The sequence below is a fragment of the Mobula birostris genome, chromosome 5 (genome assembly GCF_030028105.1).
Source record: "Mobula birostris isolate sMobBir1 chromosome 5, sMobBir1.hap1, whole genome shotgun sequence".
In the NCBI taxonomy this organism is placed as follows: domain Eukaryota; kingdom Metazoa; phylum Chordata; class Chondrichthyes; order Myliobatiformes; family Myliobatidae; genus Mobula; species Mobula birostris.
Window position 1 is genome coordinate 100,762,020 of NC_092374.1, and position 72,089 is coordinate 100,834,108.

At 45.5% G+C, this 72,089-nt stretch overlaps 2 protein-coding genes across 2 annotated transcripts in view; both read right to left on the reverse strand.

Moving 5' to 3' along the window:
• Positions 1-17,947: 17,947 nt before the first annotated feature.
• LOC140197308 (uncharacterized) lies at positions 17,948-48,134 on the reverse strand. The gene is made up of 4 exons (XM_072257250.1): positions 48,047-48,134; positions 43,011-43,135; positions 34,684-34,828; positions 17,948-19,321 (listed from the first exon to the last, which is right to left on the reverse strand). The coding sequence occupies exons 2-4, from the start codon at positions 43,101-43,103 to the stop codon at positions 18,231-18,233; spliced, it is 1,329 nt and encodes a 442-aa protein (XP_072113351.1). The 5' UTR covers positions 43,104-43,135; positions 48,047-48,134; the 3' UTR covers positions 17,948-18,230.
• Positions 48,135-65,890: 17,756 nt separating this feature from the next.
• LOC140197309 (sodium/potassium-transporting ATPase subunit beta-2-like) overlaps positions 65,891-72,089 on the reverse strand; it is a 40,834-nt gene continuing 34,635 nt past the window's right edge. Inside the window, exon 7 of the mRNA XM_072257252.1 lies at positions 65,891-66,012. Within this exon, the coding sequence (XP_072113353.1) occupies positions 66,004-66,012 (9 nt within the window). The 3' untranslated portion in view covers positions 65,891-66,003. The remainder of the gene's footprint in view (positions 66,013-72,089) is intronic.

The window sequence follows — 72,089 nt, forward strand, 5'->3', positions numbered from 1 at the left end:
GGCCTATCAACTCCATGCCAACCAGCGAGCACTCTCGGATGGCGTCATGCCCCTTGGCCTATCAACTCCATGCCAACCAGTGAGCACGTGCAGATGGCATCGTGCCCCTTGGCCTATCAACTCCATGCCAACCAGCAAGCACTCACAGATGGCGTTGTGCCCCTTGGCCTATCAATTCCATGCCGACCTATCAAGCACTCGTGGATGCGGTTGAGCTGTGACTCTGTTGAGGTCATGGCTCAGACTTTTAGGTTTGAAAGAATGGTTTTGGGGACAGCCAGAGTAGTTAGGGGTCAGATTAGGGATTAGGGACTGGGATATGGGGAAATCAGAGGCCAGGCCAGAGTCTAGTCACCCACTCCACATTCAGAGGCCATTGATGCAGATGTGGACTAGTGAGGAAGAGGGCTGGAGGCCTCTACCCCCCAAGTCAGTGAGCTCTAGGATCGGAGTTTCCTGTGGGCAGGAGGCATGGTGGCTGCCAACATTCTAGGAGCACAACTCCACAAGACCGGAATTCAAGACCATGTGCTTGGGGTTCCATCATGCTAGTGCTGAGTATGAGGCTGTTATTACCACACCACACAATTAACTGATCTATCTTGCTCCCATAGGCCCCTTCCCACACTGCCCATCACACAGTGTAGCAAGCCCTCAGTACCACCCCTCCCAGAGTGTGGTGCCCCTTCACTGCCACCTCCCATAATGCAGTGCTCTCTGACTGTCTCTCCCATGATGCAGTGCTCTCCGACTGTCTCTCCCACAATGAAATGCTCTCTCACTTTCCTCCCCACAGTACAGTGCTCTCTCACTGTCTCCCACAGTACAGTGCTCTCTCACTGTCTCTCCACGATGCAGTGCTCTCTGTCTCTCCCATGATGCAGTGCTATCTGACTCTCTCTCCCACAGTGCAGTGCCCTCCCACTGCCTCTCACAATGCAGTGCTCTCACAGTCTCTCCCACGATGCGGTGCTCTCTCACTGTCTCTTACAATGCAGTGCTCTCTCACTGTCTCTCCCATAGCACAGTGCTCTCTCACTGTCTCTTCCATAGTACAGTGCTCTCTCTCTGTCTCTCCCACAGTGGAGGTCTCTGACTGCCTCTCCCACAGTGCAGTGCCCTCCCACTGCCTCTCACAATGCAGTGCTCTCACACTCTCCCACGATGCAGTGCTCTCTCACTGTCTCTCCCATAGCACAGCGCTCTCTCACTGTCTCTCCCATAGTACAATGCTCTCTCTCTGTCTCTCCCACAGTGGAGGTCTCTGACTGCCTCTCCCACAGTGGAGTGTCCTCTCACTGCCTCTCACAATGCAGTGCTCTCTCACTGTCTCTCCCATGCTGCAGTGCTCTCTCACCTCCAGATATCACCCTAGTGATTTGAAGTCTCGAAGGACTGGTTCAAGCAGCAGCTCAGAACTCAGAGATGACACTGCTGCCACTTGCTGTGACAAAGCCCCAGAAGAAAGTAAGACTGGATCACACAACCCCATTCATCCTGATAAACCTGGCACAGGAAATGACTGGGGAGTGTCTGTATAACACAGAGATTTCATTCCCTGTTGTTTTAGCCACTGAAATGTTAACACAGAAACTGTTAGTGTCACACTAAATGTTTAGAGCATAGAACACAGAACAGTACAGGCCTTCCGGCCTACAATATTGTGTCAGCCTTATAACCTACTCTAAGGTCAATCTAACCCTTTCCTCCCACATCGCCTCCATTTTTCTATCATCCACACGCCTATCTAAGCGTCTCTGAAATGTCCCTAATGCATCTGCCTCCACCATTGCCCCTGGCAGGGTGTTCCATGCACCCACTGCTCTCTGTAAAAAACATCTATCTCTGGCATCCCCACAGTGTTTTCCTCCGATCACCTTAAAATTATGGCCCCTGGTATTAGCCATTTCTGCCATGGGGGAAAGTCTCTGGCTGTCCACTTGGTCTTTGCCTCTGATCACTTTGTAGACCTTTATCAAGTCACCTCTCACTCTTCTTCACTCCAGAGGAAAAGCCCTCACTCACTCAACGTTCCTTCATAAGACAAGCTCTCCAATCCAGGCAACATCCTGCTAAATCTCCTCTGCACTCTCACGAAAGCTTCCATATCTTTCCTATAATGAGGCAACCTGAACTGAACACAATACCCAATCGAGTGAAGCTTGACTTCGTTTTGCCACCAGTTCTGAGCACTGGTAGAGTTTATTGTACAGTGTGGGGTGCACATCTCCCCTCACCAAGTGGTTCTGACATAGAACACTGAATTGTACAGCCCAGTCGTACTGTAGCTCACTGAGGGTCCCTGGTGGTAGACTCAGGCAGTGCAGCACCACACAGTGGAGATTAACATAAACTGATGGGAACTGGGGAGAACACAGCTGGACAACAGAGCAGTTTGTATGTGACTCTTGTCACTATGTGATCTTTTGTGATGATATAAAAATTGAGAAGAAATTGGACCAGGATAGAGCATGGAAATAGCTAATATGACAGGACATAACTTTGAGGTGACTGGATGAAAATTTAGGGTAATGTCATAAGACCATAAGACAATAAGATATAGGAGTAGAATTAGGCTACTTGCTCTGTTCTGCCGTTCTATTATTGCTGCTGGGCGAGACCATTTCAAATCACAGTTAATAAAAATGGAATTTTTCCATCTTGTCCAGGTAAATCTGGAAGCCTTTTTATAGTTTTCCATCTTTCTTTCACTCTCTGTCTATCCCTTGTCTTTCAGTCTCATCTGTCTCTCTCCACTCTCTCTTTCTCCATCTCCCTCTGTCCACTCTCCTCCATCTCTCTCTCCCACTCTCTCTTTCTTCTACCTCCCTCTCTCACTCCATAAGACCATAAAACATAGGAACAGAATTAGGCCATTCAGCCCATCGAGTCTGCTCTGCCATTCCATCATGGCTGATCCTGGATTCCATTCAACCCCATACACCTCCCTTTTCACCACATCCTTTGATACCCTGACCAATCAGGAAACAATCAACTTCTGCCTTAAGTATACCAACGGACTTGGCCTCCACCACAGTCTGTGGCAGAGCATTCCACTGATTCACTACTCTCTGGCTAAAAAAAAATCCCTCCTTACCTCTGTTCTCAAAGGTCACCCCTCAATTTTGAGGCTGTGCCCCCTAGTTCTGGATACCCCCACCAAAGAAAACATCCTCTCCTCATCCATCCTATCTAGTCCTTTCAACATTGGGTAGGTTTCAATGAGATTCTCCCCAGCATTCGTCTAAATTCCAGTGAGTACAGGCCCAAAGCTGCCAAACACTCCTCATATGTTGACCCCTTCATTCCCAGAGTCATCCTCATGAACCTTCTCTGGACTCTCTCCAATGATAGCATATCCTTTCTGAGATATGGGGCCCAAAACTGTTGACAATACTCCAGGTGCAGCCTGACCAGTGTCTTAGAGAGGTTCAGCATTATCTCCTTGAAATAAATGAAACATTGCATTTGCCTTCTTTACCACAGATTGAACCTGTAAATTAACCTTCCAGGAGTGTTGCATGAGGACTCCTAAGTCTCTTTGCACCTCTGATGTTTGAACCTTCTCATTTAGATAGTAGTCAGCATCATTTTCCATTGGTCCAATATCAACTCTCACCTCGTTTGTATTCTTTATATAACTGAAAAAACTGTTGGTATCTGCTTTATATTATTGGCTAGTCTGCCCTCATATTTCATCTTTTCCCTTCTTATAGCTTTTTAGTTGCCTTTTGTTGGATTTTAAAAGCTTCACAATCATTCAACTTCCCACTCACTTTTTCTACCTTATATGCCCTTTCCTTGGCTTTTATGCAGTCTTTAACTTCCTTTGACAGCCACGTTTGCCTACCCCTGCCATCTGAGAACTTCTTCCTCTGTGAAACATATCTATCCTGTGCCTTGTGAACTACTCCCAGAAACTTCAGCCACCTCTGCTCTGCCATCATCCCCACCAGTATCTACCTCCAATCCACCTGGATAAGTTTCTCTCTGATGCCTCTGTAATTCCCTTCATTCCATTTGCAGTACTAAATAGAACATAGAATAGCACAGCACAGCACAGCACAGCACAGCACAGCACAGCACAGCACAGCACAGTACAGCACAGCACAGCACAGCACAGCACAGCACAGCACAGCACAGCACAGCACAGCACAGCACAGCACAGCACAGCACAGCACAGTACAGCACAGCACAGCACAGCACAGCACAGCACAGTACAGCACAGCACAGCACAGCACAGCACAGCACAGCACAGCACAGCACAGCACAGCACAGCACAGCACAGCACAGCACAGCACAGTACAGCACAGCACAGTACAGCACAGTACAGCACAGCACAGCACAGTACAGCACAGTACAGCACAGCACAGCACAGTACAGCACAGCACAGTACAGCACAGCACAGCACAGCACAGCACAGCACAGTACAGCACAGCACAGTACAGCATAGCACAGCACAGCACAGCACAGCACAGCACAGCACAGCACAGCACAGCACAGCACAGCACAGCACAGCACAGCACAGTACAGCACAGCACAGCACAGCACAGCACAGCACAGCACAGCACAGCACAGCACAGCACAGCACAGTACAGCACAGTACAGCACAGCACAGCACAGTACAGCACAGTACAGCACAGCACAGCACAGTACAGCACAGCACAGTACAGCACAGCACAGCACAGCACAGCACAGTACAGTACAGCACAGCACAGTACAGCATAGCACAGTACAGCACAGCACAGCACAGTACAGTACAGCACAGCACAGTACAGTACAGCACAGCACAGCACAGCACAGCACAGCACAGCACAGCACAGCACAGCACAGCACAGCACAGCACAGCACAGTACAGCACAGCACAGCACAGCACAGTACAGCACAGCACAGCACAGCACAGCACAGCACAGCACAGCACAGCACAGTACAGCACAGCACAGTACAGCATAGCACAGTACAGCACAGCACAGCACAGCACAGCACAGCACAGCACAGCACAGCACAGCACAGCACAGCACAGCACAGCACAGCACAGCACAGCACAGCACAGCACAGCACAGCACAGCACAGCACAGCACAGCACAGCACAGCACAGCACAGCACAGTACAGCACAGCACAGCACAGCACAGCACAGCACAGCACAGCACAGCACAGCACAGCACAGCACAGCACAGTACAGCACAGTACAGCACAGCACAGCACAGTACAGCACAGCACAGTACAGCACAGCACAGCACAGCACAGCACAGTACAGTACAGCACAGCACAGTACAGCATAGCACAGTACAGCACAGCACAGCACAGTACAGTACAGCACAGCACAGTACAGTACAGCACAGCACAGCACAGCACAGCACAGCACAGCACAGCACAGCACAGCACAGCACAGCACAGCACAGCACAGCACAGCACAGCACAGCACAGCACAGCACAGTACAGCACAGCACAGCACAGTACAGCACAGCACAGCACAGCACAGCACAGCACAGTACAGTACAGCACAGCACAGTACAGCATAGCACAGTACAGCACAGCACAGCACAGCACAGTACAGCACAGCACAGCACAGTACAGCACAGCACAGCACAGCACAGCACAGCACAGCACAGCACAGCACAGCACAGCACAGCACAGCACAGCACAGCACAGCACAGCACAGCACAGCACAGCACAGCACAGTACAGCACAGCACAGCACAGCACAGCACAGCACAGCACAGCACAGCACAGCACAGCACAGCACAGCACAGCACAGCACAGCACAGTACAGCACAGCACAGCACAGCACAGCACAGTACAGCACAGCACAGCACAGCACAGCACAGCACAGCACAGCACAGTACAGTACAGCACAGCACAGTACAGCATAGCACAGTACAGCACAGCACAGCACAGCACAGCACAGCACAGCACAGCACAGCACAGCACAGCACAGCACAGCACAGCACAGCACAGCACAGCACAGCACAGCACAGCACAGCACAGCACAGCACAGCACAGCACAGCACAGCACAGCACAGCACAGCACAGCACAGCACAGTACAGCACAGCACAGTATTTGGCCCACAATGTTGTGCCCAAACAGCTAAAGAGCAAATCAAAACTGCCCTAACACTAATCCCTCCTACCTCCACAATGTCCATCTTCCTTACATCCATGTACCTAACCAAACATCTCTTAACAGCCTCTGAGGTATTTGCCTCTACCACCATACCAGGCAGCACATTCCAGGCATCCACCACTCTGAGTAAAAACCTTACCCCTCAGATCCACCTTGGACCTACCCCCTTTCACCTTCAATGCATGTTCCCTGGTATTAGAGATTTCAACCCTGGGACACAGACACTCTCTGTCTGCGCCTCTCATAATCTTGTAAACGTCAGCCTCCGGTGCTCGGGAAAAAACAACTCCAGTTTATCCATTTTCTCGTGGTAGTACATAGCCTCTCCACCAAGCAGCATCCTGATAAACCTCTTCTGCACCCTCTTCAAAGCCTTAACATCCTTCCTATGGTGGAGTGACCAGGACAGTATGCAATACTTCAGATGTGGCCTAAACAGAGTTTTATAAAGTTAAATATTAGTTTTTTTAAACTACTCATAGAACTGGGTAGAAATTTGAAAATTCAGATTTTTGTACAACGGTAGAAGGCCACTTGCCCCATCTAATCTATGTATTTGACCCATTTAGTCTATATTGTTTTTCACAGCAATCACATTAACCCACCAATTTCCGTACCTCTCTTCCCATTAACTACTCCTGATTCTCCTACCATCCACCTACACTAGAGGTGATTTACAGTTAACCAATTAACCAACTGTACGGGGTCTTTCTTTTGTTAGATTTAAAATGGCGACTTTGTTATGTTAATCTGGGGAATGCGGCTTTGTTGTGTTTTAACGCTGCAGAGAGTTTGCGCTAACAGTTTGTTCTACTTTAAAATGAGATAACAGGGTTCTATTAGCCAATGGGTGGTTACGTATCATTTTGTTTTCGGATACCATGCTGTATGATATAACTGTGGACTGAGTTTTGGCGGGGAGTCGGAGGAGAGACGAGGAAGACCGCGGACATGTGGGGAGGCTCCGGTCGATCACTCAGGGTGGTCCCGAGCCGTGAGTCGACGGAATTCGGGTGGTCGTCTGAAGTCGAATTGAGCTCCAACAAGTGCAAAGAACTTGGACTTTGATAAGTGTTGGCGCCTTTTTTTTCCATTACTTTCCTCTCTGTATCAAATGCATATTAATGTCATAGAATTAGTAATATCTATAAAGTGTATTTGTTAAAATGTACTGGGTGGGCTGGCTGATGATTGATGTTTGTGATTGATTCGGGCGGCGACTGACCCTGTGGGGAGTGTTGAGGCGGGTGCTGGGCGGGATTTCCCCTAGACATACACGAGCCAATATAACGGAACGTTACACAACCAAATAGAACATTTTGGGGTTTTGTGAGGAAACCAGTGCAACAGTTAGAACCCAGATGGTCACACAAAACACGTGTAAACGCTGTAGGCATCCGTGGCTGGAAATCAAACACGGGATCATGTTTATGCGGCTGCAGAACCCTGTGCAGTGAACACAAGCTAAACAATGAAATAATATTTCCACAAGTTAGACCAGGGCATAAGAGTAGGATTAATAGATGCAAAGGCCAGTTAGCAGGAAGCATTTTATTGTACTGATGCATCTGACTTATGCTTCTCCCTCTCAAATTGCAGTATGAATTCAATCATATTGTGATCACTGCCTCCTAAAGGTTCCTTTACGTTAAGCTCCCTAATAAGATCTGGGTTATTACACAACACCCGATCTAAGACAGCCTTTCCCTGAGTAGGCTCAAGCACAAGCTGCTCTAAAAAGCCATCTCGTAGGCATTCAACAAATTCCCTCTTCTGCAATCTGACACCAACCTGATTTTCCCAAACCCTTTGGATATTGAAGCCCCCCCCATTACAATCCTTTGATGCTAAGCTGCCAACTATGACCTTATTTCAGCCATGACTCAGTGATGCCATAACGTCATACTGACCGATCTCTAATTGTGCCATGAGTTTGTTCACCTTATTCTGAATGCTACACACATTTAAATACAGCACCTTCAGTCCTGCATCCTTTACCCTTTTCAATTTTGCCTCTGTAAGCGTTTTCACAGAGAGTGATGGGTGTGTGGAACACCCTGCCAGGTGTGGTGGTTGAGGCAAATACATTAAGGACATTTAAAACAATCTTAGATAGAATAGTATGAAAGAAAAATGGAGGGCTATGTGGGAAAAGCCAGACAGTGGGTAGTTGCTTCTCTGACTGGAGGCCTGTGACTAGTGGAGTGCTGAAGGGATTGGTGCTGGGTCTCTTGTTGCTTGTCATCTATCTCAATAATCTGGATCATAATGTGGTTAAGTGGATCAGCAAATTTGTGTATGACACCAAGATTGGGGGTGTAGTGGACAAGGGAAGCTATCAGAGCTTGCAGTGGAAGGTATTGCACTTTGATAGAACCAGCCAGGGTAGGCCTTACGCTGTGAGTGAGTGTGGTAGAACAGAGGGATCTGGGAATACAGGTCTGTAATTCATTGAGAGTGGTGGCACAGGTAGATAGAGTTGTAAGGAAAGTTTTTGGCACATTGGCCTTCGTAAATCAAAGTATTGAGAACAGGAGATGGGATGTTATGTTGAAGTTGTATAAGATATTGGTGAGGCCTAATTTGGAGTATTGAGTGCAGTTTTGGTCACCTACCTACAGGAAAGACGTAAATAAGGTTGAAAGAGTACAGAGAAAATTTACAAGGATGTTGCCAGTACAGGAGGATCGGACTTATAAAGAACAATTGAATAGGTTAGGACTTTATTCCTTGGAATGTAGAAGATTGAGAGGAGATTTGACAGAGGTATACAAAATTATGAGGGGTGTAGATAGGGTAAATGCAAGCTGGCTTTTTCCACTGAGACCACAGCTACAGGTCATGGTTAACACTGAAGGGTGAAAAGTTTAAGGGGAACAGGAGGGAAAACTTCTTCACTCAGAAGGTGCTGAGAGTATGGAATGAGCTGCCTGTGCAAATGGTGCATGTGAGCTCGATTTCAACATTGAAGAGAAGTTTTGATAGGTACTTGAATGGTAAGGGGTATGGAGGGCTATGGTACCGGTGCAAGTCATTGGGACTAGTCAGTTTAAATGGTTTCAGCATGGACTGGATGGGCCGAAGGGCCTGTTTATATTCTGTACCTCTCTTTGACTCCATATGGGAGGGAAGGGGTAGATTGATTTTGGAGCAGATTATAAGGTCAGCACAACATCTTGGGCCAATGAGGCTGTGCATTCTCTCATGTTCTATGTTATATGTTCAATTAGAACCAGGCAGGATTGTGATAGTGTGAGACTGAATCTCCAGCCAATATCTTTCATCAGATCTCATAAAGGTAATTTTGTGCTTAGAAATACATAGGATGTAAAGTAACAGGCCATTACTTTCTGCTCTCTCCACATACATCTGTTCCTCTCTTCCTATGTATATGTATTCAGTTTCCCTGCAGTTTACTTCCTTTAAGACCATTAAATGTAGGATCTGAACTAGGCATTTGACCCATTGAAGCTCTGCCTTCAAGTATGGCTGATTTATTTTCCTTCTCAATCCCATTCTCCTGCCTTCTCCCTTATTGAAGTCCCTATTAATCAAGAACTTATTGAATTGAATTGAATGGACTTTATTACTTACATCCTTCATATACACAAACAGTAAAAATCTTTACGTACGTCTCCGTCTAAATGTGCAATGTGCAATTTATTATAATTTATAATAAATAGTATGGACAACAGGACAGTCAGTATAACATAGAAATACAATTGTATCAGCATGATGGTCTAATGGCCTGGTGGAAGAAGCTCTCCTGGAGTTTGTTGGTCCTGGCTTTTATGCTGCGGTTTCGTTTCCCAGATGGTAGCAGTTGGAACAGTTTGTGGTTGGGGTGACTCGGGTCCCCAATGATCCTTTTCACACACCTGTCTCTGTAATTGTCCTGAATAGTGGGAAATTCACATCTACAGATGCACTGTGCTGTCCGCACCACTCTCTGCAGAGTTCTGCGATTGAGGGAAGTACAGTTCCCATACCAGGCAGTGATGCAGCCAGTCAGGATGCTCTCAATTGTGCCCCTGTAGAAAGTCCTTAGGACTTGGGGGCCCATACCAAACTTCTTCAACCGTCTGAAGTGAAAGAGGCGCTGATGTGCCTTTTTCACCACACAGCCAGTATGTAAAGACTACGTGAGATCCTCAGTGATGTTTATGCCAAAGAACTTAAAGCTGTTCACGCTCTCAACCCCAGATCCATTGATACCTATAGGCTTTAAATTTACTCAATGACTTGGCCTCAAAAGTAATTTGTAACAATGAGTTCCATAGATTCACCACCTTCTAAATTCCTCCTCATCTCTGTTCTAACGGAACTTCCTTGTATTCTAAGGCTGCAGAAGTCAAAATCAGAATCAGGCACACAGTTGCAAAAAAATGTTAGTGAACCCTTTGCACTTACTTGGTTTTCTGCATTGATTACTCATAAAATGTGGTCTGATCTTCATCTACGTCACTACAATAGACAAACACAATCTGCCTAAACTAGTAACACACAAACAATTGTACTTCTCGTCAATACTGAGTACACTATTTAAACAATCACAGTCTAGGTTCAAAGATGTACATGAACCTCTGGGGTAATGTCTATCAATGAGATGAGATTGGAGGTGTGAATTGTAGCAGGCACCTACATGAAAGACACACAAAGTTAGGTTACTGACAGAGCCTGCTTTTCTCAAGAAAGATCTGTTTATATGCACTATGCCTTGATTAAAACATCTTTCAGAGGAACTCAGAATAAGAATTGTAGAGATGTATCAAGATGGAAAAGGCTACAAAAACACTTCTAAGGACCTGGGTGTTCTTCAGTCCACAGTAAGAGAAATTGTCTACAAATGGAGGAAATTCAGCACTGTTGCTACTCTCCCTAGGAGTGGGCTGCAAAGGTCACACCAAGAGCACAACGTGCAATGCTGGAGGAGGTGAAAAACAACCCAAGGGTAACAGCAAAATACCTGCAGAAATCTCTAGATCTTGCTAAAGTCTCTGTTGATGTGTCACTATAAGAAAAACACTAACAAGAACTGGAAGAAACAAGAAACATTAACACTAACTGAAGGACACCATAAAGGAAGTTACTGCTCTCCAATAAATAAACATTGTTGCATGTCTCCAGTTTGCAACAGACTATCTGGATGTTGTACAACATTTCTGGGACAATGTTCTGTGGACAGATGAGACAAAAGTTAAACTTTTTGGCAGGAATGCACATTGCTATGTTTGGTGGAAAAAGGGCACTGCACACCAACACCAAAACCTCATCCCAACTGTGAAGCATGGTGGAAAGAGCATCATGATTTGGGGCTGCTTTGCTTCCTCAGGGCCTAGACAGCTTTTAATCGCTGAGGGAACAATGAATTCAAAATTGTATCAAGACACTTTACAGGAGAATGTCAAGGAGGCAGTGAGTGACCTGAAACTTATTAGAAGTTGGATGAGGCAACAAGACAATGATCTGAAATATAAGAGTAAATCAACAATAGAATGGTTTAATGTTGTCTCGAGGAAAGAGGACCGGGTCGAGACAACAGAGAGTTATGGAGAAGAGGAGTTCGGTGGGTAATAAAATGGACCAGTTCACGGCGCTAGCCAGGAATCAGAGAACATTTCGGGAGTGCAGTGTTATGTGTTTCACTGGAACGGGGCTGCACGAGGACATACCCGATCAAATCTTTTCCATGGACGGCTTCCAGACTGTTCGGGCTGACCGGAAGTGCACTGAGAACGGTAAGCATAAAGGAGTTGGGGACTTACTGTTCTGGTTAATAACAGATGGTGTAATCCGGGTCATATTATGATCGAGGAACGTGTTTGTAGACCGAATATTGAACCTTTTACTGTTGGACTTCGGCCATATTCCACTGAGATACAACACTGGGCGGCATGGGAGGTCGTTCCTGCCTGTGGCCATCGAACTTGCAGCTTCTCCTGTGGAGGGTCAGACACCCTCAGCCAATAGGCTGGTCCTGGACTTAATTTCCATGTGGCATAGTTTGCATTTTGTTGTTTGATTGTTTGTGGTTTTTGTATTGCTATATTTATGCTCTATTCTTGGTTGGTGCAGCTGTAATGAAACCCAATTTCCTTCGGGATCAATAAAGTATATCTATCTAAAAAAAAAGAAAATTTGTGTTTTGGAATGGCCAAGTCAGAGTCCAGATCTTAACCCAATTGAGATGCTGTGGCATGACCTGAAGAGGGTTGTTTATGCAAGGTATCGCAGAGATATTGAAGAACTGAAAATCTCCATGGCTCTTCACATGGCCTTGGACCACCCGGACAACACAAACACCTATGTCAGGATGCTGTTCATCGACTATAGTTCAGCATTTAATACTATCATTCCCACAACCCTGATTGAGAAGTTGCAGAACCTGGGCCACCGTACCACCCTCTGCAATCGGATCCTCAACTTCCTAACCAGAAGACCACAATCTGTGCAGATTGGTGATAATATCTCCTCCTCGCTGACAATCAACACTGGTGCACCTCAGGGGTGTGTGCTTAGCCCACTGCTCTACTCTCTGTATACCCATGACTGTGTGGCTAGGCATAGCTCAAATGCTATCTATAAATTTGCTGATGATACAACCATTGTTGGTAGAATCTCAGGTGGTGACGAGAAGGCATACAGGAGCGAGATATGCCAGTCGTGGAGTGGTGTCACAGCAACAACCTGGCACTCAATGTCAGTAAGCCGAAAAAACTGATTGTGGACTTCCAGAAGGGTAAGACAAAGGAACACATACCAATCCTCATAGAGGGATCAGAAGTGGAGAGAGTGAGCAGTTTCAAGTCCCTGGGTGTCAAGATCTCTGAGGATCTAACCAGGTCCCAACATATTGATGCAGTTATAAAGAAGGCAAGACAGCGGCTGGACTTCATTAGGAGTTTGAAGAGATTTGGTATGTCAACAAATATACTCAAAATCTTCTATAAATATACCGTGGAGAGTATTCTGACAGGGTGCATTATTGTCTGGTATGGGGGATGGGGGTGGGGGTGGGGGGGGGGGGGTGGAGGGGCTACTGCACAGTACCGAAAGAAGCTGCAGAGGTTTGTAAGTTTAGTCAGCTCCATCTTGGGTACTAGCCTACAAAGTACCCAGGACATCTTCAAGGAGCGGTGTCTCAGAAAGGCAGCATCCAGGCATGCCTTTTTCTCACTGTTATCAGGTAGGAGGGATAGAAACCTGAAGGCACACACTCAGTGATTGAGGAACAGCTTCTTCCATTTGCTATCTGATTCCTAAATGGACATTGAACTCTTGGACACTACCTCATTCCTTTAATATATATTATTTATTAATCAATTCAATACATATACTGCAATTTATTTATTTATTATTATTTTATTTTGTTTTTTTCTATATTATGTATTGCATTGAACTGCTGCTGCTAAGTTAACAAATTTCACAACACATGCTGGTGATAATAAACTTGATTCTGGAATTTTGTATGGAAGAATAGTCTAAAATTCCTCCTCACTCTTATGCATGTCTGTTCAGCAGCTACAGGAAACATTTAGTGGAGGTTATTGCTGCTAAAGGGGGTTCTACCAGTTATTACAGTTGCAAGAAAATAATCTGTAAACCCTTTGCAATTACCTGGTTTTCTGCAATAGTTGCAACTGGATATCCCTTTAGAACAGAGATGAGGAGGAAGTTTAGCCAGAACGTGACGAATCTGTGGAATTCATTGCTACAGAGGCCAGTGGAGACCGTGTCATTGGGTACATTTAAAGTAGAGGTTGATGGATTCTTGATTAGTAATGGCATCAAAGGTTTACATGGAGAAAGTAGGAGAATGTGTGAAAGGGAAAATAATAAATCAGTGGAATAGACAGAATGGGCTGAATGGCCACATTCTGCTCCTATGTCTTATGGTCCATAGTACCAGAGTTGGCTTCTTGAAAAAGCCCACAATCATCAGAGTGCTGAAAATTGCTCATTTATCCAGTTTCCTTTGGAAGTCCCCATTGAATCTCCTCCCGCCGTCCTTCCAGGCAGCACATTCCCAAACACAATAACTTGCCACATTAAATAAAATGTTTCCTGAACCACCTCTATGTCCAGCCACTGTTCACCCACTCTCCAGCCTGGCTAGGGATATGGGAAATGTACAGTCACCAAAGACTCTAGCAAATTTCTACAGATATACTATGCAGGGTATTCTAACTTGTTACATCACCATCTGGTATAGAGGGGCCCCTGCACAAGATCAGAAAAAAGCTAGACTGTTGTAAACTCAGCCAGCTCCATCATGGGCTTTAGTCTCCCCACCACCAAGGACACCTTCAAAAGATGTTGCTTCAAGAGGGTGGCATCCATCATTAAGGACCTCCACCATTCAGGACCTGCCCTCTTCTCATTACTACCATCAGGGAGGAGGTACAGGAGCCCGACATTCGATGTTTTAGGAATACCTCCTTCCCTTCTGAATGATCGATGAATCTATGAACACTACCTTACTATTTTCCTCTTTTTTGCACTATTGTTTTATTTTATAAATTTTATTTATAATATTTAAAAAATCTAATATTTTTTCTATATTGCAAAAGGACAAATTTCATGACATACCGTCCTTCTATTCCAACACTGTGACCTCTGGTCCTAGACTCTCCCACTATGGGAAGCATCCTCGCCACATTCATTGTATCAAGGCCTTTCAACATTTGATAGGTTGCAATGAGATCCCCTCTTATTCTTCTAAACTCCAGTGAGTAAAGGCCCAGAGCTATCCAACACTCCTTGTACATTAATTCTTTCATTCCCAGAATCATTCTCATAAACCTCCTCCAGATCCTCCCCAATACCAGCACATCCTTTCTCAGATAAGGGGCCCAAAACAACCCACAATACTCCAAATATAATAGGTCAAACAACTTTGCAATGGTTCATACACATCACAGAAATTCCTAATGCATGTGCAGGTATATGGCAAATAAAATGTTCCTTGAAATTCCACGACATAAAATGTTTCAGTTTGGCATTCCATAATTCGGTGCTTCACAGGTCAATTTAGTTTTGTTTGTCTTCACGCAGTTGCTGTGTACTGCGGGTCAGTGACTCACTAGCTGTTCCACCATAGCACCATCATTCAATTCCCACCCAGCTGAAGAGGACAAGTGTAGTCCTGGTTCAATATTTCCCACTTCACACCTTCCATTCCCAGGGCACATCCAACAATTATCTGTCATTCCACCCCAGGCAACATGGCTTGTTATTCAAAGGATGTGGCTTTCTCAAAAGACAGTTAACTTTTCAATACAGCTGACCCAAAATGTCAATTTTCTCTTTCTCTCCATGGATGCTGAGTGTTTCCAGCATTCGCCTTCTTAGTTTTGTACTTTCAGCATCTCCAGTGTTTTATCTTAGCACCAAGAGGCTGGGCTGGGTTAAGCCTCTGTAGGAGATTCAGTGGGCAGGTGTACTAGAAAGAAGTAGTGCTGGATGCTAGTAAGGCATTTGATAAGGTTCCCCATGGAAAGCTCAGAAAGTCATAGAAGACAGAGGGTAGTTGTAGGTGGAGTGTATTCTGCCTGGGGGTCGGTGTGCCACAGGGATCTGTTCTGCTCTTTGTGATTTTTATAAGTGACTTGGATGAGGAAGTGGAAGGGTGGGTTAATGTTTGTAATTGTGATGGAGAGCGTATAAGATTGTCATAGGTTATAATGGAACATTGACAGGATGCAGGGGTGTGCTGAGAAGTCGCAGTTGGGAGTTCAATCCGGAAAAATGTGAAGTGATTCACTTTAGAGGATCAAATCTGAAGGCAGAACACAGGGTTGATGGCAAGATTCTCAGCAATGTGGATCTTGGGGTCTATGCCCCTGAAAGTTACCACACAAATTGATGGGATGTTTAAAGTGCATGGGGTTTCAGGTGATTCAGTTCAAGAACTGTAAGGTAATGTTGCAGCTCTATAAAGACCACACTTGGCATATTGTGTTAGGTAAAGAATGTGAAAGCTTTAGAGAGAATGCAGAGATGTAGCATGATGTTGCCTGGGTTAGAGAGTGCTCAGTAAATGCATTTCTTACATAATTCACATTTACACACACTCACAAACATTGCCTTGTCATTCTGCTGTCGTGCTAAGTGCATACACTTCAGTATCTGCTCCCGGTGTATTCTAATAATGGGTCCTAAAAAGTTGGTGTAACCCTTAGGCTTGGCCAGCACGTGTTCGTCTAGGGGAAGACAACTTCTGGCCCCGCCAAACTGAGAAATCTCGTTTGTATGGATGCTACATGATGTGTTGCCCAGCTACAAACCTGCGCTGCAAAATATCACAGTACAACATATGCAATTAACTGATTGAACTTTATAAATCTTAATCTGAATATAGGGTTAGTAGAGAAAATAAAAAGGGCCCATTTTAAGAGAAAAGTCAAAAGTGCACACTGGAGCTCACTTCATTCATCAACCTCCTCTGAGTGTCGCCAGCCTTCGGACGCTCGCTCCCAGTCCACTCCATCCGGTGGTCTACCAGCTCTCTCCACACGCGTCTTCCTTCTCTCGCCGACAAAAGACTGCGAAAATCTCTCTTCCAGACTCACAAGAAAGAACATTTCTCTCACTGGATAGGCCCCCCACATTCCAAGCCCCATTATCTCTAGTCATAACCCAAACATTGCTGCTACAGAGAAACCATTACATTAGCAGTGAAACCTTACAGCGTGTTACATTGGCTTTATGGTGCCTTTTCTCCCATACACAACAGAATATGCGATTTCTTTAGTAATTGGTACGTGTATATACTGTTTGTCTATTGTATTTAAGGTAGATAACTTTTGTTTATTTTGCAACATGGTTGTAACTACATTGTCACATTCTAATTCACGTGTATTCCTAAGTTAACCATGTGGGTAATTAAAGATGGTATGTTCTGGTGGGGTTCATCGCTCTCAGAAGCAGTGAGAGAAATCGGAGCTATCCGGAGTTCACACTGGACAAAAATACTACAAAGCTATTGTTGTGTTTTCTAGTAGGTATCTTTTTGTAAATATTGGCATTTTATTTTCACCATTTTTGCTAATTTTTGTAAGTTTGTTTTTGGCACATCTAATAAACACTCTTGCACTAAAGTGCTAAGTGACTACAGCATTTTTCCCTTGGTCATAACCCACCATTTAACAATGTGTTATGAGGAAAGGTTGAGCTAGGGCTTTTCTCTTTGGAACAAAGGAGGGTGAGACGTGACTGAATAGAGAAGTATAAGATGATAAAAATGGTCAGCCAGAGTCTTTTTTCCAGGTGGGTAATGGCTAACACAAGGGGGCATAATTTTAAGGGTGAATGGAAGAAAGTATAGGGGGAATGGCAGATGTAGTATTTTGTACGCAGAGAGATGTGTAAAGCGTGATGATAGAGGTGGATAAATTAGAAACATTTAAGAACCTCTTAGATAGGCATATGGATGATAGAAAAAAACTGGACTCAATATACTCAATGACTCAGCCTATTGTCTGGGACAATGAATTCCACAAATTCACCATCCTTTGGCTAAAGAAATTCCTCCTCATCTGTTCTAAAGGGATACCCTCCTATTGAGGTTGTGACCGCTGGTTCTAACCTCCCCCCACTATAGGAAACATCTTCTGCACATCCTATCTAGGCCTTTCAATATTCGATAGGTTTCAATGAAATACATCGGCCCTCGGGCTGCTACTGCAAAAAGCTAATTTACATGGACTTCATATGTAGTTTATATATGCCTGTGATAACAAACATGAACTGGAATGCTATTGTTTGATGCTGTTGCATTAAGCATCTGTGTACTGCTCCAGTCCCTGACCACATTCCACACAGATTAGTTTTATTTGTCACATGAACATTTGTCACAAACATACAGTGAAATGAGTTGTTTTGCACCAACAATCAACAAAGTCCAATGAAGTGTTTGGGTGCAATCCGCAAATGTCACCACACTTCCGGTATCAACCTAGCACGTCTACAGTCTACGAACTCTAACCTGTACACCTTTGGAATGTGGGAGGAAACCAGAGTTCTACTGTTTAATAAAATGTATCTTTATTTCTTTTACATTCACCTTCAGGGTAAGGAGTAAAGTGGTGGCACAAAAACAAATTACTTAATACATCGCTCGTGAGCTGTGCTTGATCACCACATGGCCCTCGGAATCTTGTGTGAATAGTGGAGAGAATGTGGTATCATCCTCAGAGAGCGATTTACACAGAGCATAGTCCGAACCAGACATTCCAATATGTGGGGGACTACTGACCCCACTGTGACCTTTGGAAAGGATCCTGTTTTTCCTGTTCCGGTGGGAGATCACTCGGTTCCCCTGTGAATCTTGGCTGAACAAATCGGACAGCTCACACTGGTCACCGAGCAGCTCTCGACACTTCATAAAAGCCACGGGTTTGTCATGCAGTGCACTTGGACACTGCAGGAGGTAAGTATTTCCCAAAGGCATCGGGGCCCTTTTCAGAAGTGGTTGATACAGGTCATTCCTTTTTCCAGTGAAACAAGACATAGGTTCGAAGATATTTTCCTTGTTGTTTAGAAATGAACTGTTGCCCCGGTCTGGTTTGGGTAAAAGCACTGCCTTCCTTTCCAATAGGCCCCGTGCTCTGCTTACAATGCACTGTGTCACGGTGAGAGAGCCCAACAGCTCAGATCCAAAACTTTCTGCGCACAGTGTTTCAGAGTCGGCACGAGGATGGACTCCCTGGTCCAGCCCGGAATTGACAGCAGCGGACGGTGCTGACCTCCTGTGTGAAATCACTCTTCTGCCTTGTGAATCCTGAGTAAAGCCATGATGGGTACTGTCAATAAGGCCTTTGATGGATGCTGTGTCTTCCCCTGGAGTACTGGACTGCAACCCACTTGTCACACCATCAGTTTTACAAAAGGACAGCTGTGTTCGATGTAACATCCGTGAAGCCTGCTCATCTGAGCCAGATTTGATGCATGTAGTGGTGGGAGGGCAAATGTTCCCCACTGTGCCATGGCAGACCTCTGTCAATGTAGTTGGCCTCATCTCCTTGCCATTCGTCTGAGTGCCACAGTCAAGGCCAAATGCACACAGATCTGCATCAACAATCACCTCAGGTTGATCTATAAGAGTTTCTTCTTCACTGGTGCTGGGGAATGGTAAGGCAGTAAGGGAATGGTCCACCGCCTGCAGGTTAGAGGTATATGCGGTGCTCCTAGTGTTACCTACGATGCACAGATAAAGAATCAGGTTCATTATAAACACAAGAAATTCTGCAGATGCTGTAAATCCAGAGCAACACACACAAAAATGCTGTGGAACTCAGCAGGTCAGGCAGCATCTATGCAGATGAATAAAGAGTCACCGTTTCAGGCCAAGACCAAAAACGTCAAATGTTTATTGCTGCCTGACCTGCTAAGATCCTCCAGTATTTTGTGTTATAATCACTGCCTTACATGATATGAAATTTGTTGTTCTGTGGCAGCAGTAGAGAGCAGACATAAAATTATAAATTACAAAATAAACAGTGCAGAAAATGGGTAGTGCTCATTTGACTAGAGAAGTATAATGATGGAAAGGAAGGAGCTGCTTGTGAATCATTGAGTATGGGTCCTCAGGCTCCCATACCTCTTCCATGACAGTAATAACAAGGAGAGGACATGCTTTGGATGGTGAGGGTTCTTAGCGAAGGGTGTCGCCTTCTTGAGGCACCGCCTCTCGATAATGTCCTCAGTGGTGGGGAAGGCTATGCTTCTGCTAGAGCTGGCTGAGCAGCCCCTTGCAATCCTCTAATAACCAGATTGAGCACTGTGACAAGAATACACATAGATTAAGATGTGGCTGTCCTGTGCTGGCACCAGTGGGATCAGCAGTTGGTCTGCCACCTGTCTTCAGGAGAGAGAGATAGGAAAACAATGGAGCAGCATTTGGAGATGTTAATGAAGGGACGGGAGAGAGAGCTGTCTGGAGCGGCTCCCCCTTTGAACCCTGAACTGTTTGAAGTGATGACAGGCGATACCCCAGCAGGGGGATAAAAAGGGACAGGTTTGCTAAGGCGACACACACGACACCCGAGGTAACAAGACCCTGGAAGTGGTGCGTCTCCCACAAGTCGGTGGGAAGTACCGGGCCATAAACGCACAGGGTGGAAAGGCACGATCGGCCGGAACCTGGTGTGTGTCCACCCTTGCCTGAGTGCCAGGTTCAGCGCAGGGAAACGATCGTATCTGGAAACGGAGGGGTCACGGTCGGTGACCTCAGATGACATCACAAAGGACTCGCCCGAAAGCTGACTGTGAAGGTCTGTCCGGAAACCTTGAATATTCATTCGTTTGCTCTCTCTCCCCCCGCCCCCCACTGTCCATCGCCACGGCAGCGATTACTGCGAACTGAACTGAACTAAATTGAACTGAACTTTGTGTTACTTTGAAACTGGTCATTTACCTCTAGACAACGATAGAGCCTGATTAATCCTGTTATCTTAATTCTGTGTACATGTATGTTTATCATTGCTGAACTGTTGCATTTATTATCCTTTTGATTAGAGTACTGAGTTGCTTGTTTCTTTAATAAAACTTTCTTAGTTCTAGTAATCCAGACTCCAACTGAGTGATCCATTTCTGCTGGTTTGGCAACCCAGTTACGGGGTACGTAACAGCACCATGTAGAGAATTAAGGACTGTGACAGCACAAGAGAAGGTGTAGAATGCAGAGGTTTAGGAGAAGAGACTTCAGACGCTGAAATGTGGGCCAACAAACAATCTGTTGGAAGAACTCAACGGGTTGAGCAGCATCTGTGGGAGGAAGGGAATTGTTGACATTTTGCATGAAATTCCCCACCCCACCAGAGATACTGCTCAACCTGCTGAGTTTATCCAGCTGATGGTAAGGTTACACTCCTGAGAAGTGGTTGCCTCGGTTGAGGGTGCATTCCTTCAGAACAAGAATAAAGGCAAAATTACTGTTCCACCATTCCATCATGGCTGATTCATTATCCCTCTCACCTCCACTCTCCTGCCTTCTCCCTGTAACCTTTGACGTCCTGATTAATCAAGAACCTATCAACCTCTGTCTTAAGTATACCCAATGACTTGCCTGCATAGCCTTCTGTTGCAATGTATTCCAGATACACCACTCTCTGACTGAAGAAATTTTTCCTCATCTCCGTTCTAAATGGATGTCCCTCAATTCTGAGGCAGTGCCCTCAGGTCCTAGATTCCCCCACTAGTAGGGGACAGAGGGTCCAGTGAGATGGAGGAACTGAGCGAAATACATGTTAGTAGGGAAGTGGTGTTAGGTAAATTGAAGGGATTGAAGGCAGATAAATCCCCAGGGCCAGATGGTCTGCATCCTAGAGTGCTTAAGGAAGTAGCCCAAGAAATAGTGGATGCATTAGTGATAATTTTTCAAAACTCATTAGATTCTGGACTAGTTCCTGAGGATTGGAGGGTGGCTAATGTAACTCCACTTTTTAAAAAAGGAGGGAGAGAGAAACCGGGGAATTATAGACCGGTTAGCCTAACGTCGGTGGTGGGGAAACTGCTGGAGTCAGTTGTCAAGGATGTGATAACAGCACATTTGGAAAGCGGTGAAATGATCGGACAAAGTCAGCATGGATTTGTGAAAGGAAAATCATGTCTGACGAATCTCATAGAATTTTTTGAGGATGTAACTAGTAGAGTGGATAGGGGAGAACCAGTGGATGTGGTATATTTGGATTTTCAAAAGGCTTTTGACAAGGTCCCACACAGGAGATTAGTGTGCAAACTTAAAGCACACGGTATTGGGGGTAAGGTATTGGTGTGGGTGGAGAATTGGTTAGCAGACAGGAAGCAAAGAGTGGGAATAAACGGGACCTTTTCAGAATGGCAGGCGGTGACTAGTGGGGTACCGCAAGGCTCAGTGCTGGGACCCTAGTTGTTTACAATATATATTAATGACTTGGATGAGGGAATTAAATGCAGCATCTCCAAGTTTGCGGATGACACGAAGCTGGGTGGCAGTGTTAGCTGTGAGGAGGATGCTAAGAGGATGCAGGTTGACTTAGATAGGTTGGGTGAGTGGGCAAATTCATGGCAGATGCAATTTAATGTGGATAAATGTGAAGTTATCCACTTTGGTGGCAAAAATAGGAAAACAGATTATTATCTGAATGGTGGCCGATTAGGAAAAGGGGAGGTGCAATGTGACCTGGGTGTCATTATACACCAGTCATTGAAAGTGGGCATGCAGGTACAGCAGGCGGTGAAAAAGGCGAATGGTATGTTGGCATTTATAGCGAGAGGATTCGAGTACAGGAGCAGGGAGGTACTACTGCAGTTGTACAAGGCCTTGGTGAGACCACACCTGGAGTATTGTGTGCAGTTTTGGTCCCCTAATCTGAGGAAAGACATCCTTGCCATAGAGGGAGTACAAAGAAGGTTCACCAGATTGATTCCTGGGATGGCAGGACTTTCATATGAAGAAAGACTGGATGAACTGGGCTTGTACACGTTGGAATTTAGAAGATTGAGGGGGGATCTGATTGAAACGTATAAGATCCTAAAGGGATTGGACAGGCTAGCTGCAGGAAGATTGTTCCCGATGTTGGGGAAGTCCAGAACGAGGGGCCACAGTTTGAGGATAGAGGGGAAGCCTTTTAGGACCGAGATTAGGAAAAACTTCTTCACACAGAGAGTGGTGAATCTGTGAAATTCTCTGCCACAGGAAACAGTTGAGGCCAGTTCATTGGCTACATTTAAGAGGGAGTTAGATATGGCCCTTGTGGCTACGGGGGTCAGGGGGTATGGAGGGAAGGATGGGGCGGGGTTCTGAGTTGGATGATCAGCCATGATCATAATAAATGGCGGTACAGGTTCGAAGGGCCGAATGGCCTACTCCTGCACCTATTTTCTATGTTTTCTATTGGAAGCAGCCTCCCCACGTCCACTCTATCCAGACCTTTCAATATTCTATGTTTCAATGAGATCTCCCCTCATTCTTCTGAACTCCAGCAAGTATAGGCAGCCATCAAACACTCCTCATATGTTAACCTATTAATTCCTGGGATCATTCTTGTGAACCTCCTCTGGTCTCTCTCCAATATTAGCACATCCTTTCTTAGCCAAGTGGCCTAAGTGTGGTCTGACCAATAGAAACATAGAAAATAGGTGCAGTAGGCCATTCAGCCCTTCAAGCCTGCACTGCCATTCAGTATGATCATGGCTGATCATCCAACTCAGAACCCTGTACCAGCCTTCCCTCCATACCCCCTGATCCCTTTAGCCACAAGGACCATATCTAACTCCCTCTTAAATATAGCCAGTGAACTGGCCCCAACTGTTTCCTGTGGCAGAGAATTCCACAGATTCACCACTCTCTGTGTGAAGAAGTTTTTCCTCATCTTGGTCCTAAAAGGCTTCCCCTTTATCCTCAAACCGTGACCCCTCGTTCTGGACTTCCCCAACATCGGGAACAATCTTCCTGCATCTAGCCTGTCCAATCCCTTTAGGATTTTATACGTTTCAATAAGATCCCCCCTCAATATTCTAAATTCCAGAGAGTACAAGCCCAGTTCATCCAGTCTTTCTTCATATGAAAGTCCTGCCATCCCAGGAATCAATCTGGTGAACCTTCTTTGTACTCCCTCTATGGCAAGGATGTCTTTCCTCAGATTAGGGGACCAAAACTGCACACAATACTCCAGGTGTGGTCTCACCAAGGCCTTGTACAACTGCAGTAGTACCTCCCTGCTCCTGTACTCGAATCCTCTTGCTATGAATGCCAGCATACCATTCGCCTTTTTCACCGCCTGCTGTACCTGCATGCCCACTTTCAATGACTGGTGTATAATGACACCCAGGTCTCGTTGCACCTCGTCTTTTCCTAATCGGCCACCAAAGTGGATAACTTCACATTTATCCACATTAAATTGCATCTGCCATGAATTTGTCCACTCACCTAACCTATCCAAGTCACCCTGCATCCTCTTAGCATCTTTGCACACTAATCTCCTGTGTGGGACCTTGTCGAAAGCCTTTTGAAAATCCAAATATACCACATCCACTGGATCTCCCTTATCCACTCTACTAGTCACATCCTCAAAAAATTTTATGAGATTCGTCAGGCATGATTTTCCTTTCACAAATCCATGCTGACTTTGTCCGATGATTTCACCGCTTTCCAAATGTGCTGTTATCACATCTTTGGTAACTGACTCTAGCATTTTCCCCACCACCGATGTTAGGCTAACCGGTCTATAATTCCCCAGTTTCTCTCTCCCTCCTTTTTTAAAAAGCGGGGTTATAATAGCCACCCTCCAATCCTCAGGAACTAGTCCAGAATCTAAAGAGTTTTGAAAAATTATCACTAATGCAACCACTATTTCTTGGGCTACTTCCTTAAGCACTCTGAGATGCAGACCATCTGGCCCTGGGGATTTATCTGCCTTATAAAACCCTGGCATTATATCCTTGCTTTTGTAATTTAGTCCTCTTGAAATAAATCTGACATTGCATTTGGCTTCCTTACCACCAACTCAACTTCAAGTTAACCTTTAGGGAATCCTGCACAAGGACTCCAAAGTCCCTCTGCACCTCTATTTTTGAATTTTCTCTCCATTTACAAAATAGTCCTCACGTTTATTCCTTCCACCAAAGTGCATGACCATGCACTTCCCTCTGCCACTTCTTTGCCAGTCCCCCAATCTGTCTAAGTCCTTCTACAGACACCCTGCTACCTCAACACTACCTGCCCCTCCACTATCTTCATATCGTCTGCAGATGTGGCCACAAAGCCATCTATTCCTTCAGCCAAATCATTGACGTATGTGAAAAGAAGTAGCCCAAACACCGACCCATGCATTACTAGTTAACGGCAGCTGTCCAGAGAAGGCTTCCTTTATTCCCACTCTTTGCCTCCTGCAAGGCAGCCAATCTTCTATCCATTTTAGTACCTTTCCTGTAATACCAGCGGCCCTCATTCTGTTATGCAGCCTCATGTTCAGCATCTTGTCAAAGACCTTCTGAAAATCCAAATAAACAACTCTCTTTTGTCCATCCTGCCTCTTACTTCCTCAAAATTCCAACAGATTTGTCAGGCAAGATTTCCCCTTAAGGAAACCATGCTGACTTTGGCCTATTTTGACATGTCTCCAAGTACCCTGAAATTTCATCCTTAATAATAGATTCCAACATCTTTCCAACCACTGAACTGACCTATAATTTCCTTTCTTCTGTCTCTGTTGTAGTTAGGGATCCTCCTGGAAAGAGTGATCACAGTATGATTGAGTTTCTCATATAAATGGAGGGTGCAATAATCCGATCTAAAATCAGTATATTATGCCTAAACGAGGGAGACTACAATGGGATGAGAGAAGTTGATTAGGGTAGACTGGGAACACAGGCTATATGGTTGGATGGTTGAGGAACAGTGGAAGACTTTCAAAGAGATTTTTCACATTGCTCAACAAAAGTATATTACAGTTAAAAGCAAGGACAGCAAGCATGGGGACAGCCAGCCATGGATAACTAAGTAAATAAAGGAAAGCATCAAACTAAAAGCTCGTGCATACAAAGTCGCCAAGAGTAGTGGGAAACTAGAAGATTGGGAAAAACTTTAAAAAGCAACAAAGAACCACTAAGCAAGCAATAAAGAAAGATAAGATAGATTATGAAAATAACTAGCACAAAATATAAAAACGGATAGAAAACGTTTTTATAATTATATAAAGCGGAAAAGGGTGGCCAAAGTGAACGCAAGTCCCCTGGAAGACAAGAAGGGGGAATTGATATTAGGTAATGAGGAAACGGCAGAGGCTTTGAATGACTATTTATTGTTGGTCATCACGGTGGAGGACACGTCTAACATGCCAAAAAGAGATGATACGGATGCGAAGGGAGGTGAGGACCTCAATATAATAGCTATCACTAAAGAGGTAGTGCTGAACAAACCTGTGGGCCTAAAGATAGACAAGTCCCCTGGTCCTCATAGAATGCATCCCAGGGTACTGAAAGAAATGGCAGAGGTTATAGTAGAGGCTTTGGTGATAATTTACCAAAATTTTCTGGACTCTGGACAGGTTCCAGCGCATTGGAAGAAGTGAATGTCACACCACTGTTCAAAAAATGGATGTAGGCAGATAACCATAGGCCAGTTAGTTTAACATCTGTAGTTGGGAAAAGGCTTGAAGCTATCATTAAAGAAGAAATAGCAAGGCATCTAGAAAGAAATGGATTCATCAGGCATATGCAGCATGGATTCAGCAAAGGCAGGTCCTGTTTGACAAACATGGGAGTCCTTTGAGGATATGACGAGCACAGTGGATAGAGGGGAACAGATGGATGTTATTTAAGCAACACACATCAAAGTTGCCGGTGAACGCAGCAGGCCAGGCAGCATCTCTAGGAAGAGGTACAGTCAACGTTTCAGGCGGAGACCCTTCGTCAGGACTAACTGAAAAAAGAGCTAATAAGAGATTTGAAAATGGGAGGAGGAGGAGGAGATCCAAAATGATTGGAGAAGACAGGAGGGGGAGGGTTGGAGCTAAGAGCTGGACAGGTGATTGGCAAAGGGGGTATGAGAGGATCATGGGACAGGAGGCCCAGGGAGAAGGTTGGGGGGGGGGGGAAACCCAGAGGATGGGCAAGGGGTATATTCAGAGAGACAGAGGGAGAAAAAGGAGAGTGAGAGAAAGAATGTGTGTATAAAAATAAATAACAGATGGGGTACGGGGGGAGGTGGGCATTAGCGGAAGTTAGAGAAGTCGATGTTCATGCCATCAGGTTGGAGGCTACCCAGACGGAATATAAGGTATTTACTTGGATTTCCAAAAGGTATTTGATAAGGTTCCACATAAAAGACTTATCCATAAGATAAGGATGCATAGAGTTGGGGGTTATGTATTAGCATGGATAGAGGATTGGTTAACCAATAGAAAACAGTGAGTTGACATACATGGATGTTTCTCCAGTTGGCAATCAGTGGTGAACGGTGTGCCGCAGGGGTTGGTGCTAGGTCCGCAACTGTTCACAATATACATTAACGATCTGGAAGAGGGGACCTTTGCTAATGATACTAAATTGAGTGGAAAAGCAAATTATGCAGTGGATACGTAGAGTTTGCAGAGAGATATAGATAGGTTAAGTGAGTGGGCAAGGGTTAATGGAGTATAATGTTAGTAAATGTGAGGTCATCCACTTTGGAAGGAAAAATGGAAGGTGCAGCAGGCCATCAAGAAGGTAAGTGGGATGTTGGCCTTCATTGCTAGAGGTATTGAATTTAAGAGCACGGAGGTTATGCTGCAACTGTACAGGGTACTGGTGAGGCTGCATCTGGAGTACTGCATGTTGTTCTGGTCACCTCACTTATACTTGCTTTGGAGGTGGCGCAGAGGAGGTTCACCAGGTTGATCCCAGAGATGAGGGGGTTAGACTATGAGAAGAGATTGAGTCGCTTGGGACTGTACTTGCTGGAATTCAGAAGAATAAGACGAGATCTAATAGAAACATGTAAAATTATGAAAGGGATAGATAAGATAGAGGCAGGAAAGTTGTTTCCACTGGTGAGTGAGACCAGAGCTTGGGAAATAGCCTTAAGATTCAGGGGAGTAAATTTAGGATGGAGATGAGGAGGAACTATTTTTTCCAAAGAGTGGTGAATCTGTGGAATTCTCTGCCCAATGAAACAGTGGAGGCTACCTCAGTAAATATACTTAAGACAAGATTGGATAGATTTTTGCATAGAAGGGGAATTAAGGGTTATGGGGAAAAGGCAGCTAGGTGGAGATGAGTCCATGGGCAGATCAGCCATGATCTTATTGAATGGCAGAGCAGGCTCGATAGGCCAGATGGCCTACTCCTGCTCCTATTTCTTATGTTCTTAAAGAGTGGAGTGACATCTGAAATTTTCCAGTCTAGTGATTCTTGAAAGATCATTACTGATACCTCCAAAATCTCTACAGCTACCTCTTTCAGAATCCTGGGATGTAGTCCATCTGGTCCAGGTAACTTCTCCACGTTTGGACTTTTCAGCTTCTCAAGCACCTTCTTAGTGATAGCAACGACACTCACTTCTGCCCCAACACTATCGCATTTCTGGCATTCTCCTAGTAGTCTTCCACGATGAAGACTGATACAAAATACTTATTAAATTCGTCCGCCATTTCTTTGTCCCCTAATTACTATTTCTCCAGCATCATGATATCCACTCTTGTATCTCTTACTTCTTATATATAAAAACTTTTTGGTAACCCCTTTTATATAAATGGTTAATTACCTTCATATTTCATCTTTTCTCTCTTTATGGCTTTTTCAGTTGCCTTCTGCTGGCTTTTAAAATTCCCAATTTTCTACCTGCCCACTAATTTTTGCTGTATAATATGCCCCCTCTTTTGCTTTCATGCTGTTCTTGACTTCCCTTGACAGCCATGATTGCCTCATCCTCCCTTTAGAATACTTCATCTTTGGGATACACCTTCCAAATTGCCCCCAGAAAGTCCAGCCATTGCTATAAGACCACAAGATATAGGAGAAGTAGGCCATTTGGCCCATCGAGTCTGCTCCGCAATTCAATCATAGGCTGATCCAATTCTTTCAGTCATCCTCACTCCCCTGCTTTCACCCCATACTCTTGGATGCCCTGGCTAATCAAGAACCTATCTATCTCTGCCTTAAATGCACCCAATGACTTGGCCTCCACAGCTGTTCATGCAACAAATTCCACAGATTTACCACCCTCTGACTAAAGTAATTTCTCTGCACCTCAGTTCTAAAAGGGCGTCCTTCAATCCTGAAGTTGTGCCCTCTTATCTGAGAATACCCTACATGGGAAATAACTTTGCCATATCTAATCTGTTCAGGCCTTTTAACATTCGGAATGTTTCCATGAGATCCTCCCACATTCTCCTGAACTCCAGGGAATAAAGCCCAAGAGCTGCCAGACATTACTCATAAGGTAACGCTTTCATTCCTGAATCATTCTTGTGAATCTTCTCTGAACCCACTCCAATGTCAGTATATCCTTTCTAAAATAAGGAGTCCAAAACTGCACACAATACTCCTGATAAAGTACGTAAAAGGGTGGACACTTCGTTAAACAATAGCAGCCTGTTTTTGTTATTCAATGCTGAGCAATATTTCTTCTTGAAGGTAGCCAGCTAGGGTTTTAGGATGCTCATCTCCTTGTGCAGTCATGCATAGATAGGACAGCTCCAGTCTGTTTTGTGTATGTGAAGCCATTATGTCTATTCTGTAATTTGTCTTTTTGGACTATCATGTAGTAGATAACTTGGACACCAGCCTGTCTTGTGTGGGGGTATCTGAATGAATATATCCATTCGTAGGGGTAACTGTGAGTTAGTTGGTGTTTGGGCGACTGACTAAGTGCTTTTTGTACTCGCAGTCTCTGACTGACTTCATCCAGATTCGACTTTTACACTCCAAGTGTGGTCTCACGAGTGCCTTCTAGAGCCTCAACATCACATCCCTGCTCTTATATTCTATACCTCTAGAAATGAATGCCAAAATTGCATTCGCCTTCTTCACAACCAACTCAACCTGGAGGTTAACATTTAGGGCATCTTACAAAAGGACACCCAAGTCCCTTTGCATTTCTGCAATTTGAATTATCTCCCCATCTAAATAATAGTCTGCCCGTTTATTTCTTCCACCAAAGTGCATGACCATACACTTTCCAACATTATATTTCATTTGCCACTTCTTTGCCCATTCCCCTAAAATATCTAAGTCTCTCTGCAGGCTCTCTGTTTCCACAACGCGACCCGCTCCTCCACCTATCTTTGTATTACGGGCAAATTTAGCCACAAATCCATTAATACCATAGTCCAGATCACTGACATACATCGTAAAAAGCAGCAGTCTCGACACCGATCTGTGGAACTCCACTGGCAACCGGCAGCCATCCAGAATCGGATTCTTTTATTCCCACTCTGTTTCTGCCAACTAGCCGATGCTCCACCCATGCTAGTAACTTCCTTGTAATTCCATGGGCTCTTATCTTGTTAAGCAGCCTCACGTGCGGCACCTTGTCAAAGGCCTTATGAAAATCCAAGTGCACCATGTCTACTGCATCTCCTTTGTCTACCCTACTTATAATTTCCTCAAAGAATTGCAGTAGGTTTGTCAGGCAGGATTTTCCTTTCAGTAAACCATGCTGGCTTTGGCCTATCTTGTCATGTGCCTCCAGGTACTCCGTAATCTCATCCCTAACAATCGACTCCAACAACTTCCCAACCACTGATGTCAGGCTAACAGATCTATAGTTTCCTTTCTGCTGCCTCCCACCCTTCTTAAATAGCAGAGTAACATTTGCAATTTTCCAGTCATCTGGTATAAAGCCAGAATCCATCAATTCTTAGAAGATCATTGTTAATGCCCCCGCAACCTCTCCAGCTACTTCCTTCAGAACCCAAGGGTGCATTCCATCAGGTCCAGGAGATTTATCCACCTTCAGACTATTAAGCTTCCTGAACACCTTCTCAGTCATAATTTTCACTTGCCAAACTTCACTTCCCTGACACTCTTGAATGTCCGGTATACTGCAGATGTCTTCCACTGTGAAAACTGATGCAAAATACGTATTCAGCTCCTCTCCCATCTCTACATCTCTCATTACAATACCTCCAGAGTCATTCTGTATTGGTCCTATATCGGGAGGAGAAGATGGCGGCGCGACGCAGCTTGCAGCGGCCACTCCGATGGTGATATCTGTTATCTATCAAGTAGGATGCCGTGCACAATCCTGATTTGATGGAAACAGAGGTGAGAGCACGGAGGAACATCTGGTGAAACTTCTGAAATGCCTGCTTCGCAGTTGCTGCTACTGTGTGATCCAGAATCTCCAGAGGGGAAGTTCCCAAGTCCTCGGCTTTGCTTGTTGCTTGGCGGCCAGGGCGGGGTCGAAGCGCTTGGCACAGGATGGTGCTCAGTGTTGGGGGCTCAAAGTTTTCGGACGGACTTAGAGTCCGCTGCAGTCGGGTGCTTCCAATGGTGCTGCATAGGCAAGTTTGTGGCGCTTGGAGGCTCATGGCAGGGAGAGTTTCTCCTTTCTACCATCTGCGTGAGATGATGGGGCTATCGGGATTTGAGAGTTTTTTTTAACCGTGTCCATGGTCTGCTCTTTATCAAATTACTGTATTGCTTTGCACTGTTGTAACTATATGTTATAATTATGTGGTTTTGTCAGTTTTAGTCTTGGTTTGTCCTGTGTTTCTGTGATATCTTTCTGGAGGAACATTGTATCATTTTTTAATACGGGGATTTCTAAATGACAATAAACGAGGACTGAGTGTCCTCATAATCTAATCTAATCTACCCTCGACTCTCTTTTACCCTTTATATACTTAAAAAAGTTTTCAGTATCTTCTTTGATATTTGTCACCAGCTTCCTCTCATAATTCATCTTTTCCTTCTGAATGACCTTCTTAATTTCCTTCTGCAAGTTTTTAAAAGCTCCCCAATCCTCTATCTTCCCACTAGCTCTGGCTTCCTTGTATGCCCTCCCTTTTGCTTTTACTCTGGCTCTGACTTCACCTGTCAGCCACTGTAGTGTCGTTCTTCCCTTTGAAAATTTCTTCTTATTTGGAATATATCTGTCTTGCACTTCCCTCATTTTTCGCAGGAACTCCAGCCATTGCTGCTCTGCTGTCATTCCTGCAAATGTCCCTTTCCAGTCAACTTTAGCCAGTTCCCCTCTCATGCCATTGTAATTTTCTTTATTCCACTAAAATACCGACACACTGGATTTTTCCCCCACCTCAAATTTCAATATGAACTCGATCATATTGTGATCACTGTTCCCTAACCTTAAGCTCTCTTATCACCTCCGGATCATTGCACAACACCCAATCCAGCACAGCCAATCCCCTAGTGGACTCAACAATAAGCTATTATTCTAAGGAATGTCTATTCCTTAGACATTCTGTAAGTTCTCTCTCGAGGTCCAGTAGTGACCTGGTTTTCCCAATCCACTTTCATGTTAAAATCCCCAACGATTATCATGACATTGCCTTTCTGACATGTCTTTTCTATCTCCTGCTGTAATTTGTAATCCACATCCCAGCTGCTGTTTGGAGGCCTGTATACAACTGCCAATAGGGTCCTTTTACCCTTGCCATTTCTTAGCTCAACCCATAGAGACTCTACGTCTTCCAATCCTATGTTATCTCTTTCCAATGATTTAATATTATTTCTTATACACAGAGCCACACCACCCCCTCTGCTTCCTAACCTATTTTTCTGATATTCCATATATCCTTGGACGTTCAGCTCCCAATGGCAGCCGTCCTTTAGCCAAGTTTCATGGATGGCCACAACGTCATATTTGCCAATCTGTAGCTGAATTTCAAGATCGTCCATTTTATTCCTTATGCTGCGTGCATTCAACACTCTCAGTCCAGTATTTGTTACTTTCTGTTTTAACTTCACCACGCCTCTATTGCCCTGTAACTCATGCCACTGGCTTTGATTAAGCCTAATCTCCTGCCTGTTCTTTCTATAATCTCCGTTGCACACTATCTTTGATTTATTTCTGTTTTCCTCTTCCTCAGCCCTATCACTCCGGTTCCCATCCCCCTGCCAAATTAGTTTAAACCCTCCCTAACAGATCTATTAAATGTGCCCACTAGGCTATTGGACCCTTCTGTGTTCAGGTGTAACCTGTAGTGTCCTGCCATTATCCCTGCTAGTGTCCCCCCTTCCAATCAACTTCGGCTAGCTCCTCACTCACGCCTCTGTATTCCACGCCTTCCTTTATTCCACTGTAATACTTGTAACACCCTGGTATTTCATTTTAGCAGTTCTTTAAGAGCAGCCTGTTCTGCTTTCAGCATGTTTGGGTTTGAGCTAAAGGGATTGTGATTTTCATGCTTAGGAACATAGGGTCATCTAATCAGGATGGTGGAATTGAGAGAAGGTTCTAGGGAATGCTGGGTGGAGGGGTTTTTGTGATGAACACCGGTATAGGTCAAGTTCTTTTGGGAGAAGGCAGGAGGGAAGATGGCTGAAGATGCCGTCCCTGCTGCATAAGGTGCTTTGTGCAAATGAATGGCTTCAAGGAAGAAGGACCAATACTCCTGTCCATTTGTTTGAGATGAACTTCAAGCAACATTCGAAAGCTGGTGTGTGATTTCACGCAGACCAAGGGTCCAGTGCATGAGTTAAAGACAAGTTCAAGATGAGCTCCAACTTATGTGCACATTTGGACTACGTTAACAGTAATGGGCTCTTTTATTTTTTTCTTTTTCCTAACTGTTCATTAAAGCTGACATTTGTAAATATACTTCCTTTATAATTGTATGCAGCGTACGATCTCTTATTTCTTGCCGACGGCAAATTCATGGGGGCAGTATTTACACAGTATTCACACAGATCGGGGTTCAAGAGGGTGAGACATCCCAACTTCCCAGTTTTTTTTTTGGGGGGGGGACCCAAGTCATACTGACCCTAGACATACAGAGTCTGAGAAAGGTGGTTTTCTCACCACTGAGTCCAGTGGCTGTAAGTGAGGGGCTAACAAGCTGTGTTTCTCGAAACACCTGACAAAAAAGGGTTTCATACAAATACATCTGACTTTAGCTTCTCCCTCTCAAGTTGCAGGATAAATTCTATTATATTAAGATCATTGCCTCCTAAGGATTCCTTTACCTTAATCGTCAGGTTGGAGGCTACCCAGACAGAATATAAAGTGTTTCTCCTCCACTCTGAGGGTGGCTTCATCATGGCATAAGAAGAGGCCATGGACTGACACGTTGGAATGGGAATAAGAATTGGAATTAAAATGTTTGGCACCGAGAAGTTCCGCATTTGGCAGATGGAGGTGCTCAACCAAGTGGTCCCCCAATTTGTGATTGGTCTTAAAAAATGTACAGGAAGCTGTATCAAGAGCAATGGATACAATAGATGACTCCAGCAGGTTCACAGATGAAGCATTGCTTCACCTGGAAGGATTCAAAACATATTTCATCACCATGGTTGAGTACTGAAGGAAATATGTGCTGTGGGAGGGACAGTGTCAATGGAGTGCCAACCATGGAGGGGCACTCTCTTGGGAACACTGCAGTCAGGGAGTCAGTACATCTCTTTTGAACTTACCCCTCTCACCTTAAATGCATGCCCTCTGTATTAGACATATCAACCCTGGGACAAAGATACTGCCTTTCTACTCTATCTCTGCCTCTCATAACCTTATAAACTTCTGTCAGATCTCCCCTCATCCTCTGTCCCTCCAGAGAAAACAGCCCAAGTTTGACCACACTTCAGAAGTACTTCTGTTTTGAAAACTTCCTCCTAAGTCTCTCTTGACTTATTGGTCATTGAGATCTGTATCTGATGGAATTTACAAAAACACAGGGAAGGAGTCTAATTGGGTAAAACTGAAGAGCTGATACAGACAATGGGTGACATCCTTTGGAGATCAATCAAATAGTAACGGTAAACTAAGCATCTCACCCCATCTCCCTAAACATCTTGTGAATTATTTGGCCATCAGAGAGGATGCTTTAATGGTTGAGAAAGACTGGAGAACTCTCCCACCTGACGATTTTTTAACCCGCCACAAATCTAACGCGCATGAGGAAGGGAAGTAACAGTACCTTTGGACTTTGGGAAGAAGAAGGAAGAGACTGTCGTCTGTTTGACACACCGCTGGGGTGCCCTCGTCTGCGTGAAATTTAGCGAAACCTCGATGTTGTATCTGTTCTTGGACAGGGGGCTCAGAAGCTCCGAAATGGAATGGGCCTGAAAACAGAACAATGTTGAGATTAGGAAAACCAAACAGATTGCTAGAAGCAGACAAGAAATTGACCCTTGTGAGTCTGTCGGGGTCATCTACTATATCTGGTGCTTTTGTTGTGGCCTCCACTACATCATTGAGACTAGGGGACCGCCTTGTCAAGCACCTTCACTCTGACCGCAACAGACAGGATCTCCTAATGGCCACCCATTCTGACAAGTCTGTCCAAATTCAGGTTGGAGGAGCAATAACATCGATTTCTCTAACTTCTGGTAATTTATTTCCTCTCCTCCTTCTCTCTTTTTTCCATTCCCCATTTTGGATCCTGTTTTACCCCTTCTCTTCTCACCTGCCTATCCTCCCTCTGCTACCCCTCTCCTTCCCTTTTTCCCCATGGTCCACTCTCCTCTCCTATCAGATTCCTCCTTCTTCAGTCCTTCACCTCTTCCACCTATCCCCTCCCAGCTTGTCACCCACCCACCCACCTCCACCCCCCCTGCACCTGGTCTCACCTATCAACTGCAACTGCTACTTACAAGTCATTTGTCAGACCACATTTGGAGTATTGCGGGCCCCACATCTAACAAAGGATCTGCTGGCATTGGACAGGGTCCAGAGGATGTTCATGAAAATTATGTCGGGAATGAAAGGTTTAAGATATGAAGAGGCTCTGGGCCTGTACTCACTTGAGATTAGAAAATTGAGGGGGATCTCATTGAAACTTATTCAATGTTGAAAGCCCTAGATAGACTGGATGTGGAGAATGTTTCCTATAGTGGGGGAGTCTAGGACCAGAGGGCACAGCCTCAGAATAGAAGGATGTCCCTTTAGAAAAAAAATGAGGAAGAATTTCTTTACCAGAGCGTTGTGAATCTGCGAAATTTGTTGCCACTAATGCCAGTGGATGCCAAGTCATTTGGTATATTTAAGGTGGAGATTGACAGGTACTTGATTAGTAAGGGCATCAGTGGTTATGGGGAGAAGGCAGGAGAATGGGATTGAAAGGGATAATAAATCAGCCATGATCGAATGGTGCAGCAGATTTGATGGGCCAAATGCCCTAATTCTACTCATGTGTCTGAGACTCTTGTGGTTTTATTATCAAACAAAAGTGCACACTGAACTGTCTCAACAGATGTCAAGCCAGGTGTCTGAATGCTAGGCAAGGAGAGGACGGTCCTAAAAGTGAGGACTAGAGAGCTTGGATAATATGGAATGAAAGAGGCTGAGTGGCAATCTTAGATAAGGCTACAAATTCATGGAGGTAAGAGATGACCAAGAAGCCAAGAAAATAGAGGCTAGAGATCTCAGAAGGTTCTGCAGATAATGGCAATCTGAGCATGGCATAAACACCATCACAAAGAAGTACCAATAGTACCTCTACTTTCTTAGAAGTTTGCATAGATTTGGCATGTGACCAAAAACTTTGACAAGCTTCTATAGATGCACAGTGAAGGGGATCCTGACTGATTGCAACATGACCTGGTAACAAAACACTAATGCCCTGGAAGAAAAAAAAGGCACATTTACATGGAACACTGCCATAAGAAAGCAGCAGCTATTATCAAGAACCCTGACCATCCAGTCCACGTTCTCTTCTCACTACTATCATTGGGCATGAGGAACAGAAGCCTTAGGTCCCACACCACCAGGTACTGAAACTGTTATTTCCCTAAACCATCAGGTTCTTGCACCAGCATGGATAACTTCACTCACCAAACTCTGAACTGATTCCACAACCTATGGACTCACTTTCAAGGACAATTTGCACAATTTGCCTTGGACATTGGTGTTTGAGTTTTATTTATGGATAGGTTTTTTTTGCAAATGCTACTGTATTTCTTTACTTTTCTGTAAATGACTGCAAGAAAATGAATTTCAAGGTAGTATGTGGTAACATATACATACTTTGATGATATATTTTACTTTGACAATGCCAGGAATATTCAACAGGTCAGCCAGCATTAGTGGAGACAACTGCAGGAGCCTTAGCCGAGATATCTGCATCATCGTTAGCCACAGGTGAGGTGTTGGTATATTAAAAGGTAACCATATAACAATTACAGCACGGAAACAGGCCATCTCGGCGCTTCTAGTCCGTGCTGAACTCATACTCTCACCTAGTCCCACCAATCTGCACTCAGCCCATAACCCTCCATTCCTTTCCTGTCCATATATCTATCCAATTTAACCTTAAACGACAACAATGAACCTGCCTCAACCACTTCTGCTGGAAGCTCGCTCCACACAGCTACCACTCTCTGAGTAAAGAAGTTCTCCCTCATGTTACCCCTAAACTTTTGCCCTTTAACTCTCAACTCATGTCTTGTTTGAATCTCCCCCATTCTCAATGGAAAAAGCCTATCCACTTCAACTCTATCAATCCCCCTCATAATTTTAAACACCTCTATCAAGTCCCCCCTCAACCTTCTACGCTCCAAAAGAATAAAGACCTAACTTGTTCAACCTTTCTCTGTAACTTAGGAGATGAAACTCAGGCAACATTTTAGTAAACCTCCTCTGTACTCTCTCAGTTTCATTGATAAGCAAATGTTGTGGCTTTAATAAAGGTGGAAACCATAGATTAGTAAGTCTAGCAAATGTGGAAAGTTACTGGAGAGGTTTCTGAGGGATAAGATTTTCATGGAACACAGAAGCAGACCCTTTGGCCCATCTAATCCTTGTTGAACTGTTATTCATTGCCCTCCATACTCCTCCCATCTATGTACTTATCCAAACTTCTCCTAGATGTTGCAATCAAACCTGATCCACATTTCCACCACCCTGAGTGAAAAAGCGCCCACTCATGGTCCCCTTGAATATTTCACCTTTCACCCTTAACCTATGACCTACAGTTCTAGTCTCATCCAACCTGACTGCAAAAAGCCTGCTTGCATTTACTCTAAGTATACCCCTCATAATTTTGTTTATCTCTATCAGATGTCCCCACGTTCTCCTATGGTCCAAGGAACAAGGTCCCAGCCTATTCAAACTTTCCCTATAATTCAGATCTTTGTTCCAGCAAAATCCATGTAAAAGTTCTCTGTACTCTTTCTAGATTATGTCTTTCCTGTCGGTAGGTGACCAGAACTGCACATAATACCCCAAACGTGACCTCGCCGATGAGAAAATTAAACAAAGGATGGAAATTTTAAATCTGGGTCACCCAGTGAACAGAGGTGACTGTGGGTACAAGGAACCAAAAGCTCCTTCCAGCAGTCCTCAGCAAGGGGTCAGCAGCTTCAAGGTCCCAGGTGTCAACATCTCTGAGGATCTATCCTGGGCCCAAAATAGCGATGCAATTACAAAGAAAGCACAACAGTAGCTACATTTCATTAGAGTTTGAAGAGATTTTGATGTCACCAAAGATTCTAGGAAGTTTCTACATATGTAACGTGGAGCGTATTCTGACTGGTTGCATCACCATCTGCTACAGCGGGGCCACTGCAGAAGGTTGTAAACTTAGCCTTGCTGCATCACGAGCAATAGCCTCACCAGCATCAAAAGTTGATGCCTGAAAAAGGCAGCATCCATCATTAAAGAACCCTACTATCCTGGGATACCCTAGCTCATTACTACCATCAGGAACCTGAAGACACAAAAGCTCGACATTTTAGGAACAGTTTCTTCCCCTACACCATCAGATTTCTGAACAATCCATGAATCCATGAATACTACCTCACTATTTGCTCTTGTTACATACCTCATTGAAATCTTGTGACTGTCTTATGACCATGATGTAATGGTCTTTTGGAGGTCACCTGATGTAATTTTCCTGTCGATGTGAGGTCACGTGATGACATGCTCACCACGGGTATAAAGGAGACTCCTGGGGTGATGCAGTTAGTTTTCCAGTTAGAACATCAGCCAGATACTCTGCTCTGCTGCGTATTTGCCTTATGACCCAGTTTTGATTTAAAACGGAGCTTTATGTTCTATTGTAAGGTACAAAAGTGTTAGGCCGGCAGTTTAACCAATTGCTGCCAGGTTTGTTGATGTATCTTTTCAGTAGTATTGGAGAGTGAAGATGGGAACCTGAAGGAGTCGTTTGGTAGTCATGGATAGTATCAACTATTATTGAATTTGTTCAAGAAAGAGTGATCTGCATGGGATAGCCTCTGCTAAAAGCAGCAGAAAAGGCTGTGCAGTATCTAGTATCCAGAGGGAAAGGTCAGTGCCTTTAAACCGTTTTATTTCCGTCATCGTGAATCCTGCGGACAAGGCAGGATCCGGCTGGGATCGGCAGTGATGTTGTATCTTCGAGGAATTCTTTACTTGAGGAAAGTCTCTCCTAATTGACTGTATAAATCTCTTGGACTTTCAAATTTACCATTCTAAGAACTGTTTTTGAATTCACCACTTTAAGACCTGTTTTCGCATTTATCGCTTTAAGAACTAGTACTGAGTGGCGGTTTGTTAAATGGCCGCAGAGCAGTTTACTTCCGGTTAAGATTTTTGTTTGTTTTTTTTTCATATTGAGCAGAGTTTAATAAATGTTTGATTGTTTTTATAAAACCTGACTCGATTGACATATTCATTGTTGCCGATCACGTGACATAAATCTGGGACTCGTCCAGATATGTTCCAATTTTGAGCTTAAGTGCTTACTTAAGTATCAACCCGATTTGGAAAAGGGAAATACCCAATTCTTTTGTTTGATTGGTGTGTGAGTGGTATTCGGCAGCAATGAATGTTGACGGCTTTATGGAAATGCCAGACCTGGAGTTTTTAGCGACAGCGAAAAAGGGTGTTGTATCCGAGATTGCTAGGAGGTTGGATCTTAAAGGAACTACGAAGGTTACAACAAAACCCGTAATTCAGAGAAAAATCGCTGAGCATTATATAAGGTTCAGAAAGTTGATGAAGAAGTGTTAGACAGGTTTTCAATGAGTAATCTGGAAATGCAGTTACATATTGAACAAATAAAGTTAAAGCAATTAGAAGCTGATTTGGAAAGAAGTCGGTTAGTAGCTGAAAATAAACAGAAGGAATTCGAGGCTAGAGAAGCCCATAGGAAAAGGGAATTTGAAGAAAGAGAAGCAAATAAAAGGAGAGAGCTTTAGCTAGAGATGGAGAAATTAAAGTCCGAGAATCAGTCTTCTGGTTCTAGGAAACAGTTTGTAGCTAGTTGAGAGGTTATTTTGGCTCTTCCATTTAATGAAGCTGAAGTGGACAAATACTTCCAGCATTTCGAAGCTGTTGCTCTGAGTTTAAAGTGGTTGAAAGAGCAATGGCCAGTGATGTTACAAAGTGTAATAAAAGGGAAAGCACAATAAGTTTATACAGCTTTAAAAGCTGAGCAAGCACTGGATTATGATATTGTCAAACAGCATATATTGAAGGCGTATGAGATGGTTCCGGAAGCGCACAGAGAAAGATTCAGAAATTTGAAGAAATCTGTGTGTTTTGAGAGATGGGTTTCCTCTAAAAATGTGAATGGGGAGTACAATAAATTAAAAGAGTTGATTTTGCTGGAGGAATTTAAAAGGAGCATTCCTGTTGAAGTAAGGACATACTTAAATGAAAGGGAAATTGATAGATTGCAGGAGTCTGCTAAATTAACTGATGAGTATGCTTTAATTTGTAAGAATAAATTTTCTCCAGGTAGGACTTTTAAAAGGAAAAGTAGCACAGAGAGTCAAGGTAAACCAGAACTTAAATCTGAAGTTAGTGAGAAAGGTAAGGATGAAGGGAGACATGAGAAGGAAAGACATTTTGGTCTTATTTGTAATTACTTTAAGAAACCTGGACATGTAATAGCTAACTGTTTTTGATTGAAAAAGAAAAAGGAAGCAGTCCCAGATGCTTGTGTGCAGCATATTGAAACACCTGTAAATCCACAGAGTTTGATAAATACAAATGAAGCTTTGTCAGAATCTGACCAAGTTAAGAGGGGATATGAACATTTTATAACCGAGGGATTTGTATCCTTGAAAGAGGGATCCATTCCGGTGCCAATAAAAATACTTAAGAGATACTGGAGCTTCTCAATCACTAATGTTAGACAGTGTTCTAAAGTTTAGTGATGAGTCTGACATTGGTGAGGTAAACTATATAAGAGGAGTTGGGAGTGCCCTTATGCATACAGTAAATTTAAGGTCAGGGTTAGTTACAGGGCCTGTTAAAGTAGGACTACAACCCAGTTTACCTGTGAATGATGTTTCTCTATTGTTAAGGAATAACTTAGCAAATGGACAAGTCTTTCCTGATGTACATTTCACAATAAAGCCTATTTCTGAGGAACCACAGAGGGATTCTAACACAGATTCTTCCAGTGTTGTAACCCGAGCTATGGCTAAAAAGACTGATGTGCAGGATAAGGTTGTTACCCATGACTGTTCAACTTGAGATTTGAATTTTGAGGATGTATCAGAAACTTTCTTACCTACATTATTTGATTAAGATTTTTATGATAAGTCTGACCATGAAGATTTGTCTTTATCTCAGAAGGAGATGATAGCAGAGTAGGGTAGAGATCCTGAGATAGTTAAATTAAAGGAACAAGCTCTTCCAGATAGTGAAATTGAGAAAGTGCCAGTGGGATATTATTTTGATAAGGGAGTATTAATGAGGAAGTGGAGATCTCCTACAGTTCCGGCAAGTGAGGAATGAGAAGTTAATCACCAGATAGTAGTTCCTAAAGTTTATTGAAATGAGATTTTAACTATGGCTCATAGTATACCTTTGGATGGCCATCTAGGTGTAAAGAAAACTATGAACAAGGTTTTTAAACATTTTTACTGGCCTAGTTTAAGAAAAGATGTAGCGACATTTTGCAGAACGTGTCATAAGTGTCAAATTGTGGGTAAACCTAATCAAGTTACTCCAGTGGCCCCACTGCAACCAATTCCAGCATTTGGTGAGCCATTCTCAAAAATCATTGTAGACTGTGTAGGCCCATTGCCAAAAACTAAAACTGGACATCAATATTTGTTGACCATTATGTGTACAGCGTCTAGGTTTCCAGAGGCAATACCTCTTAAGAATATAACAGCCAAAACTGTGACAAAGGCCTTTATAAAATTCTTTACTTATTTTGGGTTGCCTAAGGAAATACAATCTGATCAAGGTAGTAACTTTATGTCTGGATTGTTTCAGCAGATAGTTTATAAACTGGCAGCAAAACAGATTACCTCATCTGCATATCATCCAGAATCACAAGGAGCCTTGGAGGGATTCCATTCTACCCTCAAAACTATGATTAGGACGTATTGTGTGGAAAATGAAAAGGGCTGGGATAAAGGCGTACATTTACTTATTTTGCAGTAAGGGAGGCAGTGCAGGAATCATTAGGTTTTAGTCCTTTTGAACTTGTGTTTGGGCATAGAGTTGGCCTTTGGCCTTGTTGAAAGAACAGTGGATTAATATAGAGGTACACACTAATTTGCTGGATTATGTTTTGAAATTTAAAGGAAGATTATATAAAGCTTGTAGCTTGGCCAAGGAAATTTTAAAATTGGCTCAGGAGAAGGTGAGAACTTGGTATGATAAGGAAGCTAGAATGAGATCATTTAAGCCTGGAGATAAGGTGTTGGTTCTTTTCCCGGTGCAAACAAACCCATTACAAGCTAAATTTCATGGTCCTTATGAGATTAAATCTAAAGTAAGTGATGTGGATTACGTGATTAAAACCCCAGATCGAAGAACGGCAACACCACTATGTCATATAAATATGATAAAACCGTATTATGAGAAAGAGGCTGCTACTATGACTGTTGTGGTCAATAATGAGTCTGATTTTTATAAAAATTTAATGGATGATTCATCTGAAACTCATTTTAAACCCAACATTATTTCCGCCAGATTACCAAACTCAACAATTCTGGAAAATATTGATGAGAAATTAGCTCATTTACCACCAGAGCAGATGAAACAGTTAATTTTTAAATACAGAAATTTATTTCCCGACGTTCCTAGAAGAACCACCGTAGCTTCGCATGATGTAGATGTTGGAGAAGCAAAGCCTATAAAACATTTTTTATATTTTTCATTGTAACTTTAGCAATTTTCAAATGTATTACGCTGTGCTGTTGCTACAAAACAGCTATTTCATGACCTATGTCAGTGATAACAAACCCAATTCTGATTCAACAGGATATATTAGATTGTACAGTCTGTAACCAGGCAAATCTGAGCAAACAGGACAAAATTAATAAGGAAAGCTACCCCAGTCCCAAGTTTACAAACCTTCGGTCTCTTTCTCTTCAGTTCCTCTGTGTCTAACCAAATCCCACACTCCTCCACCTTCTGGTTTTTAAATTTCCTTTGGCGCTTCATCATCAGGAGTGCATTGGGTGCCCTGACACGAGCAGCTGTGGAAAAAATTACAAGTGAGGTCATGCTGGATGGTGCCAGTGTGGACCTGATTTGGCATTGCCCTATGATGGGGCACTGACACTTTGGAGGCTCCCAAGCCCGTTAGCCCAGGGGCCATGAAACTAAGGCAGAGTCAGCCTGGAGTCACAAGATTGCTAACAGCTCAGAGGGAGGTCTTTCGGTCCAACAATTCTATGCTAGTTTCTGGAAAATAATCCACTGGGCTGCAGGGTCTTAGGTAAGTTTGTGAATATGAAGGTTACAGGCTGATCAACAGCCACCAGAACGGTCTATACCCCGACAAGTCATGGCAGAGCCAAATTAGAAAATAGATATCCACTTTTTGGTGGGTGATTTGATGGCTATTTGTCACATGTACATTGAAACATATAAAGAAATAGAAAACCTACAGTACAATATAGGCCCTTCGGCCCACAGAGTTGTGCCAGTAATTTCTCTTTTCTTCCATTTCCCATTCTGGATTCCCTCTCAGCCCTTCTCCTCACCTGCCCATCACCTCCCTCTGGCTCTCCTCCTCCTTCCCTTTCTCCCATGATCCACCATCCTTTCCTATCAGATCTCTTCCTCCCTTTACCTTTTCCACCTATCATCTCCCACCTTCTCATTTCATCCACTTCCCCCACTCACTATCTCCAGCTAGCTTGCACTCCTCCCGTCAGCCCCACCGTTTTTATTCTGGCTTCTGCCCCCTTCCTTTCCAGTCCTGATGAAGGGTCTCTTGGCCCAAAACATCAGCTGTTTATTCCCCTCCATAGATGCTGCCTGACCTGGTGAATTCCTCTAGCATTTTGTATGTATTGCTCTGCATTTCAAGCATCTGCAGAATTTCTTGTGCAGATGATTCTGAAAACCCACAAGATCCATTAACGTTCCTCAGGGAAGGATATCTATAGGCTTTACTTAACCTGGGTTATGTGGCTCCCCCTGGAATCAGATTATTGACAGAACAAAAATGTTGGTCTTTCTAAGGATGCCCATGTTTATCTGGGCAATTAAATTAGTAATCAAATACCCAACTAAACTAATCCTTTCTGCTACACAACATCCATATCTTTCCATTTCCTGGGTTTTTGCGTACCCATCTAAGAGGTTCTTAAACACCTCTATTGTATTTGCTTCCATCACCAACCCAGGCAGCACATACCAGGCACCCACAACTCTCTGCAGAAACTCTTTGAACTTATCCCCTCACACACTGAATGCTCTCTAACTGTGATAAAGATACTGGCTGTTTTCTCTATCTATGACTCTCAGAATCTAATAAATTTCTAACAGATCACCCCTCAGCCTCTGCTGCTCCCGAGAGAAGGACCCAAATATGTCCAATTGCTCCTTATAGAAACATAGAAAATCTACAGCACAATACAGGCCCTTCAGCCCACAAAGCTGTGTCGAATGTGTCCTTAACCTTAGAAATTACCTCTACCAGCCCTCTATTTTTCTAAACTCCATGTACCTATCCAGGAGTCTCTTAAAAGACCCTGTGGTATCTGCCTTCACCACCGTTGCCGGCAGCCCATTCCACGCACTCACCACTCTGCGTAAAAAAAAACTTACCCCTGACATCTCCTCTGCACCTGCTTCCAAGCACCTTAAAACTGTGCCCTCTTGTGTTAGTCATTTCAGCCCTGGGAAAAAGCCTCTGACTATCCACACGATCAATGCCTCTCACCATCTTATACACCTCTATCTGGTCACCTCTCATCCTCCGTCGCTCCAAGGAAAAAAGCCAAGTTCACTCAACCTATTCTCATAAGGCATGCTCCCCAATCCAGGCAACATCCTTGTAAATCTCCTCTGCACCTTACCTATGGTTTCCACATCCTTCCTGTAGTGAGGCAACAAGAACTGAGCACAGTGCTCCAAGTGGGGTCTGACCAGGGTCTGTTTCGTTTGTGTCATCGACTAACATATTCCAAGGATTGTGCTTGGGGGCAGCCCTCATGTGTTGCCACGTTTCTGGTGCCAACATAGCATGCTCACAACTCACCCACCCTAAAGCGTCTGTCTCTAGAATGTGGGAAGAAACCAGGGCAGCCGGTTCTAGGGAGAAAGCACAAACTACTTACAGACAGGGCTGGGAATCGAATCCTGCTTGCTGGCTCTGTAATAGTGTTGCACTAACTGCTATGTCCCTTGTCTCGAACCAAATCTCACATCCTTTGGGTTTCCAAATTAATTAAGTGCAAATAAATAAAGGAAGATTTTAGCAGTAAATAAGTTGCAGACAGGCAGAACCAGGCAAAACTAGAGGTGAGAGAGCAGGAGTATGCAGCTCACCGCAGTCTCAGATAGGGCATCAGGTCACAAAATGCTGGTGGTTTGTCACATCTCACTGATTTTGTGTCCCCTTTAACCCACATGGAAAGATCTTACCCTCTCTCGTTCTCGCCACCCTACACCACTATAACTAAACTCCTGGTAACCCTCACCTCACTGAGAGGGCGTTGCAGCCCCCTGCACACCCCCCATGCCAGGTGTACATCCTCCAACACCCCTCAAGCATGCCTCCACTCTGCACACATGACCCCCTCTTCACTCACGACCCCCAACCTCCTCACTCTGCACGGACGACCCCCCACCCCCTCTCTCTACACGGACGACCCCCCACCCCCTCGCTCATAACACACGCCCCCACCCCCTCGCTCTGCACCCACGACCCCCCACCCCCTCACTCTGCACGGACGACCCCCCCCACCCCCTCACTCTGCACTCACGCCCCCTCCCCACCCCCCTCGCTCTGCACTCACGACCCCCACCCCCCTTGCTCTTAACACACGCCCCCACCCCCGCGCTCTGTACCCACAACCCCCCACCCCTCGCTCTGCACTCACGACCCCCACCCCCCTTGCTCTTAACACACGCCCCCACCCCCTCGCTCTGTACCCACAACCCTCCACCCCCTCGCTCTGCACTCACGCCCCCTCCCCACCCCCCTTGCTGTGAACTCACGACCCCCACCCTCCTCGCTCTGCACTCACAACCCCCACCCCCTTGCTATTAACACACGCCCCCACCCCCTCGCTCTGCACTCACGCCCCCTCCCCACCCCCCTCGCTCTGCAGGCACAACCCCCACCCCCTCACTCTGAACTCACGACCCCTCCCCAACCCCTCGCTGTGAACTTACGACCCCCTCGCCCTCGCTCTGCACTCATGACCCCCACCCCTTCGCTCTGCACCCACGACCCCCCCACCCCCTCGCTCAGCATGCACGACCCCCTCCCCTTCGCTCTGCACGCACGTTCCCCCCACCCCCAGCTCTGCACGCACGTTACCCGCACCCCTCTCGCTCTGCACTCACGACCCGCACCCCTCTCGCTCTGCACTCACGACCCCTCCCCCCGCTCTGCACGCACGTTCCCCCCACCCCCCCACTCTGCACTCACGACCCCCCACCCCCCGCTCTGCACGCACGACCCCCCCCCACCCCCTTCACTCTGCACTCACAACCCCCAGCCCCTCCGCTCTGCACGCATGTTCCCCCACCCCCTTCGCTCTGCACTCACGACCCCCCACCCCCCCGCTCTGCACTCACGTTCCCCCCACCCCCCCCGCTCTGCACGCACGACCCCTCCCCACCCCCCCGCTCTGCACTCACGACCCCCCCACCACCCCGCTCTGCACGCACGACCCCTCCCCACCCCTCCCGCTCTGCACTCACGACCCCTCCCCACCCCCCCGCTCTGCACTCACGACCCCCCACCCCCCCACTCTGCACTTACGTTCCCCCCACCACCCCGCTCTGCACGCACAACCCCTCCCCACCCCCCCCCGCTCTGCACGCACAACCCCTCCCCACCCCCTTCGCTCTGCACTCACGACCCCTAGCCCCTCGCTCTGCACTCACGTTCCCCCCACCCCCTCGCTCTGCACTCACGACCCCCCCACCCCACCGCTCTACACTCACGTTCCCCCCACCCCCCCGCTCTGCACGCACGACCCCCCCATCCCCTCGCTCTGCACTCACGACCCCCCCACCCCCCCGCTCTGCACGCACAACCCCCCCCATCCCCTCGCTCTGCACTCACGACCCCCCCACCCCCCCGCTCTACACTCACGTTCCCCCCACCCCCCCGCTCTGCACTCACGTTCCCCCCACCCCCCCCGCTCTGCACGCACAACCCCCCCCACCCCCTCGCTCTGCACTCACGACCCCCCACCCCCCCGCTCTGCACTCACGTTCCCCCCACCCCCCCGCTCTGCACTCACGTTCCCCCCACCCCCCCGCTCTGCACGCACAACCCCTCCCCACCCCCCCGCTCTGCACTCACGACCCCCCCACCCCCCCGCTCTGCACGCACAACCCCTCCCCACCCCCCCGCTCTGCACGCACAACCCCTCCCCACCCCCTTCGCTCTGCACTCACGACCCCCAGCCCCTCGCTCTGCACTCACGACCCCCCACCCCCTCGCTCTGCACTCACGACCACCCCACCCCCCCGCTCTGCACGCACAACCCCTCCCCACCCCCCCGCTCTGCACGCACAACCCCTCCCCACCCCCTTCGCTCTGCACTCACGACCCCCAGCCCCTCGCTCTGCACTCACGACCCCCCACCCCCTCGCTCTGCACTCACGACCCCCCACCCCCTCGCTCTGCACTCACGACCCCCCCAGCCCCTCGCTCTGCACTCACGACCCCCCACCCCCTCGCTCTGCACTCACGACCCCCACCCCCTCGCTCTGCACTCACGACCCCCCACCCCCTCGCTCTGCACTCACGACCACCCACCCCCTCGCTCTGCACTCACGACCCCCCACCCCCTCGCTCTGCACTCACGACCACCCACCCCCTCGCTCTGCACTCACGACCCCCCACCCCCTCGCTCTGCACTCACGACCACCCCACCCCGCGTGTTTCCTTTCCGAAATTACAGTACACAGACCGGGAAACGGGAGTGATGTGAATCCTGCTCAGGGGTCGGAGTCGGCGCCGAGTGGTTCCCTCACCCGAGCAGCTACCGTCGCTTTCCCGCCCGAACTTGACATCAACCGCCGAGCGCGCGCATGCCCGCCCGCGGACTCGCGGAGCCCCGGTGCACGCGCCTCGGTCTCAACTCGCCCGGGTGACGTCACTGAACGCGCGCGCCAGCACCCGTCCGCGCTTTGGCGCCGGCCGGGACGTGGGGAGGAGAAGGCATCATGGAGGGTAAGGGGAGAGGGAAAGTAGGGAAAAGGGGAAGGAGAGGGTGAGAGAAGTAGGGATGAGGAGGAGAGGGGAGTGAAAGAGAAATGGAATGAAAGTGAGGGAGGGACTGTGAGGAAAGAGGAACCCATTTTCCTCCCTCCCCTGCCATTTCCGTTCCACTCCTCTCCCGATTTCCCATCCGCTTCTCCATTCATATCCCCATTCTCCCCTTCCCCATCCTCATCCCCTTCTCCTCCACATCCCACTCCTCTTCCCTATCTCCAATTCCCTCCACAACCACCTATCCCTCCTGAACTACCTCCCCTTATCCATCCACATTCCCATTCCACTCCCCTTCCACATCCCATCCCTATCTCCATAACCCTGCCTATCCCCATCCTCCTTACCCCTCACCATCCCCCCTCCCCTCCACAACCCCCCAAACCTCCTCCCCATCCTCCCTCCAAACCTCCTCCCCTTCCCTATCCCCCTCTCCACCTCCATCCCCACCCCTTCCCCCTCCTCATTCCCATAACCCCTCTTCCTCCCCAGATGAGGACTGGTTGGCAGGGGGGTCACATTGGGCATGAGGGAACTGGTGGCTCAGTACCAGAGGAATGGGGAAGCCAGCTGGGGTACAAGAGGAAACTCTTTACTGGTAGGGCCATTGTTCTTTGTTGATCTCTTCCCTAGTGGGGGCCAAGTCATTGAGAATATTCAAGGCTGACATTTCAGGACATGAGAGGTATCGGGTTGGGTGGGGAAAACGGACAATGACCTCAGAAGAATTGGCTCAAGTTGCTTCTTTCCGGGCTGTGAATTCTGAGTTGTCTTGTTGGAGGTCTTCCCCTTCCCGGACTCCATCCAGAGAGGATTAAGTAGATGAAGTGCTTCAGGGAGTAGATCACACGGCTGAAGAGACCAAAGAGATGGATTGAAGATTGTCCAGCTCCTGGCTGACGTAACTGTGTGCTTGACCATTGGATGGCAGCAGGGTACAAGGCTACAGAGGGAGCCAGTGAGGTTAAACTAACAAATGTGTACTCAGAATCAGGTTTATGCTCACAGACCTATGTCATGGTTTATTGTTTTGTGGCAGCAGTACAGGGCAATTCATAAAAAATTACTACCTAAAGAAATAAAAAAAAGAAAAAGCATTTTGGGATGTATATTGTATATGTCGCCGAGCAAATGTCTGAGGCACATACAGTATATATAGTGAGGGTGCCTAATACTTTTTACACAGTACTGTAGTAATTTTATGTAATTTATTTAAAAAAACACATTTCCTGACATGTGAGTGATGATCAACCTGATTCTGATATTGTGGACTGAGAGTGGGAAGGGGGCAGGAAGAAGGGAATCGGAGTTGGGAAGAGGGAGGGAGCAGGGAGAGACATTCTGTAATGATCAATAAACCAATTGTTTGGAATCAAATGACCTCGCCTAGTGTCTCAAGGCTGGGTCATCCACACCCCTGGCCCTGGCAACCTTCTCCTTCTTAGCCACTTGTTCCACACCCCTCCCATGGTGCTCCAGCCTCACCATTCATTACATTCTCGCTCTCCACATTGACAAATACAGTATGAGCAAAAGTCTTAGGCACCCTTGCTATATATGAGTGTGTATAAGACATTTGCACAGTTCTGCATAAAAATTAATTAAGTAGTGCAAAAAGAAAGCAAAGTAGGTAGCAGTACAGAGCTACCTCAAAAACTGAAGACGAGATTAAGTAGTGAGGCTGTGTTCATGGTTTCATGGACCATTTAGAAATCTGAGGGTGGAGGGGAAGAAACAGTTCCTAAAATGCTGAGTGTGTGTCTTCGGGCTGCCGTGCCTCCTTTCTGATGGCAGCAATGAGAAGAGGACATGTTCCGGATGGTGAGGGCCCCTTGTGACAGATGCTGCCCTTTGAAGATACCTTTAATGGTGGGGAGGCTGATGCACTTGATGGAGCTGGCTGAGTTTCCAGATTTAGCCTGAATTTCCTCTCAGGCCACCTTCATTTTCTCCTTCAGCTGGGAGCTGGTGAGTGGTACATGTGTCCAGGCGCAGGCTCTCTGCTAGCTGTAATCCGCTCAAGCTAAAATCAGCCTCTCATTAATTCCTTACCCTCTGCGCAGGGTCAAACCTCTCCATCTGCCATACACGTTCAGTCTAATGTTGTCCTGGCATTCTCCTGCCTTACCTGTGTCTTCCTGGATGCAATCGGGTCATCTGGGGCTGGGGCAGGTTGTGGGGACTCGCTTCATCAGACTGTGTCGGGACAACCCAGCTGCCATTGGCAATGCAACCTTAGGGCATGCGTCTACACATCCTCAAAGTCAAGACTGAAGTTTATTTATCACATGTACATTGAAGCATAGCATATTGCGAATGAAGATCGAAACATGCAGCGAAACGCAGCATTTGCATGAACAACCGACAACACAACAATCAAACAACAAGGGGAAAACAAGCCCCGTACCTCCCTCCCACAGTCCTTCAGGACAGGCCTCTAGCCTCCAGTGGAATGCAGATTCATAGACATCAGGCTTCAATTTCCCCAGTGGACCCACTTCCAGACTTCCAACTGACCTTAGGTCTTCGATCTTTGGTATCAACCCCATGACTTGCCGATGAGGATGAATCGAGACCTCAAACTCAAAATTCTCCGATGACCAGAACCCCAAACTCCAGACTCTTGGATGACCAGGACCCCAACATGCCTAGATCTCTGGTCTAACCAATTCGCGTATCTAGGGGGTCACTGTCACTTGAGCCTCCCTTGCGCATGGGACACCAGTCCCAGACAACTATAACCAGTGATGGGACCACTAGCCATCATCCTCTCTTGTCTGCCAGCCTGACATCTGACCATAGATGTCCTCTGTCCTATGTCCACATCTCTAGCCTTTTGTTCAAAATGGCGCCAAGCTGTGGTGTCCATTGAGATCGTGATTCTGACTTAGTTGGCTTTGGGGACAGAGAAGGGAGTTAGGGATCAGGTTAGGGTTTAGGGACAGAGATGTGTGGAAATTAGATGTCAGGCCAGAGTTTGGACCTCTGCTATGCACTCTGTGTTCAAAGGCTAGTAACGTGGACTTAGTACTGCTTGAAGAAAGCAGACATCTGCTATTGGCCGGGCACAGAACATGAGAGCAAGAAAACTGTACTGGAACTGTGAGCACCTAGCTAGGCCACAGCTTGAGCACTGGTCACCAGAACACAGAAGAATGGGACTGGACTGCAGATAATATTCCCCAGGATTTCACCAGTCAAGACTAGATTAAAGATTAGCTTTATTTGTCACGTGAAACATACAGTGCTGGTGTGGGGGGTGAGCTAAGGAGTGTATAAAGGTGGCAGGATAGTGTAATGGTTAGCACAACCCTCTGCACTGCAAACCACCCGGTTCACTTCCTGCTGCTGTCTGTAAGGAGTTTGTACGTTCTCCCCGCGACTGCGTCGGTTTCTTCCAGCAGGTCAAAGACATACCAGTTGGTAGGTTAATTGGTCATTGTAAATTGTCCCATGATTAGACTAGGGTTAAATCGGAGATTGTTGGGTGGTGTGGCTCGGAGGGCCTATTCCTCGCTGTATCTCAATAAATAAATAAAAGGATGGTTCTCCCAATCAGTGTGTTGAGGAAGCAACAGGAGCAAAGGTTACCTTATGACTGGTATTGTGCCCTGAAAAAGGGTTACTCTGTGTTTGATGATCTGGTAGTCCCTTTAGAGGGAGAATGATCATAATATGATAGAGATTTATGTAAACATTGAAACTAATTTAGTTCAATCCAAAGCCAGATTTCTGAGTGTCTAAGATACAAGGGCACAACCTCAGAGTAGAGGGTCATTCTTTTAGAACAGAGATGAGGAGGAAGTTATTTAGCCTGAGGGTGGTGATCTGTGGAATTCATTGCCACGGATGGCTGTAGAGGCAGAATCATTGGGTATATTTAAAGCAGAAGTTGATATGTTCTTGTTTCCCCATACATAAACTATGCTGTTGAAGAAATGGGGAGTTGCTTGACAAAGTCTATCTGTCAAGCAACTCCCCATTTCTTCAACAGCATAGTTTATGAATAAGTAACCATGAATGCAGATAGAAATGAGGATAAATTTCTTCTCTCTAAGTTAATTTTGTGAACAGAGGATTCTATACCATTTTTGAACTCTTATCTAGTCAAGGATGACATGGAGTCGATAAGGAAATGTGATAAAGGCAGGATTTGATCGGATATACCCATATTTTAACAGAACTCTGGGAGGACAGTTTTATTTTCTTTGTGGACACAGTACGGTAACAAGCCCATCGAGCCCGCACCACCCAATTACACCCCGTGACCATTTAACTTACTAACCCATACGACTTTGGAATGTGGGAGGAAACCAGAAGCACGAGGAGAGCATACAAAACTTCTTACAAACAGTGGGAATTGAATCTGGGTCATTGAGCTAACCGCTCACCATTCTGCCCCATCATTCCTGCACTCTTCTTGGGTACAAATTGACAAACACCGCCCCACCCCGCCACTCCGTACAGTGCTGTGGGAGCACCCTCTTCACAGCAATTCACGAGGGTGACTCACCCTCCCATCTGATCAAAGCATCGCAGTAAATTCTGGCATCACCGGGGGGAGGGGGAGGGTGAACAAAGTTAATTGTTCTTGGCTATAAATTGGATGCTAATTCTTGTAAATTATAACCATGTCTGTGCTTGGAAACAAAATATGGTTATAAAAAATGTTATCTCAACCCAAATTTATATTCCTGACCCTGAGGCAGAGAAAAAAAACATTTCACAAGATATATCCCTCAGTCAGCAGGATGAGAATTTAATTTACAGAAAACACAGAGTCCAGAATGTTCAGGGTCCGTCCCCCTCTGTCTTCTTGGAAATATTTAGGCTTTGCTTATTTTTGTCAAACAATCCGACTTAACTTAATCCTGAAAGGATTTTCTCTGGCAGATGTTTGATTGGCAGCTGCCCGCTTACCTCCTGGGCTCTGAATATTAAAGCCAAAGCTTTGAGCTGTTCCTGGAAGTACTCTGCAATTACTTTTCAGAATTTCTCCTTCACAGCATTTTCTCTCCTTATCTTTCCATTTACCCTGTTTGTGGGTTGTGCCCACTTACTGCTCCCCTCTAGGCAAGTGTGGATAAATTCTTGGGTGTTTTAAATTCATTTACAGGACACGGGTGTCCCTGGAAGGGCCAGGATTCTTAGAGGTTTATCCTAATAAACTTTACAATTTCTTCCTCCAGGCAACTAATCTGAGCAACCATTCTAGCTGCACCCCACCCCCACCCCCGCCACTCCCCTCTACCTATCACTACACTACAGTGTAAACATTTTAAACCACTTTTTATAATGCTGTTTATGTTATGATAACCTGCTGGTATTTATGCACATTTTATTCCATGTTGGTACTTCTAACTCTATTGTTATATAATTCTTTATAATTGATGAATATATATACATAAATATATATTTATCTGGTTAAGAATATTCGATATGTGCCTGTATATGCAAGAACTGGGCTTCTAAGCCATGGTATCGCCCAGTGGGCGTTGGGGGCCGGTCAAGAAATGATCTTAGTGGGCTGGGAGGTCTGGACTACATACAGGCATATTCTGCATTGTCGTATTTTTACTAATATTCTATATGTGAGGACAGGCCTCAAAACCGCTGTGTCACCTAGCGGGTTTGGGATGTCGAGGCGGATCGACAGATGATCTCGGTGGGTTGGGAGGGGTCTGGACTGCAGACGTTCATACCTTGTATTCTACTGATATTCTATGTGGGCTTGTTGACCTGTATTTGTGAGGACTGGGCATCAAGCCGCAGTGTCGGGGGGGGGGGCGGGGTAACGTCAGGGCTCTTTTATTCCGTGAATGTGTTCTTGTGTGTGACTTGCTATTGTGTTTTAGCATCATGACCCTGCAGGAATGCTGTCTTGTTGGCTGTATTCGTGAGTGTTCATGTGTGGTTGAATGACAATTAAACTTGAATTAAATGGAACTGAGTTTTTTAGTGCATATACAGCCAATACAGCCCAACAAATTCCTATTATATGTAAATATATATGGTGAATAAAGTTGATCCTTGAAGCCTTTGTCCCTGATTCACTCAACTTATTCTCATAAGGCATGCTGCCCAATCCAGGTAACATCCTTGTAAATCTCCTCTACACCCTCTCTATGGCTTCCACATCCTTCCTGTAGTGAGGTGACCAGAACTGAGCACAGTACTCCAAGTGGGGTCTGACCAGGGTCCTATATAGCTGCAACATTACCTGTCGGCTCCTAAACTCAATCCCATAATTGATGAAAGCCAATGCACCATATGCCTTCTTAACCACAGAGTCAACCTGCATAGCAGCTTTGAGTGTCCTAAGGACTTGGACTCCAAGATCCCTCTGATCCTCCACACAGCCAAGATCCTTACCATTAATACTATATTCTGCCATCATATTTGACCTACCAAAATGAACCACCTCACACTTATCTGGATTGAACTCCATCTGCCACTTCTCAGCCCAGTTTTACATCCTATCAATGTCCCGCTGTAACCTCTGACAGCCCTCCACACTACCCACAGGACCTGCAACCTTTGCGTCATCAGTGAATTTACTTACCCATCCCTCCTCTTCCTCATCCAGATTATTTATAAAAATCATGAAGAGAAGGAGTCCCAGAACAGATCCCTAAGGCACACCACTGGTGACTGATCTCCATGCAGGATATGACCCATCTACAACCACTCTTTGCCTTCTGTGGGCAAGCCAGTTCCGGATCCACAAAGTAATGTCCCCTTGGATCCCATGCCTCCTTACTTTCTCAATAAGCCTTGCAAGGGGTACCTTGTCAAATGCCTTGCTGAAATCCATATACACTACATCTACTGCTCTACCTTCATCAATATGTTTAATCACATCCTCAAAAAAATTCAATCAGGCTCATAAGGCACAACCTGACTTTCACAAAGCCATGCTGACTATTCCTAATTATGTTATGCCTCTCCAAATGTTTATAAATCCTGCCTCTCAGTATCTTCTCTATCAACTTGTGTGGTTCGTCCATCATCGTCGATGAAGACCTCGACACCATTAGATGATGGTGCCGAGACTAGCGCTTAATTTGGATGTAAGTGAGGGAGAGTTGCGCAGCATCAGACTCACTCTCTCTTCCCAATTCCCACCTGGATCCAGTGGCAAGACAAGAAACAAGATGGCCGGAGATGGGACTAGGCACAGTGGATGACCAGGACATCTTCTGTGTCTTGTCTTGCTCTACACGTTCCACGACGCTTGCAGAGACTGCCTTGACTGTTGGACCTACCGTTGGTCTTGTCTGCTCAATCCTCCAGAGTCTGTCTTCACATGCTGGGATAGACAACTCGCTATCTCACCAAGGGTTTGAGACCTGTCAGCTACCCTCACCTGGTTTAGCCGGCTTGTCGAAGCTATTGCCCGGGGTGTGGCCGCTGTCGCATGCAAACAGCTACGGGGAGCCACAGGTGAGAGCTGAGTTCCAGGTGGGGACCAAAGGTGGACAAACCGCCCTGAAAAGGACGCAACATGTTCCCCCACCAGAGGTGCTACCCCTCCCTGACACCCCAGACACTCCAACCCCATCAACTTACCAACCACTGAAGTAAGACTCACTGGTCTATAATTTCCTGGGCTATCTCTACTCCCTTTCTTGAATAATGGAACAACATTTGCAACCCTCCAATCCTCCGGAACCTCTCCCATCCCCATTGATGATGCAAAGATCATTGCCAGAGGCTCAGCAATCTCCTCTCTCGCCTCCCACGGTAGCCATCTCATCCGGTCCCGGTGACTTATCCAACTTGATGCTTTCCAAAAGCTCCATCACAATGTAATATGTACATGCTCAAGCTTTTCAGTCCACTATAAATCATTCCTACAGTCGCCAAGATCCTTTTCCGTAGTGAACACTGAAGCAAAGTACTCATTAAGTACCTCTGCTATCTCCTCTGGTTCCATACACACTTTTCCACTGTCACACTTGATTGGTCCTATTCTCTTACGTCTTATCCTCTTGCTCTTCACGTACTTGTAGAATGCCTTAGGGTTTTCCTTAATCCTGTCTGCCAAGGCCTTCTCCTGGCACCTTCTGGCTCTCCTAATTTCTTTCTTAAGTTCCTTCCTGCTAGCCTTATAATCTAATAGATCTCTATCATTACCTAGTTTTTTGAACCTTTCATAAGCTCTTCTTTTCTTCTTGACTAGATTTACAACAGCCTTTGTACACCGCGGTTCCTATACCCTACCATCTTTTCCCTGTCTCATTGGAATATACCTATGCAGAACTCCAGGCAAATATCCCCTGAACATTTGCCACATTTCTTCCATACATTTCCCTGAGAACATCTGTTCCCAATTTACGCTTCCAAGTTTTTGCCTGATAGCCTCCTATTTCCCCTTACTCCAATTAAATGCTTTCCTAACTTGTCTGTTCCTCTCCCTCTCCAATGCTATGGTAAAGGAGATAGAATTGTGATCACTATCTCCAAAATGCTCTCCCACTGAGAGATCTGAAACCTGACCAGGTTCATTTCCCAATACCAGATCAAGTACAGCCTCTCCTCTTGTAGGGTTATCTACATATTGTGTCAAGAAGCCTTCCTGAACACAGCTAACAAACTCCCATCTAAACCCCTCTCTCTAGGGACATGCCAATTGATATTTGGGAAATTAAAATCTCCCACCACAACAACCCTGTTAATTTAACACCTTTCCGGAATCTGTTTCCCTATCTGCTCCTCGATGTCCCTGTTACTATTGGGTGGTCTATAAAAAACACCCAGCAGAGTTACGGACCCCTTCCTGTTTCTAAATTCCACCCACAGAGACTTCGTAGACAATCCCTCCATGTCTTTCTCTTTTTCTGCAGCCGTGACACTATCTCTGATCAACAGTGCTACGCCCCCACCTCTTCTGCCTCCCTCCCTGTCCTTTCTGAAACATCTAAAGCTTGGCACTCGAAGTAACCATTCCTGCCCCAGAGCCATCCAAGTCTCTGTAATGGCCATAACATCATAGTTCCAAGTACTGATCCATGCTGTAAGCTCATCCGCTTTGTTCATAATACTCCTTGCATTAAAATAGACACATCTCAAACCATCGGTCTGAGCGTGTCTATCGGTCTCTATCACCCACCTATCCTCCCTCTCGCACTGTCTTCAAGCTTTCTCTATTTCTGAGCCAACTGCCACTTCCTCCATCTCTTCAGTTTGGTTCCCACCCCCAGCAATCCTAGTTTAAACTCTCCCCAATAGCCTTAGCAAACCTCCCCGCCAGGACATTGGTCCTTCTGGGATTCAAGTGCAACCCGTCCTTTTTGTACAGGTCACTCCTGCCCCAAGAGAGGTCCCAATGATCCAGAAATCTGAAACCCTGGCCCCTGATCCAATCCTTCAGCCATGCATTTATCCTCCACCTCACTCTGTTCCTATACTCACTGTCACGTGGCACAGGCAGCAATCCCGAGATTATTACCTTTGCGGTCCTGCTTCTCAACTTCCTTCCTAACTCTCTATAGTCTGCTTTCAGGACCTCCTCCCTTTTCCTGCCTATGTCGTCGGTACCAATATGTACCACAACCTCTGGCTGTTCTCCTTCCCACTTCAAGATATCATGGACACGATCAGAAAATCCTGGACCCTGGCACCTGGGAGACAAACTACCATCTGTGTTTCTTTCCTGCATCCACAGAATCGCCAGTCTGACCCCCTAATTATAGAGTCACCTATCACTGCAGCCATCCCCTTCCTTTCCCTATCCTTGTGAGCCACAAGGCCAGACTCTATGCCTGATGTGCAGCTACTGTTGCTTCCCACTGGTAGGGGTACAGCCACAGGGGTACTCTCTAGCGTCTGACTCCTGCCCTTCCCTCTCCTGACTGTTACCCACTTATCTGTCTCCCCAGACATCCCACATCTGAAACCAAGCACAGAACACCGGCCTCACACACATACTTCCTGTCTGTAATCTGCACAGATAACCTAACTCGCCTCAATTTATTGAGCCAAAGCCTTTCTACTCTGTCTCCCTTTCTATAAGGAATCTCCTTTTAAACTCTTCTCGCTGTTCTCACAGGCTGACGTCCACGCGCTTGCACAGTCATGCTTCAATCAAACCGCTGAAGAAATATTAGTTTGCCAGACTCTTCTCTCTTGCTACAGTTTTTCAAATTGTCCTTCCTCTCCCAGGGGTGAGGTTTTTGGAGATTCTGTTGGTGTTTCTGTAGTTTTCTTACAGATGGGGTTGCTAGCCCCATGCTCACCCCTCTTCCTTTCACAAACAGGCTTGGGACTGTCCATGCTAGAGTTCTTCTCCTTGTGCACAAGAAAATAAACTGTGATTAAGGAATGTGTGTGAGTACATCAGAGTCCAATTAATCAGGAAACAACCCTTAGTGGTTTTTTCCTACTACCACCTTACTACCACCTTTCCACTGCTACTACCTTAGTAGTGTTGATGTACGAAGCGAGCTTAGGGTTCAAGTCCATCATTTCCTGAAGTGGCTATGCAGGTTGATAGAGTGGTAATGAAGGTGAATGGCATTTTGAGGAAATGAGTTGAAAAGTTGCGGGGGGGGGTGTTATTTTATAAAACTCTAGTCAGATTATGTCTGGAGTATTGCATTTAGTTCTGGTTACCCCATTATAAGAAGGATGTTGTGGCTTTGAAGAGGGTGTAGAAGAAGCAGTAGGGTAGTGCAGTGGTTAATGCAATGCTATTACAGTGGCAGTGACCCAGGTTCAATTCTCGCCACTGTTCTCCGGGTGCTGTCGTTTCCACCCACGTTCCAAAGACTTAGGGGTTAGTCAATTGGTCACAGTAGGGTAACTGGATGGCATGGGCTTGTTGAGCCAGAAGGGCCTGTTACCATGATGTATTTCTGAACAAGTACACAAGGTTTACCAGGATGCTACCTGGAATAGAGAGTATTTGTTTTGGTATTGTCACATGTACCAAGATACAGTGAAACGTTTATCTTGCATACTATGATGAGAGGAAATGGTATGACCTATAAGGACACTCAAAGTTGCTGCGCAGGTTGACACTGTGATTAAGAAAGCATACTGTGCATTGGCCTTTATCAATTGTGGGATTGAGTTTAAGAGCTGAGAGGTAATGTTGCAGCTATATAGGACCCTGGTCAGACCCCACTTGGAGTACTGCGCTCAGTTCTGGTCACGACACTACAGGAAGGATGTGGAAAACATAGAAAGGGTGCAGAGGAGATTTACAAGGATGTTGCCTGGATTGGGGAGCATGCCTTATGAGAATAGGTTGAGTGAACTTGGCCTTTTCTCCTTGGAGCAATGGAGGATGAGAGGTGACCAGATAGAGGTGTATAAGATGATGAGAGGCATTGATCGTGTGGATAGTCAGAGGCTTTTTCCCAGGGCTGAAATGACTAACACAAGAGGGCACAGTTTTAAGGTGCTTGGAAGCAGGTGCAGAGGAGATGTCAGGGGTAAGTTTTTTTTTACGCAGAGTGGTGAGTGCGTGGAACGGGCTGCCGGCAACGGTGGTGAAGGCAGATACCACAGGGTCTTTTAAGAGACTCCTGGATAGGTACATGGAGCTTAGAAAACTAGAGGGCTGGTAGAGGTAATTTCTAAGGTTAAAGACACATTCAACACAGCTTTGTGGGCTGAAGGGCCTGTATTGTGCTGTAGATTTTCTATGTTTCTATAAGGAGCAATTGGACATATTTGGGTTCTTCTCTCGGGAGCAGCAGAGGCTGAGGGGTGATCTGTTAGAAATTTATTAGATTCTGAGAGTCATAGATAGAGAAAACAGCCAGTATCTTTATCACAGTTAGAGAGCATTCAGTGTGTGAGGGGATAAGTTCAAAGAGTTTCTGCAGAGAGTTGTGGGTGCCTGGTATGTGCTGCCTGGGTTGGTGATGGAAGCAAATACAATAGAGGTGTTTAAGAACCTCTTAGATGGGTACGCAAAAACCCAGGAAATGGAAAGATATGGATGTTGTGTAGCAGAAAGGATTAGTTTAGTTGGGTATTTGATTACTAATTTAATTGCCCAGATAAACATGGGCATCCTTAGAAAGACCAACATTTTTGTTCTGTCAATAATCTGATTCCAGGGGGAGCCACATAACCCAGGTTAAGTAAAGCCTATAGATATCCTTCCCTGAGGAACGTTAATGGATCTTGTGGGTTTTCAGAATCATCTGCACAAGAAATTCTGCAGATGCTTGAAATGCAGAGCAATACATACAAAATGCTAGAGGAATTCACCAGGTCAGGCAGCATCTATGGAGGGGAATAAACAGCTGATGTTTTGGGCCAAGAGACCCTTCATCAGGACTGGAAAGGAAGGGGGCAGAAGCCAGAATAAAAACGGTGGGGCTGACGGGAGGAGTGCAAGCTAGCTGGAGATAGTGAGTGGGGGAAGTGGATGAAATGAGAAGGTGGGAGATGATAGGTGGAAAAGGTAAAGGGAGGAAGAGATCTGATAGGAAAGGATGGTGGATCATGGGAGAAAGGGAAGGAGGAGGAGAGCCAGAGGGAGGTGATGGGCAGGTGAGGAGAAGGGCTGAGAGGGAATCCAGAACGGGAAATGGAAGAAAAGAGAAATTACTGGAAGTTAGAGAAATTCATGGAATATGTGGTGTTGCTCCTCCAACCTGAGTTTGGCCTGATTGTGGCAGAAGAGGTGGTCACGGACAGATGGGACTGGGAACTCAAATTGAAATAGGTGGCCACTGGGAAAGCCCACCTTTCATGGTGGACAGACGAAGGGATCCCCCAATCTGTGTTGGGTCTCATTGATGTAGTGAAGGTCACTGGTCTGTGGGAAATGAGGAGCTTGAATTTGCTGATAACTATCGAAGAGTGACCACGAGAGATTCCTGAGACAGGTGAAAACAGCATGGTTTGTCACGGCATCTTATACCCATCCTGCTGATCATCTATCTCAGTAAAATGATCTCCTCCCAAACAAGAGAAAATCTGCAGATGCTGGAAATCCAAGCAACATATATAAAATGCCGGAGGAGCTCAGCAGGTCAGGCAGCGACTATGGAAAACTCGTCGACTTCATCAACTTTGCCTCCAAATTCCACTGTATCCTCAAATTTACCTGGTCCATTTCCAACAACTCCTTCCCCTTTCTTGATTTCTCTGTCTCTATCTTGGGAGATAGCTTATCTGCTGATGTCTATTATAAATCCACTGACTCTCACAGCTACCTGGACTATGCCTCTTCCCACCCTGTTACTTGTAAAAATGCTATCCCCTTCTCTCAATTCCTCGTCTCCACCACATCAGCTCTCAAGAGGCTTTTCATTCCAGAACAAATGAGATGCCCTCCTTCTTCAAAGAAAGGGACTTCCCTTCCTCCACCATCGCGCTGCCCTCAACTGCATCTCTTCCATTTTACTCAAGTCTGCTCTTTCCCCATCCTTCCGCGACCCTACCCGGGATAGGGTTCCTGCCAAAGGGTCTCGGCCCAAAACATCAACTGTACACATTTCCATAGATGCTGCCTGGCCTGTTGAGTTCCTCCAGCATTTTGTGTGTGTTGCTTAGAATGATCTCCTAGATGTGATCATACCTCTCTGAAGGTCCCATGGTTCTTTACAGACTGCAGTTGAATCCATACTCCAGAGGAAACACGTTTCTGATGGCTGAGACCATTTTAAATCACAGTTAATAAAAATTGAATTTTTGTGTCTTGTCCAGGTAAATTTGGAAGCCTTCTGGAAGTTTTTTCCATCTTTCTTTCTCTCTCTGCCTATCCCTTGCCTTTCAGTCTCTTCTCTCTCTCCACCCTCTTTCTCCTTCCTTCTTCCTCCTCCCTCTCTTTCTTTCTCCCCCTCTCATTCTTCCTCTCTCTCTCTCTCTCTCTCTCTCTCTCTTTCTCCTCAATTCTCTAGCTCTCTTACTCTCCCCTCCTCCCTCTCTCCCTCCATAAGACAATCATTGGAGCAGAATTAGGCCATTCAGCCCATTGAGTCTGCTCCGCTATTCCATTTTGGCTGATCCTGGATCCCACTCAATCCCGTACACCTGCCTTCTCGTCATATCCTTTGATGCCCTGACAAATCAGGAAACTATCAACTACCACTTTAAATATACCCATGGACTTGGCCTCCACTGCAGTCTGTGGCAGAGCATTCAACAGATTCATTCCTCCTGACCCAGTCTCTGTTCTAAAAGGTCACCCCTCAATTTTGAGGCTGTGCCCTCTAGTTCTGGTCATCCCCACCATAGGAAACATCCTCTCCACATCCACTCTACATCCACACTATCTAGTCTTTTCAACAATCAGTAGGTTTCAATGAGATCCCCACACATTCTTCTAAATTCCAGAGAGTAGAGGCCCAAAGCTGCTAAATGCTCCTTCTATCTTAACCCCTTAATTCCCAGAATCATCCTTGTGAACCTCCTCTGGACTCTCTCAATGACAACACATCCTGTCTGAGATATAAGACCATAAGACACAGGAGCAGAATTAGGCCATCTGGCCCATCGAGTCTGTTCCACCATTCAATCATGGCTGATCCTTTCTTTCTATCTCCTCCTCAACACCAGTTCCCATTTTTTTCTATCTCCTCCTCAACCCCAGTTCCCGGCCTTCTCCCCATTACCTTTGATGCCATGTCCAATCAAGAACCTATCAATCTCTGCCTTAAATACACCCAACGACTTGGCCTCCACAGCTGCATGTGGCAACAAATTCCATAAATTCACCACCCTTTGGCTAAAGAAGTTTCTCCGCATCTCTGTTTTGAAAGGGCACCCTTCTATCCTGAGGCTGTGCCCTCTTGCCCTAGACTCTCCCGCCATGGGAAACATCCTTTCCACATCTACTCTGTCTAGGCCTTTCAACTTTGAAAGGTTTCAATGAGATTCGCCCCTTATCTTTCTGAATTCCAGTGAGTACAGGTCCAGAGACATCAAACGTTCCTCGTACCCTTTCATTCCTGGAATCATCCTTGTGAACCTCCTCCGGATACTCTCCAATGCCAGCACATCTTTTCTAAGATGAGGGGTCCAAAACTGTTCACAATACTCAAGGTGAGGCCTCACCAGTGCCTTATAAAGCCCAGGCATCACATCTTAGAGCCCAAAACTGTTGGCAATACTCCAAGTGCGGTCTGACCAGTGTCTTATAAGGGCTCAGCATTATCTCCTTGCTTTTATATTCTATTCCCCTTGAAATAAATGTCAACATTGCATTTGCCTTCTTTACCACAGACGCAACCTGTAAATTAACTTCTGAGAGTCCTGTACAAGGATTCTTAGATCCCTCTGCATCACTGATGTTTGAACCTTCTCCCCATTTAGATAAAAGACTGCACTATTGTTCTAGTGCACAATAACGCACTATTACCAAAATGCATTATCATACATTTCCCAACACTGTATTCCATCTGCCACTTTTTTGCCCATTCTTCCAATTTGTCTAAGTCCTGCTGCAATCACATTGCTTCCTCAGCACTACCTACTCCTCCATCTATCTTCATATCATCCACAAACTTTGCCACAAAGCCATCAATTCCGTTATCTAAATCACTGACAAACGATGTGAAAAATAGTGGTCCCAATACGGACTCCTGGGGAACACCACCAGTTACTGGCAGCCAGCCAGAAAAGGCCTCCTTTATTGCCACTCACTGCCTCCTGCCTGTTAGTCATTCCTCTATCCATGCCAGTATCTTTCCTGTAATGCCATGGGACTTTATCTTGTTAAGCAGCCTCATGTGTGGCACCTTATCAAAGGCCTTCTGAAAATCCAAGTAAATGACATCCACTGCCTCTCCTTTGTCCACCTTGCTTGTTACTTCCTTGAAGAACTCTAACAGATTTGTCAGGCAAGATTTCCTTTTACAGAAACCATGCTGACTTTGACTTACTTCATCATTAGTCTCTAAGTACCCCAAAACCTCATCCTTAATGGTAGATTCCAACACCTTCCCATCCTCTGAGGTCAGGCCAACTGGGCTATAATTTCCCTTCTTTGCCTTCCTCCATTCTTAAAGAGTGGAGTGACATCTGAGATCTTCCAGTCCTCTGGGACCATGCCAGAATCAAGTGATTCTTGAAAGATCATATCAATGCATCAGTTATCTCTTCAGCAATCTTTCTCAGGACCCTGGGATGTAGTCCATCTGGCCCAGATGAGTTATCCATCTTAAGGCCTTTGAGCTTGCCTAGCACCTTCTCTCCCTCTTCCTGCACAACTATAGTTCTGTTACCTCCCCCCCCCCCGCTCCGATATGGCGGTTTAACCGCTCCCTTCTGAGCCAAGAGCTTTCATGGTTCTGCAACCAGTATTGTTTTTGTCCACCTTGGCCTTTGGAGGGATGTCCCTAGTGAGGGGAGAGATGGAAGGGATAAATGCTGGGAAAGTTATCAGGATTAACTTGTTACGCCTTGCTTCCATATGGCAGCTGTAAAGTACAGACAAATCTGTTACCACGGTTACCGTCATTAATACTCAGTAATGGGAGAGGAAAGTGAGAGGAGATCTGAAGTGTCCCCTCAGTGGGAACTGTAGTATATCCGGGGAGCAAAAGCCACTCCATCAGTCCCTGGCTCCCATAAGACCATAAGACATAAGAGCAGAATTTGGCCATTGGATTGAGAGAGAAATTAAATTAGCCATGATAAGTCAGACTCAGCCCAACAAGTCACAACCCAATTTTTTTCTCTCAACTCAATTCTCCTGCCTTCTCTCCATAACCTTCGACACCTTTACTAATCAAAAACCTATCAAGCTCTGCTTTAAACATACCCAATGGCTTGGTCTCCACAGCCGTCTGTGGCAATGAATTTCACAGATTCACCACTGGCTGGATAAAGAAATTCCTCCTCACCTCTGTTCTAAATGGCCACCTGGTACCGTACAGTGCTGGGTAAGTAGAAGCCAGAATGGGGCAGAAAGTCTGGCATAGAGTACAGGGCTATGATATGGAGCTAATCTTACCTGCATGATCAAATGTGAAATGATACTCAATACTCCAGAGACCAAGTAATTGGAGAGTTATCCTAGTGTCTACTTAAGATGCCAGTTGTTGCAACATGAGAGGACAGAGTAGTTAGTATTGAAGCTCTTTGGTAAATTGGTTTTATTATTATCTCATGTAGTGAGGTCCAATGAAGAACTTTTCTTGCATAACTTCCATACAGATCAATTCATTACAACAGTGCATTGAGGTAATGCAAGGAAAAAGGAGATAGTTTTATTTGTCACAAGTACATTGAAACATCAAAGGATACAGCGTCCTGCTCTCTCCAGATGAAGCGGACCTGGTGGGATCGAAATTCATCGTCACCGAGGAGGACGTTAGAAGGGCCTTCCTGAAGATAAATCCAAGGAAGGCGACGGGCCCAGATGGCATCCGGGGACGGGTTCTCCGGGCCTGTGCAAGCGAGCTAGCTGGAGTGTTTGCTGACATCTTCAACTGCTCCTTGTTTCAGTCTAAGATCCCCTCATGTTTTAAGAAGGCAACGATAATCCCAGTGCCGAGGAAGAGCAAGCTGGCATGCCTGAATGACTATCGACCTGTGGCTCTGACATCAATTGCTATGAAGTGCTTCCAGCGATTGGTTATGGCACACATCAACCACAGCCTACCGGTCAACCTTGACGCTTTGCAATTCGCCTACCGGAGCAACAGGTCAACGGCAGATGCCATCTGTCTGGCCCTACATTCCTCCTTAGAACACCTGGAGAATAAAGACGCATACGTAAGACTCCTATTCATTGACTACAGCTCTGTCTTTAATACCATCATTCCAAATAAACTGATTCCTAAGCTCCGGAACCTGGGCCTTAGCACTCATATCTGCAGCTGGATCTTCAACTTCCTCACAGACAGGACCCAGGCTGTAAAAATAGGGGACAAGCTCTCTGCTACACTCACTCTGAGCACCAGTGCCCCACAAGGCTGTGTACTCAGCCCCCTGCTGTACTCACTGTACAATCACAATTGTGTAGCCAAGTTTCCATTGAATTCAATATATAATTTTTTGCTGATGACACAACAATTGTAGGCCATATCTCGGGTAATGATGAGTTTGAGTACAGAGAGGAAATTAAGAACCTGGTGGCATGGTGCGAAGACAATAACCTATCCCTCAACGTCAGCAAGATGAAGGAATTGGTTGTTGACTTCAGAAGGAGTAGTGGACTGAACGACCCCATTTACATTGGTGGTGCGCAAGTGGAACAGGTCAAAAGCTTTAAGTTCCTCGGGGTCAATATCACAAATGACCTGACTTGGTCCAACCAAGCAGAGTCCACTGCCGAGAAGACCCACCAGCACCTTTACTTCCTGAGAAAACTAAAGAAATTTGGCTTGTCCCTTAAAACCCTCACTAATTTTTATAGATGCACTGTAGAAAGCATTCTTCTAGGGTGCATCACAACCTGGTACAGAAGTTGTCCTGTCCAAGACCGGAAGAAGCTGCAGAAGATTGTGAACACGGCACAGCACATCACACAAACCAATCTTCCGTCCTTGAACTCACTTTACACCGCACGCTGTCGGAGCAGTGCTACCAGGATAATCAAGGATACGACCCACCCAGCCAACACACTTCTCGTCCCTCTTCCCTCCGGGAGAAGGCTCAGGAGCTTGAAGACTTGTACGGCCAGATTTGGGAACAGCTTCCTTCCATCTGTGATAAGACTGCTGAAGGGATCCTGACCCGGATCTGGGCCGTACCCTCCAAATATCCAGACCTGCATCTCGGTTTTTTTGCACTACCTTACTTTCCATTTTTCTATTTTTCTATTTATGATTTATAGTTTAAATTTTTAATATTTACTATCGATTTGTAATCCAGGGAGCAGGAAGTGCAGAATCAAATATCGCTATGATGATTGTACGTTCTAGTATCAATTGTTTGGCGACAATAAAGTATAAAGTATAAGGTAAGTGCATCACTTGTGTCAAATCATATCAGCAAAGATTGTGCTGGGCAACCTGTGTTGCCATGCTTCTGCACCAATGTAGCATGCCCACAGCTTACTAACCCTAACCCGAGCATTTTGGAATGTGCGAGCATCTGGAGGAAACCTATGGGGCCATTGGGAGAACATACAAGCGGCTGGAATTAAACACCAATCTTACAGCTGGCGCTGTAAAATGATCGTGTTAACCTCTACACAACTTTTCTGCCGTAAAACAATAACAGAACGGTTACAGTACAGAGAACATGAAGTGGAGGTAGACAGGAAAGTGTCAGGTCATAACAAAGGTAGATTGTGAGGGCCAGAATCTAACTGGGGAAGAACAGTGGGGTCGAATCTGTCTGAGCCTGGTGCTATGTGCTTTCAGGCTTTTGTATCTTCTGCCCGATGGGAGGGATAGAACAGAGAATGTCCGGGGTAGGTGGGATCTTTGATTACGCTGGCTGCTTCATTGAAGCAGCGAGAAAGGTAGGCAGAGTTCATGGAGGGATGCTAGTTTCTGTGATGTGTTTTTCAGTAATACTTTGTGAATGCTTCTCAGAATTCCCAAATCTCTTAGGACTGTTGCCCTCAGAATAGGTTCAGGGAAGGATTAATGGAGGCATTCGAAGTCAAGGAGAGGTGGGACAGAGTGAATGAGGAGGAACTGTTCCCAGGGCAGAAGGGTGGGTGACCAGAAGACATGGAGTGAAGGGGGTTGACAGAAGAACCAGAGGGAAGAGGAGAAGATGGTTTCTCCATAGTGAGATGTTGTGGTCAGGAACACACTGCCTAGAAGGACAGTAAGAATGAATTTAATAGGGGCATACGGAGGGAACACTGGAAGAGGGAATGTGCCAGGAGGTGGGGAGAAAGCAGTGAAAAGTGTTGGCCATTTGTACAGAGAGCTACCGCAGACCTGATGGGTAGATGGTTTTTTCTTGCTCTGGATCATTCATTGTGATTATCAGATCTGGCCTCCTTGCCTGGGCCTGAATATCACACACAAAATGCTGGAGGAGTTCCACAGCTCAGGCAGCATCTATAGAGAGAAATCAACAATCTTCTTAAGGGCTGAGACCCTTCATCAGGACTGGAAAGGAAGGTCTCAGCCTGAAACCAGAGACTCTGACTCCATAAGACATAAAAATAGAATCAGGCCATTCAGTCCATCAAGACTGCTCTGCCATTCTGTCAAGGCTGATTTATTACCCCTCTCAACCCCATTCTCCTGTCTTCTCCCTGCTACCTTTGATACCCTGACTAATCAAGAACCTATCAACCTTCACTTTAAATATACCCACTGACTTGGACTTCACAGCCATGTGTGGCAATGAAATCCACAGATTCGCCATCCTCCGGTTAAAGAAATACCTTATCTCTGTTCTAAAGAGACATCTTTCTGTTCTGAGGCTGTGTCCTCTCGCCCTGGACTTCCCACACTATAGGAACTATCTTCCCCATGTTCACTATCTAAGCTTTTCAATATTCAGTAAGTTTCATTGAGATCCCCCTTCATTCTTTTAAACTCCAGCAAGTACAGGCCCAGAGCCATCAAATGCCCCTCATACCTTAACCCTTTCATTCCCCGGATCATTCTTGTGCACTTCCTCTGGGTCCTCTCTAATGCCAGTACACCTTTTCTTAGATAGGGAGCACAAAATTGCTCACAATACTCCAAGTATAGTGTAACCAATGTCTTATAAGCCTCAGCATAACATCCTTGCTTTAATATACTAGTTCTTTAGAAATGAATGCTAACATTGCATTTGCCTTCCTTACTATCAACCTGCAAATTAGATCTTGGGGACCCCTTACAAGGATTCCCAACTCCCTTTGCACACCTGATTTTTAAATTTTCTTCCTATTTAGAAAATTGTCTATGCCTTTTTCCTTCTACCAAAGTACATGATCATTCATTCCCCTATGCTATATTCCATCTGCTACTTCTTTGCCCATTCTCATAATCTGTCTAACACCTTCTGTAGACTTCCTAATACCACATCACTACCTGCCCATCTACTTATCTCCGTATCATTCACAAACTTGGCCACAAAGCTATCAATTCCACCATCCAAATCATTGACATATAACATGAAAAGAAGTAGACCAAACACTGAACACCTCTAGTCTTTGGTAGCCAACCAGAAAAGACCCCTTCCTCCTTCCAGTCAGCCAGTCTTCGATTCATGCTAATACCTTTCCCTAATACCTCGGGCTCGTATCTTGTTAAGTGCCCTCATGTGTTGCACCTTGTCAAAAACCTTCTGAAAATCCAAGTAAACAACATCCACTGACTCTCCTTTGTCTATCCTGCTTATTATTTCCTCAAAGAATTCCAACAGATTTGTTAGGCAAGATTTCTGTTAAGGAAGGCGTGCTGACTTTGTCCTATTTTATCATGCTCCTCCAAACGAGTGTGAGGTGATTCATTTTGGTAGGTCAAATATGATGGCAGAATATAGCATTAATGGTAAGACTCTTGGCAGTCTGGAGGATCAGAGGGATCTTGGGGTCTGAGTCCATAGGACACTCAAAGCTGCTATGCAGGTTGACTCTGTGGTTAAGAAAGCATACAGTGCATTGGCCTTCATCAATTGTGGGATTGAGTTTAAGAGTGAGAGGTAATGTTGCAGCTATATAGGACCCTGGTCAGACCCCACTTGGAGTACTGTGCTCATTTCTGGTCGCCTCTCTACAGGAAGGATGTGGAAACCATAGAAAGGCTGCAGAGGAGATTTACAAGGATGTTGCCTGGATTGGGGAGCATGCCTTATGAGAATAGGTTGAGTGAACTTGGCCTTTTCTCCTTGGAGCGACGGAGGTTGAGAGGTGACCTGACAGAGGTGTACAAGATAATGAGAGGCATTGATCATGTGGATAGTCAGAGGCTTTTCCCCAGGGCTGAAATGGCTAGCACGAGAGGGCATAGTTTTAAGGTGCTTGGAAGTAGGTACAGAGGAGATGTCAGGGGTAAGTTTTTTACGCAGAGGATGGTGAGTGCGTGGAATGGGCTGCCGGTGGCGGTGGTGGAGGCGGAAATGATAGGGTCTTTTAAGAGACTCCTGGATGGCTACATGGAGCTTAGAAAAATAGAGGGCTATAGGTAATTCCTCAGGTAAGGACATGTTTAGCACAGCTTTGTGGGCTGAAGGGCCTGTATTGTGCTATAGGTTTTCTATGTTTCTGTAGATACCCCAAACCTTCATCCTTAATAGTGGACTCCAACATCATCTCAACCACTGAATTTAGGCCAACTGACCTATAAATTCCTGTCTTTTGCCTCCCTCCCTTCTGAAAGAGCGGAGTGACATTTGCCATTCTCCAGAGGGTGGTGAATCAGTGGGATTTACTGATTTATTGAGATACAGCATGGAACAGGCCCTTCTGCCCCTTCGAGCTGTGCCTCCCATTTAACGCTAGCCTAATCATCGGACAATTTTCTGTGCCAAAGACGAGGAAATGACAGACAGTATAGACAAAGGAGAGTCAGTGGATGTTCCTGAGTGTACCTAAAGCAGAGGTTGATAGGTTCTTGATTAGTAAAGGAGTCAAAGGTTACAGGGAGAAGACAGGAGAATGGAGTTGAGGTGGATAATAGATCAGCCATTATTAAATAATGGAGCAGACTCCATGGGCTGAATGGCTCAATGTCTTATGGTCTTATGGGACCCATTCCATCAGCTGTGAATGAGCTTGAATGAGCTTAAGGTTTCTCTTTGAGACTCTGCATGTTTCCACAATCCAGTGGTCACGCATGTGATCCATGCTTGAACCAGATTGCAAATCTATTTTCGGTCTTTAAGTATCTTAGCTTTAATACTGAGCTGAAATTGCTTCGTAGCTCAGTGCATTGGCCTGTATAATATCCCGGGTATTGACCTGGCACCTGGGGTCATGGTCACTGAAATGTTCTACCTCTATGGGACCCAGCACTTAACCTTAGTTTTCTGTTTAGTCGTTCCTCATCTCTCTGGTTCCTTTCTTTTTCAATCTTTTTATTAGTTTCATAAAGATATAAACATGACATGGTAGTAGTACAAAGTTATTGGGAATACATTGTTATAATTAACATGAGTGACTATAAAGCCAAATAATACTTAAATGATAAAACTCCCAATCATATAGGATACCAATGAATAATATAAAACAAAGAAACATATCTAAAAAAATAATGAAAAAGGGAAAAAAAATAATAATAAAAAAAATGGAGAGTTGGGGGAGATAGAGAGGTGAGGAGATGGGGAGGTGGGGGAGATACGGAGATGGGGTTGATGGAATGATGGAAAAGATGGAGAGGTGGGTAGATGTTATGGGAGGTGGAGAAGTGAGGAGATAGAGATGGGGGTAGATGGAGAGGTGGGGAGATGTTATGGGAGGTGGAAAAGTGAGGAGATAGAGATGAGGGGTAGATGGAGAAATAGGGTTGATGGATAGGTGGAGAGCTGGGGAGACGGAGGAGGTGTTAAAGTGGGTAGTGATCTATAGGTGGGGAAAAGGACATGTGAGGAAAGGGGAAGGTGGAGGTTAATGGAGAAATGGGCAGGAGATGGAGATAGAGAGTGGGAGCTGATGGAGAGGTGGGTAGGTGGGGAGAAGGGTGAGATGGCAAGATGGGGGAGCTAGAGAGCTGGAGAAAATGGGGGGATGGGGTAATGGAGTGGGAGTGATGATAGGTGGGTAGGTAGGATATACAGGTGGAGTCTATGTTAATCAGCAACCAGAGTGGACTGGACAGACTGGTTTTGGGTTGGTCGACCCATGGTCCATTGAAAGTCAGACAAAGTTGTTTCTCTCTGTCTGTCTGTTCCCCAGGATTCAGGTCTGATTCCCATGGGACACTCACCCA

Bases quoted from the DNA above. Each gene is read 5' to 3' on its own strand.
- LOC140197308 (XM_072257250.1), bottom strand. From the start codon at position 43,103: ATGATGAAGCGCCAAAGGAAATTTAAAAACCAGAAGGTGGAGGAGTGT. The intron at 34,829-43,010 runs GTTTGTAAACTT...TTCTGTTTTCAG, and splicing joins TGAAGAGAAAGAGACCGAAG to GCCCATTCCATTTCGGAGCT. The intron at 19,322-34,683 runs GTACTGTTACTT...TGTGCATCGTAG, and splicing joins CTTCTTCCCAAAGTCCAAAG to GTAACACTAGGAGCACCGCA.